Source organism: Mesocricetus auratus, unplaced genomic scaffold, assembly GCF_017639785.1.
Source record: "Mesocricetus auratus isolate SY011 unplaced genomic scaffold, BCM_Maur_2.0 Super-Scaffold_100676, whole genome shotgun sequence".
Taxonomy (NCBI): domain Eukaryota; kingdom Metazoa; phylum Chordata; class Mammalia; order Rodentia; family Cricetidae; genus Mesocricetus; species Mesocricetus auratus.
In genome coordinates this window covers 78,419,784-78,471,909 of record NW_024429266.1, presented here as the reverse complement: position 1 = coordinate 78,471,909, position 52,126 = coordinate 78,419,784, and the positions used below count along the sequence as shown (strand labels likewise).

Here is a 52,126-nt window from a genome sequence, read left to right as displayed (position 1 = left end):
GTTATAGCTGCTGACAGCTATAGGATGGTAAAAATTCTAAATAATGAGTTTCTTTTCTTCTTGTAATTGTAAACTGAGGATATATATTTTACAGGAACAATCTCATGGATGGATTTTTGAGTCTTTTACTGCATTAAAGTCCACTCAAATAACACATAGTTTATTTTAATTTCCCTGATATTTACAACACAGTGTCAGGTGTTGGGACTAAACATACCCACATTCGCATACACAGACATATAAGAGAATAATTTTCTATTGTTTTGTACACAAACATCAGCTTGGCTGTGAAGAGTTTTAAATGTGCATTTCTCCTACAAAACTACAGAGTAGGTTTTATTTTTCTCCAGAATCCAACGCAAAATAAATGTTTTAGACTGCGATGTTGTCAGAAATTGAAGTGGGAAAGTGGGTTTGTTGGTTATTATCAAATTTTATTTTAAACAGGTGTGAAATTCTCAAAGAACAAGTAAAAATATGTTTAGGCCCATAATATTTTATCCCACATATAAAATATTTTGGTCACTGTTCACATCCTGATATCTTTCTCAAACTTTGTTTGTAAAGTTTCTTGGTAAGTCTATTTTTAAGGAACATGGGAATTCTTGGGCTTATTTCCTGGTGTTTGACTATCCGTCTCTGTCTCTGTTTCTCTTTTGTGTGTGTGTGTGTGTGTGTGTGTGTGTGTGTGTGTGTGTGTGTGTGTGTATCAAAAGACAATTTCAAGTGTTGGTCCTCTTCTTCCTGCTTGTTCTGAGACTGAGTCTTGTGCTATGCCCACTGCATACAGCAGACTAGCTACCCTGAGGGCTTCTGGATTCTCTTCCATTCCCCATTGTGCAGTAGAAGCACTGGACTCTAGGTGCACCTGCTGTGTGTCCAGATGTTTATACTCTTGGGATCTTCACTCTTACATAACAAGTGTTTTACCCATGGTGCCGTCTCCAGAACCCTCATTCTCTTTTTATACCTACTCCCACTATTTCCCATAAATCCCAATAGTAACATTTTTATTTGACTTATTTCACTAATTATATTTCCCAGTGGTTTACTTTTCTTGCCCTTCTTTCTTTCTGTCTTTCTTTTCTTCTTTCCTTCTTTTAAGAAAATGTGGAAGTGCATTGTCCAGGAAACAAATCTGGACCTCCTGCGTAGAATGCTACCACTGAACCACCAACACTGCCTCTTGCCTACCTTTAAAATCTATTTAGTTTTACTTTGCATTTATATTTCCCTAGCATTTTATATTTTAACACTGTTTGTCTTTATGAGTTCTGTTACGTTTGGGATTGACACTCAACTACAGATGTAAGAAAGCCACTGAGCCAACTGCATACCTTCCCACTCTGCTGCCCAGGCTGAAATAGCCTTGAGTTAATGACAGAGTGGTTTTGAGAGTACTACACATGCAAAAGAAATAAACAGCAATTACATGAAGTGATAAGTTCCAGTTTAGCCAGCTCAAAAAGAAAGTTTGAGGAGGGGTTTGATGGGGAAATGACGTAGTAGACAAAATAGGAATCAGAAGGAGAAGGTGGATTAAAATATTTGATCATGGAGAGTCTGAAACACACTAGAGCATCTGTTAAGGCCTGTATATCCAGAGCTTTCTTACCAAACACTGTAATCGTCAGAAAGGAAGCAACTGTTTTAGAAGCTGCATCACTCCATTTGTTCCACCTGTCAGTACTGCTGGATAGAGGGATATGTGCACTGGAAAATGGAAGAGCTGATGATCATGACTGTCATGACCTACTTGGTTTCCTGTCAGTTACACAGCCCACTGATCTGAATGCTCTTTCTGCCTCTAGGGAACGAATCTTGCCAAATCTTTCCTGAGCCTGGGGAGATGGCTCAACAGTTAAGAGCATTTGTTCTTCCAGAGGGCCTGGGTTTGTTTCCTGTCATCCACATGTTAGCAAACAACCATCTAACTCCAGTTCCAAATGATCCAATGCCCTCTTCTGATCTCCATGGGCATTGTGCACACATGGTGCACAGATATACATGCAGACAAAACACCCATATACATAAAAAATAAATCCTTAAAAAGAGTGAACTCTTTCTTTCCTCAAAATGCTAGCATTTCTGCTCATATTGTCTAACCAGCTTGACTACTGTCCAGGCCCACAGTCAGGCCTTGGGTTGGCCCACCCTAGCATCTATCCCATCTAGGAGCTGCTGGAGCTGGTGAAGGGACTGACCCTGTAGAATGGTGTCACCAGGATCCCCAAGACACATGGCAGCCACAAGGTATCCCAGAGGGGTTCTGGTGGGGATCCAATGATGGTGGTACACCAGAAGTCAGAGGCCTTGAACCAGATCAGTAACTCGTTGCAATACAAATGTGCCAGTAAAACTGATGGGACAAAGAGATATACTATATGCCACACTGAAGCCTCCTTGCCATCAGGATGAATGAAGAGGTGTTGGAGAGGCAGGAAAGAGGGAAAAGAGATTTTTCTGTTGTGGTTTTGTTATGTTTTTGTTTTGTTTTGTTTTTTTGGTTTTGGTTTTCTGTTTGTTTTGGTTTGGTTTTTTGCTTTTGCTTCTGTTCATCTGCTTGCTTACTTTGATTTGTTTCCTTATGTTGGGTGGGGTGTGGCGGGAATGAGGGCATCATGGAGCACCAGGAGGTAAACAGAATTGGAGTACATGAAGTGAAACTCCCAAAGAGTCAGTAAAGAAGTTATTAAAAGAACAAATTGTTTTGTTCCATAAATAAAACTAAAAGATGAGAAGTCTGTATGAAGAATGTAGGGCTTGCTTCTCACAGCAGAGAAGTCACGAGGAAGGGAGGAGGAGAGCAACATCCTATCAAGCTGAAGTGATCAACTTCCTGAAAAACCTGCTGCCGGCACCCTTCCCCTGTGCAATGGCAGCTTGAAGGAAGACATCACTGTGCAGGGCAGGGAAGCTGGACCACACCAAGAAGAGTACTTGTTAGAACAGAACCTGATTAACTCCCCTTGTTGAGAGTACCAGTGGCCATTCAACATCATTCAGGTAAAGCAGAGGTCATCAACTTTAAAAGCTTGGGGCCCAAGAACATGCATTCATTCACCTTTTAGTAACTGGAATTTCACATGAAAGCAATAGTTTTCCTGAAAAAGATATATATATATAATACATATATATATGCCTCTGGAAGGTTAAATAAGTTCATATCATAAAGAATAAACAGAAGAAAGGGTCTCTAAGCCATCCATAATTGTGGACAGTTTCTTCCCCAGTTTCAGTATCCCAGTGCTTAGGAGCAACTATCTATAAATGGGTATTCTCTGAGGGAGAGCAAAGAGACTGAGGGGAGTGCATGATAATGATGCCTAAGGATCATGATTACAAGAGAATTCCTTGTAGAAAACACATATGAAAAGGGTCAAGAGTCTTGCCATGATTAAAACTGCTCTAGAAGCAGAACCAAGGTTCCCAAATGCATTTAATTACATTCTGACTTTTCAATCTCTCAGAATGGTCTAATGACAAACTTTACAGCATTTCTTCATAAAGATGGCGGTAACTTAAATAAAAGCAATACCAGTCTGCATTGTGTTGACCTCCAAATAATAGAAGGTGAATTTATATGCTTGAAAGTTTAAGACAGTAAAGATTATGGAGACAGCAAGGCTGCTTCATTAACAGACAGGAGAGAATTGGCTTCCGGTGACAGATGTTATCAGAACAAAAACTCTTGGGAGGCTTGACGGACTGAGTGTGGGACTGTGGCAGAAGGCATTCAGCTTCCAGCAGTCAGCAAAAACGCAAGTGCCCATGTTTTGCAAAAGGGAAAAGTGTATTGCCATTCACCTCAGGCACATGAGAGCCAGAGGGTGTTCAAGGAGAGTAGACCCTGCCACAGAAAAGAATTGTGTGGGTCGGGTTGTGTCGGATGAAAAAGAGAAAAGGGTGATCGGCATTGAACTCCAATGGAAGGGCCTTCTCTGCAGCAACAGCCCCACTGGCTGCAGCCGCCTCTGTACCCATCTCATCTACTTCCACAAAGCTCTTGTGGATAATTTTGGACAAATGCAGACGGGGACTCTTAGAGATTCCAGTCAGGTCAGCCTTCGTTTCATCAAAGATGTCCTTAATGCCCATGCCTTGTAGAATAGAGTTGAGATCATAGCTGTCTTCCATGACGAATTGGGGGAAGGAAATGGATACTGATTCTTCTGGCATATTTTCTGAGCTACTCCAAGCCATGATTTTTTCATGGCTTATTTTGCTTTCAAGCTATAAAAAGAAGGAAATGGCATTTAAGGTCAGACTATAAACCGGCAAAAGTATCTCAGTTGCTTCAGAGTTCCTAAGTTACTGTCTTAATAGTCAGTTATATGTACACACCAAGGACTTTCTCTAAACCTCAGAATAGGTTCATTTCCACATTTCCTCTCTAGACTTTGTTTAAATTTCCTCCCTTGGAACTGTAGGACAATCAACATCCCATTGCACTTTGACATTGGGCGGGTTCATTCTCAAAGACCAGAAAAATTAAGTTGGGCAAATTCAGACCAGCCCTGCTACTCTGAAGTAAAATTTCCTTTTCCATCCAGCAGAGATAATATGATAAGGCTCTTCTGAAGACTAACCAAATTAATGTATGAATGTACTCAGATACATTAAAGTAATGCTGGTGTGTCATATATTTTGAACAATGGTAGTTACTGTAAGTACAGTGTTGATATCTCTGTCCACCTATTGTCTGTCTGTTTGTCTATCTCCCTATCCTCTCCTTAACTCCTCCCCCCAGAACAGAGGTATCTGGGCCTCCCCAACATTCACTGATTCCTTTCTTATAGTATCAGTATTTCCACTTCTATCAAATCACATGTTTACAAAACACTTGCAGTTAAACAGCCAGATATGGCAGAGGCCAAAGGTCAAGCTATTTTAGAAAAGAGGAACTGTTTCATTTGTGAAAATTGTCAAACTACTTGCCATTCAGATTCCTTGGTCTGGAAAGTGATTGCAGAAATCTGTGAATTTGGGGGTAAGGGAACTCTTGTTCTGATATATCTGGCACTCACTCATTGGTTTGAAAGAAACAAAAATGAATATCCAATCTCATTCAGATTCCATGTGTCTCCAATGTCTCTACAAGCTGAGATAGCATCCTTCTTGGATGACAGATGCTAGTGCTACTCCTCATAGTGCTACTCCTCTGGGATTTGTATGGGTGTGACAATGAAGCTATACCTCTTGCAGACTCTTCACGTTGTCGTCTGAGCAAGACGGAAGCAGGACCAACATGCTGAGCTTCCCCATGGTGTATTTCATTTCCAGGATCTGTGCCTGCAGCTCCTCAATGAAACCAATTCTAAACTTCCCCTTCTGATTCATCATCTTTACCGTCTTCTTTTCATTCTGCAGAGGACAAAAGGTCATGGAGAGTTCAAACACCCATGACATCAACATCCCTGAGAAATAGGGTGCTTCAAGAAGAAAAGGACCTATCCCAGAAATTCAGATTCAAGCCAATGACCCAACCTAAACCACCGCTCTGCCTACCAATGAATAAAGCATCCCTGACTTTACCAATACTTTATCCAACTGTGGCCTTCATCTGTTCCTTAGCTCTTGAGACCACTTACTGCTAGACTTTCAATCCAAATATCTCCCACACCCTAATTCAGCCAAAGAAATCCCAGAAAACACAGTCTTCTATGTACTTCTTAATAATCTTCAGGAACTAGTTGGCTGATATGCTCTTTCCTGGATTGCTAACAGCACCCAGACAACTTTTCCTGGGAAACATATACTCAGTGTTTACAATCTCTGACAAGTGGATAGGGGATAAATCTAGGGGGAGATGTCTAGGGATGGGAACAGAAAATTTAGAGGTAACTAGAGTAGTCTCATGTGTTAACTATATGAGGTAAGAAGCAGATGCAAAATAAAGAGGTCTGTTTCTTTTCTTAAGTGTATACATTTGCGTTGTTTTGTTTTATGACAAGGTATCAATATGTAGTTCTAGATTCCTACTACTTCTTATGTAGAAAAAGCTAGAATTGAACTTTTGATGATCCCCCTGTCTCTGCCTTGTAAGTGCTGGGCTTTTAGACATGTGTCAGTCTATACAAGCTTAATTAATTAATAGATTGTATGGATTCAGTATGTATAAAATGTTCTGAAATATGTGTGTGCTGTAGACTAGCAGCATTTAAAATGTTCAGTGAACTTTGCCTTTTATAAAACGCAAAATGGTTTCTTATAATTATAAGCCACCAATCTAAGCATTAGGTTTGAGTCTAGACATTACTGATCACCATTAGCAGAAATTAAGAGTGGACTACCTAGAAGCGGCAAGCTAATACAGTACATACCTCACTTAGACAGAAAGGTGCATCAACTGTGTTTTCACTGTCAAAGCTTTTCTCCCACTTGGCCTTGAAGTAAACAGCATTCACTAGTACCAGCACAGTTGCATTAGTAATAGCCTCCTTGCTGAACAGCTCCTTGATTTTACCTAGAGGAAAAGTGCCAGAGAATAACCTAAACCCGTGTTGCATGAAAAGTATTCATGGAGACATTGGAAATTACTTCACTCAAGAGCTTACCCAAGAAACCGAGAGGGTTATGGGTGCTTGAAGAAGGATAGAAGTTGTTGGGGGAGAATGCTCACTCCCCTGGAGGAAGACCTGAGAACAAAAGCATCTTCTTTGACTCTCTTTGTCACTTTTGTTTTCAAATTGCCACCAGACATCTATGGCTTATGTTTCATATTATTTATTTAATCACCTGACTTTTATAATTTCCTGGATAGAATAACTACAGTATGAAATTCCTTTGTGTTGCATTTATTGAAGTTCAGTATACACTGTCACATATAAAAAGATGGGTAGATGATAGACAGACAGACAAACATATAGATAGATGGGCATATAAACACACACACACACACACACACAAGGACATAATATAAAACCTACTTTGTAGAGGTTCCTACATTTCAGCTCAAAGGAAGATTTCATTCAGTTTTATTAACAAACACATTCACTTGTAGAAGTTAATACCTCCTAAGCCCCACATAGAAATTAAGCCTTCCAGAAATACTGATAGCTGTCCCTTCTTAATGGGGTTATTTGCTGTAAGCAATAACAGGAGACATCAAATTGTCAAAAAGGAACAAGGTGAACAAGCATTGATCCTGGGGCCTTCCATATCTCAGACCAGCTCTCATTCAAACACCATCCATTACAAAAGAATATTAAGGAGAAGGGGAAGCATCTCTAAAAATGACAGGAAGTGGTCCTTGATGTCATCAAGCACTAGTCCATTTCAAGACACATCCTTTTCTACTTTAATTTTTTAATGTATGCTGAGATCTTAAATAGGGAGGATCATTTTACATTGAGGAAGGCTGTAAATAGATTCTAAATACACTACGTCAACATCAACGACACTTAAAATACATCAGGAAAGCTAACTCACTAAAAAGGAAATATATATTAGGGTTCAGTCAAGATTTCTTTACCAAACTACTACTCTCTTGATAGCTGAACAGAACCTTGAAAAAGCAGGAATTCTGAGGCACATAGAAAAGGAACAGTAACACTAGCTCATTAGTAGTGAGACTTTATTACATGCTAAGCATTAAGCTAAGTACTGAGAGACAAGGCTGACAAATGTAGCTGTATGAAGAAATATAGTTCAGGTCAGTCATGATACTCCCAGGGTCTGTAGGAAGCTGACAGATGCTGCTGGTATTTCTATATAGTCTGCCTCTATATTTATAGAAGAGACTGCCTGTTCTCAGATTAAATACACTTTGCTTAAATGGGAAGGTCAACTGTGACAAAAATGTATTTTTTTAAAAAGGGAAAGGGTTAGCTAATAAAAGACATACATGAAAAAAAGAAAGAAAAAGGAAAAAGAAGAGTAAATAAATGTGGGATTTAAAGGTTTCCCCTACGTAAACGCTATCAGTAAGCAGACCTCAACTCCATGTTAAAAGGAAGCAAGGAGTATAAGCCTCCAAATGGGAGAAAGAAATAGAAAGTATTGCACCAAGTACCAAGAGCAACTAATAAACCGGCCACTGTTGTTCCCTGTTTGTCAGTCACTCACGTGTACGTGCATCCTGAGCCAAAGTCTTACTTTTAATTCCACCTTTCCCTCTCATTCTCCAAAGTTCACTGAGCAAGAATGCCTCCAGTACCACACCCACAAGCACTCCTCTAACGCTCAGGCCTGAGACAAAGGATTCATTTTTGTAAAGTACGCAAGCGCAGGTAGAAGAAGGGCTCCCAGCCACCTAGAAATTCAGGCCGGAAACCCTGCCTTCATTCTTAGTGACTGACGAGATCACACGGCAATCCCCCTATGAAACAGAGGCTTGAGTTAGTTGGAGTCTCTACCATGCTGATGATGGTGGAAGTCGAGAGGGATGAAGAGCAAGCGAGCCGCAAGTGAACAAAGCATTGGAGAAATGACTTAGACCAGTTTGAGTCCCGCCGCTAGCGGCTAGTTCAGAAACAGCTGATAAATGAAGAGGACCAACTCCTGTTGAGCATATTTATTACTAGACTTGATGAGTAAAAACTGCATACATACGTGACAGTTTTATGTAGCCATGAAGAAGAATGAAATTATGTTATTTGCAGTCAAGTGGGTGGAAGCGGGTGTCATCGAGATAGGCAAAATAAACCAGGCTCAGAAAGACAAACAGCCCGGGTCTCCTCTCCTATTAGGTTTGAGTACCTAGGACATGAAAGGCAGGCCATGTGAAGGTAGAGGGGGCTCTAAAGGGAAAACGGACGGTGAATGAGTGAGTGATGGGGAAAGAATATGAAATACTGCATGTTTTCTCTCCTACAGTGAATCTAAAGTCATGCAGATGATGGACATGGACGCAGAAGGACTATTTCAGGAGGAGACCAACAGGAACAAGGAGGGGAGGGGCTGGGAGGGTGGGTGGGCAGATACTACCAAACTGCAGTGATATATACACATACATACATTGCACACTAAATTACTAAATTAAGAAATAAATGTGCATCTTAAACCACATAGTTTCCCTTCGTTCTTAATGTGTCATGTAAAATGATACTGAAAGCACATATGCATGGCTAGATTCTTAAGTTAATATATTTCTATATTAATTATAAGTATACAATGCATGAGTGATACTGTGGTTTTCAACATTATAATTTCTCAACCAAAAGAAATTTAATGTTTTCTGTCACTTTTTCACATGATAGATATTGTAAGTAAAAGTAGAGTCCTCAATAACTCAAATGTGACAGATGAACTCCAATTTTTAAATGGGTGTTTTGTAGAAACGATGAGCCTCAGTCCTGTGGACAAACATGCTGCAAACATTGGTGTTATTGCAAAAGAGACAGTGATTCCTTCATACCATTCAAAAGAAAGCCCATAATAAAAGCACTGGGAATGCTGACACATGACACATGGCTGGCAAAATGACTCAGAGGTAAAGTCACTTGTTCATAAGCCTGACAACGTGAACTAAACCGTAGGATCCACGTGGGAAGACAGACCTGCTCCTGCAAGTTGTCCTCTGACGTTCACACATCAAGCACATGTATATATCAACACGCGCATTCACTCACAATAAATAAGTAGTTGTAATTTCAAAAGTCTTTAAAACTCTGAGAATCTAGGAGGGAAAAAGGGGGGGAGCAAATGATAGATGTGCCTAAGTAGCTACCAGCCTGAGTATGCCCCATCTTGTCTGATGCTGTGCAGCAGTGAGTTGTGAACACACCCCACACATGGGAACACCGCCCTACAATGAGCTACAGGCACACATCACACATGCAAACACCACCCTGCAATGAGCTACAGGCACACATCACACATGCAAGCACCATCCTGCAATGAGCTACAGGCACACATCACACATGCAAGCACCAGCCTGCAATGAGCTACAGGCACACCCCACACATGGGAACACCAGCCTGCAATGAGCTACAGGCACATATCACACATGCGAACACCAGCCTGCAATGAGCTACAAGCACACCCCACACATGCGAACACCAGCCTGCCATGAGCTACAGGCACACCCCACACATGGGAACACCAGCCTGCAATGAGCTACAGGCACACATCACACATGCGAACACCAGCCTGCAATGAGCTACAAGCACACATCACACATGCAAACACCAGCCTGCCATAAGCTACAGGCACACCCCACACATGGGAACACCAGCCTGCAATGAGCTACAGGCACACCCCACACATGGGAACACCAGCCTGCAATGAGCTACAGGCACACCCCACACATGGGAACACCAGCCTGCAATGAGCTACAGGCACACATCACACATGGGAACACCAGCCTGCAATGAGCTACAAGCACACCCCACACATGCGAACACCATCCTGCAATGAGCTACAAGCACACATCACACATGCAAACGCCAGCCTGCAATGAGCTACAAGCACACCCCACACATGCAAACGCCAGCCCCAGAAGAGGAGCCACCCGCAAAGCAGACCCACTGCTCTTCTTTGTGAGGAAAGAAATACCAGCCTCAAGACTAGGCCTTTCTTACCTTGACACTGACTCTCAACCCAGAAGTTAATCTCTTGTCTCGATTTCTCAGTGTCCCCCCGGAAATCTACACTTTCAATTGTCGTGTGGTAGAATTGAGTTACACCGTCAGAGTACTCCTGTTTAGTTCAAATACATGGAAAAAAGCACAACAAAATCACATGCTGGTGCTGCTCATTAAGATGAGATGGTGGCAATAAAAAGAAACTACTAGTCACCTAACACCAAGGCCACCTTAATGTTCACAGACTTTCTGTTTGAACATGGCCAAGTTTCATGAAAAGCATAATAGTTGTGAATATAATTAATTACACTCTATAAACAAAATTTAAAATAGTTTAGAAGTGTATTTGTATTAATTTGTATTTAGTATAATTTTAAATAAATGATTTCACTTAAATTATGTATTATGTATTATACTTTAAATAAATACATTATGCATTAAATTATATTTAGTATATATACATTAATATACAAACTATATATAATTAAATTATGTATTAAATAAATAGATTACCAAAAACACTGATTGCATACTCTTTAATAAATGAAATGCATGTGTAAATTTAGCTCTCAAAATTCTAGGGTATCACACCTACCTCTACTCCCACACATCATACTTAATGACAATGTGGCTCATTTTCTTAACACTGCAATCCTAATTGGAGCCTATCTTGCTTCAGGTAAGCGCTGCTTGCCCACAGAAACAAGGCCTGTGGCTTTGAGCTCCCAATGGGGTCACCTTTCTTGGCACCATGCACCTTCTGCGAAGCCCAGCTTCCATGGGAACTACCTGATTGAGGCCCAATAAGGGATCTTGGAGTAGTGCCTTAAAGGCAGTCAACAGGCAGAAAAGCCACAAACTGCTTCTACCACGCACGTTGTTTGGGAAAGGCAGTCACTTGAATACCTTACTAAGCTTGTGTGTGTACCAATGGGCTGTGAATCAGGAGGCCCTTTATAAGTGGACTCCTAAACTCAAAATGAAAATTGGATGGAAGGAAATAGAAGTGTGATGTAGGGTGAAATTTGGTACTTCGCCATTAGCCATGTGGCATATTAGAGGTGCATATAGATGAGGTAATAAAAGAGCAGTTTACCACACCGCTAACCACACCCACTTTAGGCATGACTAAAGACGTATAGGACATAGGCAGTGAAATACATCACTAGCCAGGCCCACTTTTGGGCATGGCTAGGGGCGTATACGGAGGAAGGAATAAAAGACTGAGCAGCAGAACCTCTCGCCCTTCTACAATAAATACTTATACCTCTATAAGTATTATACCGCTTATCATTGCTGCATCAGTGTGGGACCTCAGAAAGCAAGTTGCAGTCATGCACATGAGGAAGGCAGGCCATCCACTTACTTAGAGAGCATGCTCTGTGGACACCGCAGTCCCTGTAACTCACCGGGCAAATTGGGAATCCCTGCTCTCCATAGAGTCTGTTGGCCATACTCAGAGTGTAATAAGCTTTGGCTGTGTCTAATCTGGAGAGAAGTTTCCCAAAGTAGCAGCCGAGCAGTTCATTCTCATCTGTAGAGTCATCCTAGCAAAAGAAAAACAAATGGTTCCCTAACAATCCAAGTTAAGCACCACTAAAGAAAAACTGTTTTTGCAGGAGGAAAGTAGAGTTGGCCAGTGAGATGCCATTGTCCAGTGTCACCAGGTTAGGGAGGCAGACAGGAATGGGGACAACCAAGACACAGAAAGGAACTTCAGCCCGTGTGAGATGCCTGCTGACTGAAGCCTGCACCTAACCTACAGAATGAGCATCTGTCATCCAGCACAGCACAGGCAGAAGAATGGGCAAAGGCGAAGAGCAGTCTTCAGGCAGTCTCACCTGCTGCTCCTGAGCCGCGGGCGTCTGTTTCTGCCCTTCCGGAGAGCTGTCAGACAACACTTCGCTTTTGCTTTTTGAACAGGGTTCTTCGCTTCCACTCTTGGAAAGTTCATTGAAATGTAATACCTGCGTGACAATGACACATGGCCTTTGAAACAATATGAAGGATAGGAAGTCAGCAAAATAGTCAACGATCATTCACAGAAGTGGGTGTCACTGATACCGCCCTCCTCTTCCGACTACATTTAGGAATGGGTATGAGCCCACTTGACAGAGTGCTGCCTAGCATGCACAGAGCTCTGAGTTCTATCCCCAGCACCATGTGACCTAAGTAGGGTGGCACACTCCTTTAATCCCAGGGGAAGCAGGTAGATTAGAAGTTCCAGATTATCCTCAGCTTCATAGAAAAGTTGAGGCCAGCCCAGGCTACAAGACACCTTTTCCAAACACAAAAAAAAGAAAAGAAAAAAGCTAGAATGAATATAGCCAAACCAAGAGACAAAATGAATTCACGAACTATGGGCCACTACTAACCTACACTTTTCCATGCCCAGCCTTAACTGGGTGCATATATAAAATGCACATATGAGGTCTTGAGGATAGAATAAACAATTCATTAAAATACATATTGTAAAATACATATTGATTAAATATTGATAAGGTATTGTGAAAATGATGAATTATCTATACTTTCTCATTAAACAGCTTTATCTTCTGAAAAATTTTTATGCGGCTACTAAAAAATGCTTTAGCTTCATATGTGGCTTTAGCCATATTTTCATTGGACAGCACGGATTTGAAGTTTCACATCGGTCAGGAGAGTGAGCATGACATGAGACAAGCTGCCTAGCATCTCAGTGGAAGCAGGGAAGAAGAGGCTGACCCCACACTGCTCAGATTCAGGTTATGGAGCTGCATGGAGAAAGAACACCAGCTGGTCCTAGAGGATGCAAGCCCCATTGTACATCTATGTGCTGCTTATGGAACAGGAAATGATGGTAAAGCAAGTACAAGTAAATGCAAGAGCATAATGACCCCAAATAATTCTGCCTTGATCTGTGAGCCCAACTCCTCAATGTATTGATGCCTAATCTTTGTGCCAAGGAAGTACTAGCCCAGCCTCAGAAGTTCACAGCTTGCTGAGGGGCCAGGGAACACTTCTGTCATATGTAGTCAGTATTCTACAGACAGCAATTGGGTGCCTACTCTTGACCTGGTGCTTTTGTAGGACAAAGACTCTTGGAGGTTATGCAGCAATGCAGAAGATATAAAAAATACTATGCATAGTGATTGGCTGCTGTACGCCCTTGATGAGAAATGCTGTGTGGGTATATGTGACTGGGCTCATCTATGGGATCGGGAGCAGCTGGAGCATTAGATTGGAAGATCAGAGCGAGCCTTTGAAGGGTGGTAAATGGTAAACGTTGATGAAGAAGAAAGTAAGACAAAGGATTAGGTATATGAATATGGTAGTATGAAAGAAAGTGGACCCCATAGGCTCATACATTAGGATACCTGGTCCCTCACTAGTGGGACAGTTTTGAAAGGATGGGGATGTGTCACCTTTTTGGAGGAGGTGTGTCACTGGTGTGACCTTTGAGGTTTCAAGACTTGCACCATCCCCAGTGTGCTCCCTCTGTCTCCCATTTGTTGGTCTTGATGTACACTCTCAGCTGCCTCTGCCACCATGCCTTTGCTCTGCCATCATGGACTGCAATCCTCTGAAACTGTATGCCCAATAAAATGGTTTCTTTTTTTTACATCGCTGGGGTCACAATGTTTTGTTGCAGCAACAGAAAAGTAACTAATACACTAAGGGAAGAGACACAGGACAAAGGAACCCAAAGGCCTCAAAGTACGACTCACTTTCTTTTCACAAGGGTTAGGAGCATACTGCCAAATGGCAGCAATATAGGATGTTGTCACAGAAGCAAGCCAAAAGAGACAATAGAGTTCAGAACTCAGGGAGTTCAGAAGGTCTGGATTGGGAGGTTTATCAAAAGGAAAGCCAATGGGATTCTCTGACAAATGAAATTAGAAAGTCAAGGAGGATCTTAAGCTACTGACTAAATATCTAAGTTCTAATACACTTCTGGTTAATGGGAGCAGAAAGAGAGGAAGCATACTCATATTAAAAGCTACCAGCAATATTTGTGTCAGTAACTGTAGAGAGAAAGTGACAGACATGGAGACAGAGGTGAAGAGACAAAGATGAATGGGAAAAAGCTATCAGGCAGGGAGGCTAGAGAAGTCCCATGTGAAAGATGAATGGAAATGGAAAGGAAACTGTAGAGGCTTCCAGACGCAAATGCTGAGAGCAGTAAGCAACTCCAGTTCACCTGAGAGTTAGATTAGCTGCCTATGGACCCAGACAGAGCACAGGGCCCTGCTCAGCATCCTTCTGGATACATACCTCATCAATCTGGTGTGCACTGTCACCTCTGGCTCCCAGGCGGACCATACCAAAGGCAGCTGAGATGCTCAGAGGGCAGACAAAGATATTCTTATGAATGTCATCTTTGCTAATTTCTTGGAAGAAATCGAAGCTAAATTTGCTATTTGCTGCAATAAGAGAGTCCATTGTAAAAACTGGTTGCTGTCTAAAAGAAAAAGAAAAAAAGTGAATGGAGAAAAATGAATAAACAACCAAGTCTTATTTTTAATGCCCAAGATATAACAATACATAAGTGTTTGATGTGTGTATGGCTAATGAAGAACTGTAAAATTGACTTGGAGTGTAGCTCAGTGACAAAATATTTGCACATGTAAGATAAAGAAAGGGGAGAAGAAAGAAAGGAGGGGAGAAAAGAGAGGATGCAGAAAGAAAGAGAAATAGAGGATCCAGGAGAAGAAAAGGAAAAAGAGGGAAAATAGAGAGAAAGAAGGAAGGGGGAAGAGGAGAGGGGAGGGGGGAGTGGGTGAGGGGAGAGGGGTGGAGGGAGGGGAAGAACAAGAAAGCTAAACTTATCGATCTGGGATATAAATAATGGAATTGGTATCTGTATTAATATAGGGGGAATTTTTTACAGGCACAGCGGAAAACAATACCACTACTCAGTTGGCTTAATAAACAGGAATTTACTATCCCACACCCCTGAAAGCCAGAAATCCAAAATCAAGGTATCTGTCAAAGTAGTTCCTCCTGAGGGTCTTGAAAAAAATCTTCCCCACACCTCTCCTACTTTTGGTGTTGTCAGTAATCTCTGATATTTCCTGGCTTACAGAGGAACTGCCCCCGTGACATTTATATCTTGTGCATGTATGTGCACACACATGTGTCCACATTTCTTCTTCCACTGACTCAGGCCCCTGAAGCAGCATGACCTCAACTGATCTTGATTGCATCTGTAAAGACTGTGTCCAAATGAAATCACATTCACAAAAACAGAGGTTTGAAGTCAAACCAAGTCCACTCACTCCTGTCACCTCATTCAGATCAAAGAAAGTAAAGGTTACCATCAAGTCAGCAGCCAAGAAGATTCCACTCTACCTCCCCTCCCTTGGGAGGTACCTGCTTTTGCTTATTCTTCTTCCCTCGGTGATCTGTGACAGAAAGTGTCCAGCAAATTTCTAAGCAGCATGTCCTCAGTTAGTGACCTCTATCTTTTGACTCATCCTATATACAATCTAATTTGACATACTTTAGCCACTCATCAATACTGTCCAAGAGGTAACAGAGCTCGAAAGCCGCCACAGTATAGAGGCCATTGACTTGAATTCTTTTAACACAACACCACTGGCAAAACAGAACTAAACCAGCAAAGTGACTTCCCTAATAACAACTCCTTGCCTCATGATCAATCTAGCAATACCAGCAGAATAGTATTTAGATCTCACCCTCCCTGTAAACTGAAATGTATTTTCTTCTTCTCTTTGCTCATGGACCTTGTATATTTCCAACACACAAATATAAGACATTGAACATAGAGTCAGCATTGAGCAGAGTTCCTGAGCTGAAGGCAATGGGGCATTCTGGCTCTAACATCTTCCCAGCTTTGTTAGATACTCATTATGCTTATGAAACACAACTCAAAAAGATCTAGACAACTTATAAAAAACTTGGAAATACCTTCACACTCACTATAGTTACTTTAAATTCAGCTTCGCCAGGTGGTGGTGGCGCACACCTTTAATCCCAGCACTTGGGAGGCAGAGGCAGGTGGATCTCTGTGAGTTCGAGGCCAGGCTGGACCAACAGCCTCCAAAACAATAAAGAGAAACCCTGTCTCGTAAAAAACCAAAAAAAATTCAGCTTCCATTAGCAAGTTGGTAGCAAGTATGCTGGGGAAATAAAGAAAGGACACCAATGGTCTGAGTCGAGGGGATTTCATGGGTTCAATTTAGGCATAACCCTTTTTTTAATGGAAAAGAAAAACAGTTTAATGCCCTAAAGCCTAGACTTGCTGCATTTGATATAGGCAGAATCTTCAGTGTGGATAGAGGGGGCAGTGGCTACTCTGGCCGTTCACTACTCACAAAAGACAGGAGTGGCAGAAAGAAGGCTCAGAGGGGACACCAGTTGATCCGATCCTGACTGGCAAAGGTCTCAGCCTGGTGAATGGCCCCTCCACTGAGGCACTACACCTCCTCTGGCCATCGGGAGCAGTGTTCATTCCCAGCATTAGTGCACACAGCACTGAGGGAACCAAAGCTTCCCTGCCTTAGAAAGAGCATGACTGCTCATGCAGAGCAACTCCCTTCTTGTCAGAATAAAAATAAGCTGAGAACAGATGAAATGAAGTAACTTGCACAGCACCATGTGTGGGCCAAGAGAAAAGCCAGGCCATGGACTTCACCGTGCCCAGGCCTGCTCGCTGTTACAACATCTTTGTTTTATTAGCAATGCTTTGCACTTGCTTCTAATGCTCATGCTGCCTCACTTGCACTGAATACCATCAAACTCTCTATGCCACCTCTGCAGAGAACATCTAGAGGTTTTATGAACTACTCAATGTGATACAATTAGCCTGGCAACTCTCACCCCAGCTTCATTTCCTGAGTATGAACGGTTTAGAATGTCACAGACTGACTTTCATCCCCTAGTGCTCTGGGTGGTTTTAGCATTTTCTTTCAAGGAAGAATTTGCAACGGAAAATAGCCAGGAATAAAAGCAGAGTTAATGTCACAACACTAACAAGATGTAAACACCTATAATATGAAGGTTCTTTCTATCTTTACACAAAAGTCTAGAATATAGGAAAAATGAACATGTAATAACTTAAGATGTCATCCAATATCCAACTTCTCAAGACCAATTTGTTTGTTTGTTGGTTGGTTGGTTGGTTGGTTGGTTGGTTGGTTGGTTGGTTGGTTGGTTGATTGGTTGGTTGGTTGGTCTGTTGTAGATGCAATTCTCATACTTAAAGAAAACCTAATTATTCAATAAATATTTATAAAATTCTTGTACTAAATTAGACACTGTAAAGAATGAATTGAAAGAGACTCAATGTCTGCCTTTGAGAAATATTGACAGAATATGTAAAGTTCTAAAAAACCCAATATAGTATCTTAAAAGTGAGGAGAATGTTTACCTTTGAGGGTGAGTTTGGGGAACAGTGGTCAGTCTCAGTTACAAATGTTAGTGATCTAACAGACTGACTCCCCAACAGAACAGTTATAGTGTTTGTTAATTTCTGTGGTATAAATGCACCCACTGTGATAAATTCCAAACTGCCAATAGGATCTCACTCTACCCAGGTTTGGGGAAGAATGGAAAGTTCCAGGAGACTTCTAGAAGCTGGTTATGCTGTCTTTCCTGATTTAGGTGTTGCTTGCATGGTAAACATATCTGTTATACACTCATGTGGCCTTATATCTAAAGATAGCTTACAAACACACACACACACACACACACACACACACACACACACACGCACACCTTTCATTTAAAAGGCATTGTAAATGTATTATCAATCATAGAGGTTAATTTAAGACATTGCCAGGTTGTGTTTGGTACAAGAATGAAGAATGTTGGAAAATTGAGATACAGTATCTCACAGTGAAACAGGCTATAGATGCAAGCTATAGATGCAAGCAGGGCGTGCTTTCCAAGTACCAAGAGGAAGTGTTTCCCTTTTGCTGTGGAAAATAGTCACTATTCAAAGTGAGATTGCTTAAGTCTAAAGATGATTGATTGCTTGTGCAGGCTGCCTCTTTACCTGCAACTTGAAAAACTTGAACACGATTTACCCCAGTCATCACTATTTCCAAACAAACCTGAAATAATCTTTTAAAATAGCAAACTTCCACTAAATTCACTCAGCTCAAGCAATTAGAATACCCTCACCCACAATGACTTTAGAATTTTAAGACACAGTTTACCCAGGGCCCTGCAAATATTGTCTCTAATTCTCAAAAACAAAATATCTTGTAAGTTTAGAAATCCACATCCTCAAAGTAAGTGTAGTGATCAGTACTGTGCAAGTCAGTCAACTTGGTCTGGCATCAGTCATAACCTTCCCTTCTACATTTCCCTGCCCTCAGCAAATACTAGCACCTGAATACCACATCCTAGGCGCCCCATCACCCACCTCTCTGTTATGACTGATTTGTGTCTCTCACCAAGGCAATTATTTGCAGAAAGAATTCCCAGCCTAGAGGGTCCACCTTAGGACTTCCTTGCCAAAAGGAGTCTTAAACTATAGTGTGTCCTCCCAAGACTCTCATACCCATTGCTCATAATATTGGCCTTGTAAAATCTTTTCATGCTGCATTGAAATCTGTATGATTGCAGACAGAAATTGAGATACTAAGACTGCAAATAACCTTAACCTTAATAGAGAGCCTCTTGCATACATTTCATAACAGGTAACTTTTATTCAGAAATAAAATAAAAACCCATTTTGTGTCAATAAAACTATCGTAGTTTGCCAATATTTCCAATTAACTGACTCACTATTTCACTTCAAACAAAATATAAAGCGTGTGATAATATAAAAAAGAAATTAAATTTTCAAACTCTAACTCACCATACAGATGGAGAGATGGCAATGAGAGCTTTGTTCTTACAGTCTTCATAACTTCATTGTCTTTGTTTCCCACGTGTTTTCAGGTCTTGCAAATTCAGCATGCACTTTATATTTTACCTGCATTACATGTATGTGCATATGTGTGTTTTTACGTATGTGTACAAATGTGTGCATGTATGTATATATGCGTGCATACGTGTATGTATGCATGTCCGTGCATGCATGCATGTGTGCATCAGTGTTCATGCACCACCTTCACCACTCCTCACTTCAGATGTCTTACCTGTGTGGCTACACTGTAACTATTTTCATATTGTCCTTTTACTGTAGTTTCAATTCAATGAACACATGTACATTTTTAAACTAATATTTTCATACTGGAAATTTTTTATTAGTTTTCCATCTTTCTCTGTTATGAAGTGAACATCTTTTTAAATATAGTTTTCTCCTCTTTCATCTTATTTCCTTATGATACTTCTTCAGCATGAGATTTCTAGGTCAAAAACATGTACGAGGTTTTATCTTTCACACTACATCTCAGGACTACAGATGAAGCGCATGAGTCATAATCTATTTTCTGATAATATCACTACTTGTCATTCTTTATTGTTTAAAATATAAAAATGGGGTCAAGATGGCTCAGCTGGTAAAGGTCTTGTTGACAAACCTGAGCACCTGAATTGGATCTCTAGGACCCAAATGCTGCAAGAGAGAACTGACTCCTATAAGTTGTCCTCTGACATTCATTTACACACTGTCGCATGGGTGAATGCACACACACACACAGATATATATATATATATATATATATATATATATAGAGAGAGAGAGAGAGAGAGAGAGAGAGAGAGATGTTTTTAAAAGTAAATATACAAAAAATAGTATTACATTTGGTTGGTATTCCATTGACAATTGCTAATGTGGGAACATTTGGCCATGTGTTTTCTCCATTTAGAAATTGTCTGCTAATTGTCTTTTCATGTCCACCTGTAATTTATCTATTAAAGTCATAAAATGGATTGGTTGACTATATTAACACTTTGTTATATATACATTATATGTTTCACAAAATCTTTTAAAATATTTTGATAGCTGATGATGTATCCTTAATTTTACTTTCTGTGATTGCTATTGTAGTATTATTTTTACTCTTATTTATTTAGAATTCTCACTATGTTGGTGCTATTTTGTCATTTCAAAACTGAATTTGTCATATCTTAAATAAAATTTTAAAACATCAATTTCTAATCTTTATAGCAAACTAAATCTCCCTTGCTTAATTTTATCTATTTTGTGTACTTTAAGTTCTTAACTTTTTTTCTTGAGTTAAGAAAAGGATCGTTTAACCAAGTGGTGGTAGCACACCTTTAATCTTGGCACTCAAGAGGCAGATGCAGATCTCTGTGAGTTCAAGACCATCCTGGTCTACAAAGGGAGTTCCAGGATAGCCTCCAAAGCTACAGGGAGAAAACTCTGTCTCACAGAAAAACAAAAGGCCCTTTTTTAAACTTACTGTTGTTTGGTTTGGTGGGAGGGGCCTGCTGATTTACTGCTTTATTTTTTTTAACTTTTTTGTGCTATAAACAGAACCAAGGGCCAATCATGTGCTCAGTGGCTATGCTGTATTCCCAGTCCTCTTAGACGATCTTATGGCATCAGCAAATGATGTATCTCACCCATGTTGTTTCTTTCTGGCTTTTGTATTCATGCAAAACCTTCTTATACTTTCTACTACCCTCTTCTCCTTAAAAGTCAATTAATTCCCACTGTATGTATAGTAGAGTCAACCCTTGATTAATTTTCTATTACATTAGAAACAGCTCTTGTATTCAATTATGCTTCCCTTTATATGGAAAATCCAAAACCATTAAACTGGATAGAGTTTCTAACAACTCAGAATGTTCTGAATAAAATTATTCTTTCCTTGTTGACAAGATGACTCACGGGGTAAAGGGAGTTGTCACCAAGCCAAATGATATGATCCTGATACCCCGGTACAAGGAAAGAATCAATTCCCATAGCCATCATCTGTCATCCACACATGGCCGTGGCACACACCATAACACACACATGCACACACACCATGCATACACACATCACAAACAAACACATGGGACTTTTTCAATTAGAAAAATTATTCTTTCTTACATAGTTCATATATGAATATAAAATCTTGATACTCCAAAAATATCTCAGTCTTATAATTTCTATAATTTTCTCATCTGCTAAACAAATAATGAAATTCCAACTTTACACAGTTAGATGCTGTTCTGCTGGAATCTACATACAACCCAGAAAATAACAAGGTACATAGTAAATTATGTCTAAAAACAAAGAAATAGTTGTAAAATATGAAACCAAAAGTGGTTTCCAATGTATGATACAAAAATATGTTTAAATTCATATCGTTTAAGACACAGATATTATAATATAATGTTATTTTAAATTTCAGAAGTATGTACTAAAAAATGGGACATAAGCTAAAATATATGAAGGTGGAAATATTGAATCAGCCACGTCTTTTAAAAACTCAACCAGACACATCAACTCCCTGACAGGGCAGTTGGAGACTAGGAAGAGAATGCTGTTCCTCTATCTAGTGAGTATTTGCCATAGCTGTAGAAAAATCCAAACCATCATAACACAAAATGCTCTTTTTAAAGGGCATCTGACTTAATAAAAAGTAGGATATGGTACCATTTCAATTACATCCTTTGGGTTGCTAGTATTTGAAATGGTCTTTTAGTGCAGTCTCGTCGTTTAAAATGATATTAAGCATGCAAGCATTTACCTTCTTGCCTTCAGATTTGTTGCTGAGCCCTGGCCAGGGAAGTTTCAATCCACACCCTGTCAGGAATGGAAATATATCAGTATGGTCCCTCCCATTCTGGCACTTTTCCAGGTGCCATGTTGAAATCTAAAGTAGAATTGTTATTGATTGATTGAAGGGAAATGAAAATGTGGCAGATATTTCTTAAAGTGAGTTCCCATGCCTTATGCTTTAATTAAATTCAATATTTGGCTTGTTATGTTTATATTTTCTTTGCTATTTCCAATTGTGTCTTTTCATAAGTCCCTAAAAGTAACATTTGACCAGCACCCTTCATCCCAACATCCGCAGTAAAAGAAAGCAGAGATCTGATTCATACCACATACTCCTTTTCCTAGATGTCATATATCTGACTTTCAGTTATAAATAGCTTCCAAGCTCATTAAATGAGACTTGCAAGGTGTGTTTTAAACTATTTCCAAAGTAGGAGCATTTTTCTTGCAGTGAAGCAAAGGTGGGAGTGATGACTATTATTTGACAACTGCCTAGAATAGCTGAATACCCAACAGATGATAGAGGTTATAAGAGAGTCTGGTAGAGAGGGTATGGATGAAAAAGGCAGAGAAAGAACCTTCTAGAAGAGAACTCATTGTTAGGAGGGACAGAAATACGTTGGACATACACCAATATCATTCAAAGGGCTGACTGTCTACTGTGGCTTCCTCAGCTATGACCTGCTTGCCTATTTACAGTATGTTTACTCAAGGAATTTCAGGGGCTCAGATACCTCCACTTTTCTTTAGTAAAATTTCTGTAGAAGATTTAATTAAAAGATATTCAACAACTTGGGGGACAGGGATTTTAAAACTGAGCAAAAGAAAGTTCTGATATTATTACTTCTAGTTCCTGCCCATCTCTGGAGGTCATCTAGATAAGGCTATAACAAGTAAGAGAGCTGTGGAGAGTCACTGGGAACCAACAGGATTTAGCAACACATGGGGGCCCCTCTATCGTTTGTTTCTCTTTTGAGGGTAGGGGGCTCCTATATCTTCTTTTACTAACTTCATGTCAGACAACAATATTATCTGAGCTATCATGCCACAAATACAAGCCATGGGGATACAGGAGGGGTCAAATGAACTGCTTTAGGTTAATATTGCTCTTTTGGAGAATATAAGCTACTTATACACCTAGTACACAACTGAAGCAAGTAACAGCTATCTTTACAACATAAGCTGTCAATCTATTGGAATTAGTGGCTAAATTGTGAGACGCTTTCTCCAGTCTCAACAGCAACAAGAAAAAGCAAGTTGTCTATTAATGTGCTCCACTCCCTGATCACATCAAATGTGAATCTGCCTCTTCTTCTACAATTCCAAACACCCCCTAGCCATTGGTAACAATTTGTAGGACAATGGGAAATTTAACATGTGATTTGATAAATGCCTCATGCTAATTGATCACTGGTCTTTGTGTGAGTGTTGACCATTGAAGTTTTTTTATACAAAAGTCACTCTTTAAAAACCTCAGAACAGGGTAGGTTCTTGCCTAATCCCATGGATTTGTGACTTCCCCTTTTGTTATTGTTGGCTGTTGATATTGCCCTGAGATTCCAGACACCTCAGCAGATTAATCTCATTTGATTATCTTTAATCTAGGATTGCATATGTTTAACCTCCAAGAAAATCCAACAAAAAAAATCTGACTACAGATGACTGCAAATAAATATAAAGACTTGGGGTGGAGTGGCAGCTCCAACGGTGATGACAGAATCCACAAGGCACAGCTGCATCCTGAAGTCACTTGACACATTACCACCAAAGAGGGAAGGGCTATGTCAAGAGGTTCCTGTGACAGGCATCCTGAGGATGTCACACATAAAGTCCCATCTGAGCAGCTGAAGAAAGTCTGTCGCTAATGTTGGTGACCTCAAGAACAGAAGAACTGATGATATTGAAACACTTGTTAAACTTTTTAACCTCTTTCTAATCATAACCTTGTTTTTAGAGCTTTGTGGATGCATTTAGAGAAAACACATATTCATTGTCAAGTGATAAGGAATTTTGGAGGTCAACCAGCCTGAGCATCCTATGTAAGGCAAGGTAAAAAGAAACAAATAAATCTGTCACCACAACATAAAAAAATGGTGCCTGTTTCATCGACCATGGCTTCATCCCTGGTATGTTACAAGTCATCATGAGTTATAAGCCAATCGATTACCCTTTTAATGACTAATTGGACTTTTCTGCCTAGAATTAAAATTTCAAGGACACCGAAATGATTCACCAACCAAAGCCTTTGCCAGCAGCTGACAAAAAAAAAAAAAACACCATGAGTAAAAGTCTCCTTGTTGTTAAGTTTCACACCTAATTTTGTACCTCAGTACTAAGGAAACAAAATATGTTTTTAGAAAAACATCAAAAGAGATACCAACTTAATGGCCCTTAAAATATCAGTTCTGCTGAACATAGTGATGCACACCTTTAATCTCAGCACTCTGGAGACAGGAGCAGGTAGATCTCTGTGAGTTTGAGGACAGCTAAGGCTACATAGTGAGACCCTGTATCAGAAACAAAATAAAAGAAAAAACAAACAACACCAAAACAGACAAAGAAAATACCTATTGCCTTTCCTATAAAACCCTTCAGTTCTCTAGGAGCATACATTGACTCATCTAAGACTGGAAATAGTGCCCACTACCTGTCCAGGTCTGAATGAGAGGTGGAAGTCAGAGACAGTCAAAGAGGCAGAGAGAAGGCAAAAGATAAAGGCTCATAGGAGCAGAGCATATGGGGTTCAGAACCCAGATCTTCCTGAATTTGACTGCCTGGGACCTTGAACAAAGTGCCTTGTGACTGTGAATCTTCTCACCTCTAAAGAAATAGAAACCAGTCTTTAGGAATAGACTTAATGCTGCTCCAGAACTGTAAATCAGGACTTCATTCTTTAATCAGCATTGACAAGTTAAAGGCCCTGGCAAATACTGCTCATTGCCCATACTTTTAGAAATAAGGTTTTATCAGAAAGCAACACATTGTACTATCCACATAGTACTACCTAATATTGTCTTTGCTCTAACCTTGCAGACTCTGCTAATTATGAAGAAACACATGTTCTGTAAAACCAAGATTTAGCACTATAAAGTTTGCTGATTCTTGCTTTAAATGATAGCCCATTATAACTTTGGAGCCTGTGAAGTATTTACAACCTTGGATATGAAGCTAGTCCTTACACTAACTAGATGTATAGCACACAAATAAGAAATAATTTCTTCCAGTAAAATGGGTTTTGAACTAGAGATGGATGGCTAATAGAACTTGTTCTTGCAGAGGACCAAATTCAGTCTACCCATGTCAGGATGCTTGTAACTACCTGTAAGTGCAGCTCCATGGAATCTAACATCTCTGACCTCCATAGGAACCTGAACTCACATCCCCAAACCCACACACAAGCACATAACTTAAAAAGAATATGTTTTGGTTTTATCTCAATCCCAGGTAAAACTCTAATCTCTTTAAAGCTGCTATAACACAATAATTCTGATGTTGATTTATTGAACAATTAGTTATCAAATGCCAACTCTATGGCAGACACTGGGTACATGAAGAATGAGATTGTCATTGTCCCTGTATTCATGACATCTGGCACAGCAGGCCTCTGCAGTACAGACTAGATCACCTGTCGTTAGATATGAAAACATTAGTTTAAGATCTTAAGTGTAATAGACCTTTTGAAATCCATTGTTTCATTCAGGTTTCCAATAACTTGAAGACCTCATCATCTCAACACAACTTGAGAAAAAGTTAGAACTCATAGCAGTTCATCCATGCTGCTGGAAAGAAGCAGAGTGGATGACAATTGAGTACCTACCTGCTTTCCATCAATCTCCAAGCAGAGTAAAGGTCTACAGTATCCTATTGCTTCCACACAGACAGCTAGTCCCAAGAGCATCACTACTTACAGTAGCTTGTCTACCTCTCAATACATACCTGCAAGCCAGTGAGGGCCGTCTCCAGTTGAAGTCCGTGATCTGGTGAAGTCAATTCAATACCACAAGGTAGGGACAGCCAAGTTCTACAGCCTGGTAAGGAGTAGTGTTGAGCAAGCAATTCTGTGACTTTTAAATAACGATCGTGAATCAGATTCTTTTCAAGCTGGCACACTGCCTGCTCATTTCCAGAAAGCCATAGATTAGGGGCTAGAGCCTTTAATGATTTGCCTGCTAAAAGGACCAGAGCTTGGAATCTCTGTTCTTTGTTCTGCCTAAGCACTTTACATGGCCCTTTGAGCATAGTGCTACATCAGAGTTTATAATCTACACACGGAATACACCAAATCAAAGTGGAGTATTGTCCACAGCTTGTGCTAATGCAGCACCAAATGATCTGGGTCCAGATGGGTCTAAATGGTCCTAAGCCAAGTGGAAAGCTATAACTATATCCTTTGCTGTCAACATCTCTTCTCTTCTATTACCTATTCAATCATGACCACAGATCCACAGCTGTCAAGGACAGTTTTTCTTCTGGCATCTCAAACATAATATAAACAATAGGCAAAATCTCTCCTCCTTCCTTTCTTGCTCCAGTTCCCTCTTTTCAACTCTTTATTCCTCATCTACTCCATTTCTTGTCCCTCTGACACAATTTCTCCATCTGTGACTCCCTCTTTCCCTGCTATCTCCCCTCTTGACAAATTACTTCTCCTGCACAATTTAGCAAATGCTGCCTGTCAACATAAAACATTGACTCTTTGTCAATCACGGTTCATATTTTGTTAGGTATAATAACATCCTTGGAGAGACTTCAAGATATTTGCGATCATGTGGTCTGATTTGTAGTGTGGAAATAAAGTTCCACCATTAGATTTCAACAAAAAGGCTCTTTGTCCCAACTGAGAGCAGCGTAGTCCAGCAAATCATTATGCACACTCTAAGACATGATGAAACCCCATAGGTGCCTGTGGCCAGAGAACAGAAGTTCCAAAAGAATTTTAACTAATGCATTAGTTGCAAATTAAAACCAAGCTTCCATTAAACACGTTTAACCCATAAAATAATAATATAACCAGTAAGAGAGCTATAAAAGCCATAAAACTGAATAAGGAGCCTAAAAATAATAGATAGTAGAATATCAGTGAATTTTGAATAATGTCATTTGAAAAAATTAATATAAAGATAATTTACAAGTCCAGAAAATCCATCATTTTCTCTTTACTATATGCTCTTCATACATTTTCCCCATATCTTGAAATTATATTTAGAAGAACTACTTGCAAATTACTCATCCATCTTTTGATTTAACATTAAGGTGGCGTCCCAATTTACGTGAATGGTGTCATTTAAATGTTTTATTATTAACCTTCTGATCTTAAACTCAAATGCTCTCGCTGTTCTACACAGATGTGTGGATGGTAAATTACCGAACACAGCTGAGGAGCATTTGTAAACCAGAATGCTTCCATCAGTGAATGGAAAGTATGCTGTTCCACCGACATTGTTTAAGCAGCCTTAACTTGACCATTCGTCTCCTAAGGGAAATCCCCAACAGAGGAAGGAAAATGGCCCTTGTGTCTCCTGTAACATAAATTATTGCTCTACACAAATGGACAAGAAACTACTTAGACAGCCTATGGTTCTTTCAAGTCAGAGTGTACGAATCCTTCCAACTAGTATGTCACCGTGGGGTGGGGACAGGGTGTAACCACCTAATATCCTGAGTATTCTTAAGGGAACAAAGGCATCTTGGAGCCTCCCTGTGACTCTCACAGGATTGCAATTCCCCATGTCCTTGTGCTGAGCTTCTCTGGGGCATAAGCCTTGGCTTTTGGAAGGGGGATATTTTAAACATCCTGGAAGAAAGATTCATCAAATGTGCAATACCTGATTCTAGTGGTGCACTAACTGGGAGCTGAAAGGGCCCCGAACCCACAAAGTTGATCCATACAGCATGTCATCTCTCTCATGACTACCTGGCTATCTTGCCCAACCTGAGGGCTTCTGAGAGAGTGGTCACTCCATAATCCCAGTATCCTTGGGTGCTTAAGAATGTAATTCATTCTAGAAAAGCTCTACTCCAGGCATCAATGTAAGGATCCAAGTGGAATGACAGGATATTGATGATGGAGAGTAGACAGCAGAGGATGTCTGGGCTATGGAGGGGAAATGCTGAAAGTAGTTCCTGACATAGATATCTCCCTCTGCCCACTGCTCTCCCATGTCCAAGAGCCTTCCTTTCATTCCTTCTGGAAATGAGTGACCAAGACATAGTGACACATCGCACATTCCAGGGCTTACACAGTCCTGTTGAAGGCTGACACTTTTGTGCATACAGTTGTTCTATGTTTTAACTAAACTTTTATTTTTTGGTGTTAAAAATACTTTTATTTTTTAACAGAGATTATTTACTTTTCTTGGTTATTCAAAAGGAAAAAAGATGAAGAATTACAAATATATAACCTACAGATAAAGCTCGGTAAGATGAGCTTTTCATTTTTCAAGTTGGGCGTGGCTTTATTTTTAAGATCATTTTCAGGCTTACTGGAAACTACACAGGAATACAGCAAGAACTCTTGCTCTTTATTATAGGACCCCTCATCTGTCCTGACTGAACCTTTGGAGGAAATGTGTCTGTGGCTGGGGGTTATTGGCACATAGAGAAGACTGGAGATCATAAGGAAGAAGCTGGCCTGGGCAGAAGAAATGTACCCAGAGACTAGCGAGCTTGGGATCCCTGTTCTCACAGAGAACCAGGCAGGTGGCCAGTTTAAATGGTGGCTGGAACAATTCAGTCCTACGAAACTGAGTCAGTTAACTTGGACTTTTGAGGAAAGCTTAGCTAAAGCCCTGTGGTTATACATAAAAATCCAGACAGTGCTCACGTGTGAACTTATCCAGTGCATTAATTATTCCTACACTAAAAAGGAGGCTCCACGACCTCTGGAGGAAGATCCTGAGGCATTATGATCATGTGACAAGCTGTGTTACTGAGCCTGTCACTGAACTTGTAACTCCATACAAACGCATGGCCTGTCTAGCTTCTTCAAACCATAGGACCAAAGAAACAAACAAACTACCACCCAGAACACATTGCCTCCAGATTTTGGCACTACCAAAAAAGGGACAAATAACAGAATAGAATGTCTTTAGAAAACAACCACAAATAAAATTGGTGACAAGCCAGTCAAGAAAAGCCACATCCATCAATGTTGTTCCCCATGCTGTAGTGAAATCCATGCTCAGTTGCCTTGCCAGAGTCAAGATGGATTTCATTTATTCAAAAATTCAAAAAACAAAAACCATTTCATCACAAAATTAGCTTAGGAACCACTGAAATGGCTCTACTGGTGAAGGAAATTGCCTCCAAGCCTTCTGACACGAGTCAAGTCATTGCCAGATCCAATGTGTTAAACTGACTTCACATTGTCCTCTGATATTGTGCACACACATGCACACTCACACACATGCACAGAGACAGTCATGAGCACACACACACACACACACACACACACACACACACTTTCTAGCTTGCTCTTCACAAATTCTCAGTGTTAGTGAGCCACCTCTTCCTTCATAAGGCAAATGATGACCTTGCCGTGTTTCCAACTGTGTTCTGTGAGTGTACAACAGCCTAACTGTAAATGGTAGTTTCTCTCCCAGTTGCCAGTTCCCAAAGTGACACTCATAGGTTTAATATTAATTATCATTGTTTGGCCAATAGCTCTGGCATATTACTGACCAGCTCTCACAATTAAATTGGCCCATGTTTATTGTATATTTCACCATGAGGCTCGTGGCTTGTTACCCTACATCTTGCTTCTAGAGCAGCTGCATGGTGTCTCCCTGACGCCACCTTCTTTCTCTCAGTATCTTTGTGTGGATTTCCTGCCTGGCCAATGGCAAAATCAGCTTTATTTATTAACCAACAAAAGCAACACGTATTTGCAGCATGCAGAAGGGTGTACCACCTTACCTAACTCTTCCCCCTTATGATGCTTCCACATGTGGTCTGTGAATGTGTAGCAGCCTGTGAGGGGACACTAGCCCACTAGAGCATGTGGCTCTGGCAGGCCTTGCCCTTCTCCCCATTCCCTCTGCCTTGCTTAAAAACAAAACAAAACTGCTCGATTATATTCCTAAAGCCAGCCACCGAGGTCTAGTCTCTTATTTGGCCACTTCCTTCTCCTGAGGCTGAATAGTAAAGGCTAGCAATCAGACGCCCCCCTTGGCTCACCTAATTAACATGTCCAATTAAAATTAAATGCCTCATCCTAACACCGGGTTTCCCCTTTTACCTTTATAAGCCATCGTTTGCCTGTATGCCACTCTGGGACAAACACCCCTGCCCTGTCCCCTTCACCTTCTCCCCTCATCTCTCTGTGAAAGCAGGTGCTTGCTGTGGCTTGTGCCTGGGGTCTGGAAGGGAACCCCTGATGTGCAGGAGTCCCCTTCAGCCTAACTCCCCCACCTAATCTGTTTCAGCACGTGCTCTGAGTGTTTAAAACCCTTCTCTTCCACCTTTCAGATTCCGTTCTGACCGAAGACATCCTGGAACTTTGCTTATTTGTTTCTTGTCATTTTCTGGATGCTAGAAACTGCCTGTTCTGCTGTGTACAGGGACCAGAAGACCAGCAAACATTTATAGAATCCCCACTTTTGAAACTTTGAGTTTCTTTTCCGTAGATTTCCTATGATTACTACGGGGTCAGAATTTGAATTTGAATTTTAGTCTTCTTTAGTCAAAATTCGTTTTAAATGTCTCAAAGAAAAAGATAGTTTTTATTATTTGATAGTTTCATACATTTACATAATGAATTTCAGTCGTGCTCATCCCATCTGCCCTCCCCAATTCCCTTTTCTCATCCTCCTCCCACCTGGAGTTCCCTGCCTGCTTCCCTGTCTTCTTCCTGAGTGGCCCACTGAGTTTGGTTTATCAGAGGTGCTAACGTATTATTGATGCATTTCATGTACTTCAACAGTCCTGGTTCTGTCCTTTGCTGCTCTCAATCTTTGTCCTCACATTCCTATGGCCCCATCATGCCAATTAGACTTTTACTTATTAGTCAAAATGAAACCATACTATTAATTCTCCTCTTGTTCCTTTATTCGTCACATCGTCACCTTATTATCATGCCTCAGTAACACTATCAAGAAATTGAAAAGACAGCCCACAAAAGGCGAAGATACATATGGGTTTACCTTCAATTAAAAATTTGCATCCAGAGTACAGAAATACCTCCTACAGCAACCCAATACAAAAATGGGGGAAATAATTTCAGTAAAAATCTTTCCAAAGGAAACATGGAAATGATTAATGATTACATTTTAGATGTTCAGCGTCACTCATTGTTGGAGAATAAAAGTCAAAACCACAATGAGATATCACTTTATACCCACTGACATGGTAATAATCAAAAGGAAAAGTAGTAACCTGTATTGGCAGAGACGTGGAGCTATTGGAGCCCTCATGCACAGCAACTGAAATTAAAAAACACTCTAGCATTTTCTTCAAATACTGAATGTAGAATTCCTATGAGACCCAATGATTTTTTTACTAGGTATATACTTAGGAGAAATGAAAGCATTCAACTATAAAAAATATCTTACATATGAGTGTTCATAGCCAAAACTTAGAAATAGCTAAAATGCCCATCAATTGACAAATACATAAGAAAAAAATGTGTTCTACCTATACAATGGAGTATTACTCAGCTTTAAATATATAAGGCACGGGATGAATAAATGAACCATGGAAACCCATGTCCAGCATGGGTTAAAAAAATGACAGCTTAATGTTTCCAGAATTGAAGCAGTAGAGTGGGGACTGAGTGATTACTGAGTACTTTGGAGGATGATGGAAGTTCTAAACTTGACTATAGTAGTGTTTGCACAACTCTAGAAATGCACTATACACATCAAAGTGAATTTTCTCCTATGAGAATTATATCTTAATAAATTGGTTTCCTTCAAAAATTTCAGTCGTTGCTTGAAGCAGATCCAGATTTCTAGTAGATGTCCAGATGCCTGAAGAGCATTCATGTGGACATTTTATTTCCATGTCTTTTTTATTTTTTTTTTACTCAACCTCCCCTAGCTGGGTTTATTGGCAAGCAGCACCATGCCCCTCTTTGTGGCACTTTTATCTTCAGTTATAAGCAAACAAATAATCATTGAGCATATGCTAACATAGTGATTCTGGAATTTAAGAAGACAGATCCAAAGTTAAAATTCACAGAAATGCAATTTATAATGGAAAAACGTCAATGACTTCCCCCAATTCATCACAGTGTCATGTTTTCATTCACTTTCCACTCACCCAAACTGTTCTGTCATGCTCTCAATTTCATATCTAAATTCAAAAGACACTTTCCATTTAAATAACAACAGACTATCATTTGTTAAGTGTAAATTGATAGATGCGACCACTCTGTATGAGTTTTAACCATGCCAAGAAGCTTCCTATATGACATTTACTTCAAATCTTAGAATTGGGTCATTTGTAATTGACCCCTTAGGAAAATCAAAACTCATTGGTTTGCTTTAATCTCCCAAATAACAGCCTGCAAGTAACAATTTTCTGGACATACTGGTAGAATGCATCCACATTTCTGGTGAATTTAGAAGTGTGGGTGTGGATGTCGGTCAATCAAACTGTCTTTCATGCATTAAGTGCTGCAGCTCTATCATTAAAACTGCATGGTTTTGTCAGATGAGTAGCTGCCTGCTGTGCCTTCCTATTGTTTTCCTTTGGTCACACCTGCACACTGTTCTTCTATTTACCCAATCAATCAAAACAGAAAGCACAATTCACAAAGCGTTAACAGATGCAAGATGCCAAGATCACTCACACGTCTTCCCTGGAGGAACATGTGGTCTATTGGGAAAGACAGAGGACATAGTTATGAACCTGCCAACCTCTACACACCAGTTCTTTAACAGTGTCCCATCTGAGCCAAAAACACATCTGGCAAAGAGTCTATGATGTGAATATGTACTCACTGATATATTCATGGTAGTAAATTCCACCTTTTTTGGTTATTTCTTTCATTATCTTATATTGTTAACATTGCTTCCTTTGAGAGAGCAGATTGCTGTTCATCTATATCTTTTAGGCTATTTTTCATTCCTTTTTAGTCTACCAAGAATTCACTTTTGAGTCAGGCGGGGTGAATACTTCAGAGGCAGAGGCAAGAAGGATTATAACCTTGAAGCCAAATTTGAGCTATATGGTATGTTGCAGGCTAGTTTGAACAAGGTGGTAAGGCCCTGACTAAAACAATCAGTAACATTAAAGTATTTCTTTTGGTCTCTGATACAGGTTAGGAATTTTAAGCTATGTTTTTGTCTAAATGTCTAGTCAGTGTTCCCATAACTAAGTGGGGTATTGTCACCTTTTTCCTGTCATTGCCATTGCTTCTGACAGTCTACACCAATGAAATGTGAATAATATGAAAATAGCATCATTTTGAGGGTGTGAAACACTATTTATGCATTATGATGAAGCACACAGAGTGTTCAGCACATGAAACCTTCCCAAGAGTGGCAGTGATTAGCTCAGTCCAGTAGAGATCAGCTTCTGCCCAAATAATCAACCCTCTCTGGGTGGGACTGGCAGGGAGTGAAGAAAGGCAGAAATGTTAGTCCATCATTGTTTCCTTCTTAGGAGTAAAAAGCAATTTCACCAATCTCAGTTCTGCTAACATTGGCAGGAGTGGTAAAGAATAGAATACCTTTAATTTGTGTTTCCTTGATAGGTTAATATCATTTCATATTCTTTAACATTAGGTTTTATGTCCTAATGTTTTTAATCTGTTGACAATTTTAATAATTGAATTTTCTTGTGCTGTGTTATTGGTGTACACATGCTTTTGAGGGCAGACATTTTAACTGTGGATCCTGCTTTGACTGTTCTTATTGCTATCATTTGGTCTTCAAATCTATTGTTGTTTATTTCCAAATCTAGACCTTTTACTTTTGTTAAATCGATGATCCATTTTTCCTTAGGACTTTCCTGAGAGAACTTTTGCTTCATTTTAAAATGTATATCAAGATCTAATTTCAAATGTTACACGAATATTACAAAAAAAACTGCCATATAACCTTTATCCAGGCTTACCAGCCATTGACATTTTATCTCTACTGCTTTATAATTGTCTCCTTAATACACATGGGTACACATGCATGTATATGAAAATTGGTAGTGAATTAGTTTAATGCATTATGCCTTTACCTCTAGGTATGTTGTACATTTCCCAAGAAAAAATACAATTCCATATATAAACATAGAACAAATATTGAAATCTGGACAGTTAATACAGTTCATGGACATATTCCGGTCTCCTCAGTGTCCCCAAATGCTGTTTAAATTCATCTTTCTCAATCTGTTATCTAATCCAGGATTGTGGGTTGAATTTAAAGCCATTTCTCTTTTGTCTTCTGATCCAGGAAAAATCCCTACCTCTCTTGATTTAAGACTTTAAGCAGGGTACAGTCAGGTATTATGTAAAACAGCCATAAGTTGGATTTTTTAAATCTCTATATGATTAGATATATATTTTGGATAAAAATTATATGTATGTAGCTTTGTGCCCTTACAAAGCACTGACTTGCTAAGTCATACATTGCCTCTATGGCTAGTCTTCTTGTCTTTGGTCATCTAACTGATGATGTCCACTTTAAGTACTTACTGCTCCTTCTATTGTACAAATTATAAAGAAACACTTAAAATAAATATCCTTAAAGCATTTCTGAAGTTTAGTGCCCTTTAATGATTCTCATTTAAATTATAACAATAACAGTTGCAATTTGTTACTTTTTAATATGTTATTCTGTTTATATTTATTAATTGGTGATCTTGGATGTCATTCCTAAAAATTAACTTTGAAACTCACCCAAAACAGTTTAAGAAAAGTTGCTCAATTTCTCTGAGACATGGACTCTGCTCTGGAAAAATCTAAAGATGTCCCATATGAAACCAATTTGTTGGTCATCATGTACTGTGAATGGGTTAGGCAACTTTGATTTCCAAATGCATTGGATGCCAGGCACACACCTTCCTCACTACCTAGTCATTATGCCAGAAGCAATGAAGACAAAAGCATTGTTACAAATTTACTGAGACCAAAAAAGCAACTTGTAAGGCAAGTCATGATGACTAATGATAGACACACCATATTAGAATGCAAATGGGTACAATTCCCTGGGCACTCTGGTTGGTAGGTTTCTCATAGACATTGACTTTTTTTGCTGTCAGAAAGAGAAAAAGAAACTTTTTGTGAATCTCTGGTTCATCTCAAATTCTACTAGATTGACATCCCAGAACCAAAGTGTAGAGTCACAATCAGCAGAGCCTAACTTCTGTGTAAGCCAATATTACACTTGTTTGTACAAAGTTCATAGGATAGTGTGTGTGTGTGTGTGTGTGTGTGTGTGTGTGTGTGTGTGTGTTAAGAAGTATCTTGGAAGGCAATATGACAGGACCATACTATGAAAACTCACGTCCCTCTAACTTTAATATAATAATAAGCCTGGACAGCTAGCCACATGTGAGTCTTCAAGTAAAACCTAAAAAGTATTTAATTTTGATTTAACAGTTGTTACTGATGACACAGTTGGGCTACATTGTTAATTATGTTCTTATTTAAATGCTGAGCCTGCTGGTGAAGTGGTGTTAGTTAAGAGTATTGATGAAGAATTTCTCCACTGGGTATGTGAGTCCAGTGCGCTAGAATCAAAGAAGGAAAGGCATGAGACAACAAGCCAATGTGCTTCCTGGTTTTAAATACAGAAGCCTCTCTCTGCATTCCAATGCCACCTCAACTTGCAGATCTTTTCTCTGGAAGCTAAAAATGCCATTGATGGGTTCAGGCTAACCTACTTCAGGGAAATGTAGAGCACAGCCACCTAAATCCATGGGCCATAAAAGTTTTGTGCTAAAACTTGTTTAAAAGATAAAAGAGAACATACATCCCCTAGTTCAAACAGGTGTGTCTCTCTCCTTCCCGAACAGATTTCTACAATTACATCTTCGTATATGTTTTATTTGGGGCATGGCAATATAAGAGTTGGGAAGGCTTACTATAAGAGAGAAAAGAGATTGCAACCATGTCATAATGGATAGAGTTATGCAAACTAACATCCAAGGTTCCAGGTCTAAATAAGCAATGACAGAGGTGGGAGCCTGATCACCATAAGAGCCAGCAGGGAGTTTGGATTAACATGTTTTTAAAGGGCTTACAAGCCCTCTGTCTCATTATCTGTGGCATTAAGGGTTTAGATAAAGGGAATTTTGATTCCTTCCAGCTGTGACATTATGTCATTCCTGACTGGGGGGAGTGGAAGAAGTGCTGTATTTGATCACACAAAAATTGAAGGGATGAACAATGGCTGGATTACCCAGTGACTGTATGAAGATGACAAGGTAAGTGACATTCTTAAATACTGTTCTTATATTCAATCTTATACACTCCCCAGATTAGAACATAACTTTTGATTCACAAACATGGGCTGAGTGCTTACTATATGTCAAAGATTTATGTAACAGGGAGGCTCTGTCACACCCAAGATCAGTTTTTTCAAGCTTAGGAAGGTTTGGAAAAGTACCCTACAAACATTCCTTCCCAGGCCACTGTCTCCTTTTTCCCTAGTTTTCATTCTTCTCTCATTTCAAGTGTCATCCAGATGATAGAATTTTCGCGACTCTTTGCAGATTCACCCCTAAAGGCAGCAGCTCTTCAGCGAACTTTCCAACTGAATTTCCAGAACCATTTGCACCTGCCATGGAGACAATCTCTTTCATCTCTAACAACCCTGCTCTTAATGATGAGTACAGGGTGGATGAAAGACAGAATTGTTGAGTCGGAGAAAAGTTACTGAAGTTTACACATCCTCATGCAACACTCCCACCACTCCTATAGACACCAAGCCTAGAATATCATGTGATACCAACCCCCTAATCAGCATTCTCTCAGTGTCTGCCAAAGCCCCAAAATTCAGGTTTGATGAGAACTTGGTCTTCCTGTCATTGCTATGGAAGTTGGAAATACCAAATAGCTGGCCTGATAAGATACATGTCACTAGAAGTTTCCTATAGCATTTGTGACCTTATCTGGAAACCCATGACCTTTATACTGAAGTATTTTCAATCATGTGTAATAGGAGAACAGGATCTTGGAAATCTTGTAAGCAGAAAGTTAGAGGTGAGCAGCTCTGAGCATTTTGAGTTAAATATACAGTATATCCTATATCTGTGTGATGTTCCAGCAGTAACAGATGTCTTTAGCCATTCACAAAAGGACATATGGAACAGGCAGAAGTATAGACTTCAGTCCTAAGGGCTTTGAGAACCAACTGATGAATCTGTGTTGGTTGGAGTGTTACTATTGCCAAGATCTCCGAAATAACATTTAAACTAATAGGAAGCACTCTGAGTGCATGGTTGCTGTATACTACAGAGCAGCAGTCAACATTTTATCAAGCTTTCCTTTCTCAATGCTCTGAGTACCACAATTTGACCAAAATTTTATCCTCTATAACTATATAACCACCTTTCCCCTGGAATGAAATCTGAATAGATGCAGCTGCTTCCTTGGTGTTTGTTGCAAGTTATCTGTACCAGGAACAGGTGTGAGAGAATGTGCAGGTTTGAAGAATATTGGGGGAGAAGCAAACATTTGTTGAAAGTCCACTGAGTCAGGCACTAAACTGTGTTTGGCCTCACGTAATGTTTTTCAGTAGGCAGAGAATATTAGCCCAGTTTTAAAGACTAGCAAGTGGAAACTCAAGATGTTAAGTAATTTGCCCAAAGTCCCTGAATTTGAGAATGTATGAGTCAAACCTCCAGTTTACTTGAAGTCTGTGCTGCCTCAAGAACTGTCACCTGTGATTTACATTTAACAAAATTCTTTCATTTCATTGTGGAGCCCATGTTGTGATCCATGCCTTTACAAGTACAGACTTGCCCTATGTCTCCGACAGTTTCTCCTCCTTCCTTATATAATTGGTGTAAATCACTAGCCCATAAGTCGGCTAGAATTTAAGAAAATCTTCATGAATCCAAGCTAAAGACCCAAGAAAGAGTAGAGAGAGGAAATTAAAAGTGCAGTGGTCTATCTGAGCCCTCTTAATCAGGAAGGCCAAAGGGGCTCTCCGGAGTATCTGGGATTTGGCAAAACACAATTGCAGCCCTTGAAATTCCATTCCTATATGAACAAGCAATTATGTCAAGCTCCTGACAACCATATTATAAAGCAAAGTTTAAGTTCATAGTGTTTGGGGAATCTTTGGCTTTTAAAGAAGTGTTCTTCCTTGCCAGGCACAGTATGTCTAAGTATAAATTCTGTTTCTCAATGACAACAACAATATATATGAACATGTCTGTGATTTAGCATCTGATTGGTAAATATTACTAAATAGGAATCTGACTTGTCACACTGAGCAAACCTACTGCCTCCATGAAACTTTCACAGCTCCCATTTCAAATTCACTGTTCTAATTATTGCCTTTTGTAACATACTTCACTTAATTATATGCTTGTCAACTGTACATCCTCGAAGGAAGACCAAAATCTGTGAGTGCCTGTGTTAATATAATCTGAGCATTTGACAAGTGCCTGCTAACTGACTGTATTGTGTGATAATATTTGATGTCAAGTATTAAAGGCCAGTCTTTTTCCATATTTTTTATTTAACTTTCAGTTCCCTCTCCCTCCCCTCCTCTCCCACCCCCCCAATCCTTCCAACCCCTCACCCCCACTCCATCCCCCCTCCACTCCCCAGGTAGGGCAAGGGCCTCCATGAGAGATTTTCAGAATCTGTCACATCATCCCGGTAAGGGCCCAGGTTCTTCCCCATGTGTCCAGGCTGAGAGAGCATCCCTCCACATGGCATGGGCTCCCAGAGTCCCTCTGAATGCCAGGAATAAATACTGCTCCACTCTCCACGGTCCCACAGATTTCCAAGGCCTCCTCTCTGTCACCCAGGTTGGGTGGGAGGATGTCTGGATCAGTCCCATGCTGGCCCCCCCAATCATCAGTCTGGGGTCATGTGATGCCCCTTGTTTAGGTGAGCTGCCCCTGTGGGCCTCGCCAGCCCGATCCCGATTCCCTTGGTCATCACTCCTTAAAGGCCAGTCTTTTAAAGTAAGAAATTTTCCTGAAGGCAGCAGTAACAGAAACTTGTGAGTTTGGTCCCCATTGCTTTGGCTGATGGCTAACAGCAGAGCAGAGAAGCACCATTCCTCTTAGGATGAGAAATGCAAGCCAAAATTTAAAGAGCTTCCTCTACTTCAAAACCTTGGAAGTTTAGAAAGAAGGACCATTCCAGACACCCTGTGACATCCCTTGGAAAACAGCAATGAAACCAGACATGTCATTGCATGCCTGTAATCCCAACATTTGAAAGATAAAGGGAGGAATATCAGAGGAGAGGACAGGACAAGACATGACAGGACAGGAGGGAGGAGAGAAGGGGAGAATGACTGTGAGTGTACTGTGTAATAAAAGTATCGCCAATGATGAGCAAAGCCAGTGCAGAGCCCTGACCTGTGATGGGGAACCTTCAAAGTGAGTATGGTAAAGGGTTACAAAGACACCGCTCACTGAGGCTTTGCAACAGCGCATGAGACACTGACCCCTGCAAGGCAGCCTAGCTGGGATCTTACATGCCCAAGGCACTCAGATTTCCCAGCAATGGGTGAAGGGATACAGCTGGGTGCTTGTGTTTCTAAGGAAGAGTAACAGTTGTGACAGAGTAAGACAGCATGTTTATTCTGAGGTGGCGTTGAGTTTCCCTCCTGTTTGCCCGCCCTCTCCTTGCACTGAGTGCCAAGCACTGGGCTTTTGCCTGATTTCTATGTTCTTCCCTCTGGTGTCAAGCCCTCTCCCTGCTCTCCTGGGTAAAGCCTTTGTGATCCTTGTCCTGAACTGTAATGTCCCATAGCATTTCTATTCCCAACTGAGACTTGTTTCCATCTGTTTCGCTGACTCCCTTGGCATATCCATTCGCAAACACACTTCTTTTGCCAGTGTGGAAGAATGCTTCCTGGTGTGGTTCTCCAGATTCATCACGTGGACCACACCCCTTACTCTTGCCCGTGTCTTCACTTTGGTCACACGGGCCTCTTCTGTGCCACCAAACACACTGCCTCTTCACTCTTATTGCCTTCCTCTCCTAGAAATAGCTGTCACCCCACCCTTACCCTGCTTGAAAACTCCTTATCCTCCTCCAGGGTGAGGCGGGAGCCAGACTTCTGCCACTATTGTCCCATCCTGGAAACTCTGGTACTGAGTGTCCTCCACAATTAAGGCATTAGATCAGTCAGAGCCTACACTGAACACAGGGTCACACCCTGCTCAAGGGAACTAGGCTTGCCTGCAGGTGGAGGCTCTGTAAGCAGAAGTGTGTTTACATGACATCGGTCTCCAGGGGAAAACGAGATCTTCACACCGGGAAGGAAAGCTGGGGACCAAGGGAGCCGTGTGCCTCTGTGTGCCAGGGCTCAGGGGATCTCTGGGGTTGGTCATTTTGTGTGCAGAGGGGTACAGGCAAAGTGTCTATGGAGGTGCAGCTTCCCTGTGGGTTATGAATTTCTTAATCTGGGGTCCTTGGAAACTGTTTCAGAATCACAGGTGATGCTTGCTTCAAAATGCTTATTCTCAGGACCAACCTGCATGGGATTTTGGGATATGCATTTTTTTCAAGGTTCAATCATTTATTTGTTACTCTTAAAGATTTTAAAAAATATTTATCTTATTTTATGTGCATGTGTGTGAGTTCATGAAGGTCAAAAGAGGCACTGGATCCCCCTGCAACTTGAATTACAGACGGTTATGAGCCACCATATGGGTGTTGGGAACTGAACTTGGGTTCTCTGTAAGAGCAGCAAGTACTCTTAACTGCTAAGCCATCTCTCCAGCCCCAAGATGAATTTTGAGTAAACTCAGACTTAGAAGTAGAAGCTGTCAGCAAGGACAGCCAATGTTTCTCAGTAATCTATCCCTGGCATTTTTAATTTTTGGCTTCCTTCATTCTCTTGGCCAAGAGCTTGCCATATTCTTTTTTTTCTGAGAATAAGCTTTATTGGTTACTTTTCCAGGAAACAGATTCAGTAAATACGAAGAGACTTTTGCTGTTACATAAGTCTTTTAAGTTTTTAGTGCTCTTTAATGATGTTGATCAGGAAAATCTTTCATTGGTGGAATTACTTCTCCAGGCTCCAGAATTGTATCACCTGGGAATATTCTGGGTTTCGTGTTAACGATGGCATATGGTTTTGTAGCTAGGTGATATTTGACACAATAATGAATAAACCAGAGAGATATAAGTACATGAGAAACAGCGAAGAGACTGGACAGGTATGTCTTAAAGATCATATGTTGTTTCTTTGGACAATACATCTGAAATACACATTTCAGCCAAATCTCAATGACTTCTGATGCAGATGAAATTTCCTGGACTCTGGGAAGAGAGCTGTGTAATATCCTGACAGCTACGGACACCCAGCTTCCAGCTCCAGGTTCCCACCAGAAGACCTCATCCTAACTTCAGAAAGAGATTTGTTATCTTCCTCATTTCATTGTGGTAAGGCAGCAAGGGGGCTGGAAACAAAGCAAGGAAGTAAAGCAATTGGTCGATCGGCTGAAAGGGACAGCAAGAGCAGAATTAAGGAGGAAGCAAAGAATGGTTGTCCATCATCCAAGAGATAAAACCTACCACTTCTCCGTCTCAGACCCCACCTGAGGTTGGTGGAGCCAGCAAATGCAGTGATGGAGCTAAAGCCTCTTGTGTTATATAGAGGATCCCAGCAGATGTCACCCATCTTGGTTTGCTCTCTATTGCTGTGAGAACACACGGTAACCAAAATCAGCTTGGGGAGGAAAGGGTTTGTTTCATCTTATACTTCTAGGTGATAGTCCATCACCGAGGGAAGTCGGGGCAGGAATGCAAAACAGAAACCTGGAGGCAGGAACTGAAGCAGAGACCATGGAGGATGCTGCTTACTGCTTTGTTTCCTCTGGCTTGTTCAGCCTGTAAGCTACCCACACACCAGAAAAATAATAAATTAACTATAATGTACACTGAAAACAGGGCCCTGAGCTGGGGAGATGGCTCAGGCAGTAAATGTTTGCCATACAAACATGAGAACCTAAACTGAGATCTCAAGTATCAATGTAAAAAGTCAGGCGTAGTAAGTAGTGCATGCTTGTATACCCAGCTGCTGGACAAGTAGAACAGGAGGAGTCAGAGACTTACTGGCTGACTGGCATAGCTGAATAGTCAGTAAGTTCCAAATTCAATGAGAGACTCCAAACATAAGGTGGAGAGTGATTGCAAAAGACATTCAATATAGACCTCTGTTCCCCACAAATGTGCACATGTATACACACACAAATGCATACACTCACATGTATGTGTATGTGCATATATACAAACAAAAACACACACAAACTTTTGCTTAAAAAAAATAGTAGTGGCCTTTCCTAAGATCATCTCTGATGCAAAAATAATCCTGGAGGTTGACAAAAACTCCTAATGGGGACAGTAATAAGTTGAGTAGGGAAGGGATACATCAGACTCTCAGAAAAGCTGAAATTAAGAGGTTACTAACACGCACCCATAAAAGTGAAAAGATGCCAGCTGTGAGGGAAAGCACCTGATCTGTTCTGCCTATTGCGGTATTCCAAGTGTCTTGACCACGTCCTTGCCCATAAGAAGCATTCCATTAATATTTGCTGACCTCAATGAACTGGATTGAATGCAGGCAACACCTTGTTTGTCCTTTTTTTGTTTTCCTCTCTTCTGATAGTATCTCCTATTTTAATATGAAATTGCATGTTTACCCAATCCTCAATCAGTACCTTCTGCTGAGGACATTGTCCTCAGCCCATCAAGGAGCACACAGGACAACGATATAACCCAACCACTTCCTAGTGTTTCTGGCCCCATTATTGGTTCAGTGGAGAAATTTGTCCATTCAATAAATGCTCACTGAGCACTTACAATGCCATCAGACACCTATGTGATCACTGGAGATGCTGTACACAACAGAAAGTTCCAGGCTTCCATCCTCATTGGAAGCAGTTCTGTGGGGAGGAGACATGAATACATCTTTACAAATTTGTAGCTGGGCAGTGGTGGTGCACACATTTAACCCCAAAATGTAGGAGGCAGAGGCAGAGACAGAGGCAAGCAAATCTCTGTGAGTTCAAGGCCACCCTGGGCTACATAAGATTTATCCAGCCTAAAAGAGAAACAGAGCCGGGTAGTAGTGGCTCACACCTTTAATCCTAGCACTAGGGAGGTAGGGATGGGAGTGATGCACCTTGGCATACACACGTGCAGAGGGAAGACTGCAAATATACACACACGCAGAGAGAGAAGACTACAGTCATGCATACATGCAGAGGGAAGTCTACAGGTGCACACACATGCAGAAGAGGAGAGACTACAGGTGTACACACACGCAGAGAGAGAGAAGACTACTGTGAGAAAATATGCTGTGAGTCTTGAGAGTAAAAACTATTAAAGAAAATGATGAGTAGGGAGCAGGCCTCCAGGTAGCTGATATTGCCCTACTCAAATAAAGGGAAGTGAAGAAGAGGAGCAATTGTGTGGGAGAGTGTGATTTCAATGAGGGTCACACACAGGTGTCCACAGAGACGCAGAGCACAGTTGACCTGCTACAAGAGCCTGTGAGAGTCTGTTAAAGGGTCTCAAGAATGTATTTAGGTAGGGAATGGGGATGCCAATTCACTGATACAGAACATATTAGATTCCACTGGGATCCAGCTGCTGTGTCCTCCAGTTCTGCTCAGGGGAGATGAGGACCAACTGCCCTTGCTCTGGCTCGGACCACCAGAGAGACAGAGAGGAAAAGAGCCTGATACCCCTCTGCCTCAGCTTTTAAGTGATCACATATGCAGATAAAGCCAAGCCCTAGGGCCTAGTGCCCCAATAATCATTGGCTAAATGGACTGAAATCCCAAAGCTGGAATCCCTGATGATAAATACCTGAGAGTGATCAACAGAAATCAGAGAGTTAGGTCATCAGAAAAGATCACAGTGATTTAATCACCAAAATATACAAAAATCTCCTGCAGCAGAGGATTGCCAGCCTACAACCCCACCACCAGAGAGTCTGGGAAGCAGGGAGGACCCTAAGAGAGATATGCATGGTAACCTGGAGAAGGTTATTGAATTGGTTGCAGGGGGGAGGGGAGGAGAGAGATGGGAGAGGAGGGCACAGGGGAACAGGTAGCAGGAAGGTTGAGCCAGGGCAAGAATAGAGGAGAGAAGGATGAGAGATACCATAATAGAGGGAGCCATTATAAGTTGGAGGAGAGATCTGGCACTAGTGAGATCTTCACAGATCTACAAAAATGACACCAACTGGCATTAAGTCTACCTTAAATGCCCTCCCCAAAAATGAGATTGATGACTACATTATATGCCATCCTAGAACCCTCATCCAGTGGCTGACGGAAGCAGAGGCAGACACCCACAGCTTAAAATGGAACTGAACTCCTGAAACCCAGTTGCAAAGAGGAATGATGAGCAAAGGAATCAAGATCCAGCTGGCGAAACCCACAGAGGCAGCTGACCTAAACAAGGGGGAACACATGGACCCCATACTGATGACTGATAGACCAACGTGGGACTGATCCAGATACCCCCCTGAACCTGGGTGTCAGAGAAGTGGCCTTAGGTACATAGATGCCAACAGGTACATGAAAAGTGTCTGATATCAGTAATCACCAGGAAGTGCCAATCAGCCCCACAGTGAGAGAGAGTTGCACACCTGCTTGGTTTGTTGTTGTGACTGTTATGCCAAGTTCTTGAGACCCCAGAAAAGACCACCAAGGAGCCGACTCAATGATGCAAATGCATAAGGTTTAATGTTAAGTTACAAGCCTTGGCAGGGACCCTGTGCAGCAAACTGGCACAGCAGCTGCAGGAAAAGGGTGCCTAGACTCAATTGCAAGGGGTTATTTAAAGGAAAAATCCACGAGCAGGGTGGTACGTGCCTTGGCTATTCAGGATTGGATAAGAGCAGGTGACCTTTGGATTCACTGATGTGGGATGCCAGGGGAGTTCATAATTTTGGCAGTACAACCTGTTATCTTACGTATTTTCATTGGTTGTAGTGGGGAGGGTACATTCTATGGTTTGGGGTTGCACTGTGACCTTTTCACTTTTCCCAAAAGTGGTCTGGGTTTTTTTTCTAAATGCCTTGGAACAGGGTGGAACTGGGTAATTCAGAAGTCAAGGTGGAGTTGCTCTACTCCGAAAAAGTTGCTGAGGTTTATTTGATTTTTAACCCTTTCAGTGACAAAAGTTCAAAAGACAACAAGTAGGTGCCAAGAAGTTGGGAAATTAAAAGCTGTGTGGGTGGTCAGCGAGAATGTAAGACAGTCTCATCACATGGGAACGGTAAAGGCAAACAGAACTGCAATATGACCTAACAACCCAAATTCTGAGTATAGATCTGAAATATCAGAAAGGTTTATGCAACCCAGTGTTCATTGCAGCCCTATTCACAACAGCCAAGGAACGGGAACAACTTAAAAACTGGAGGGCAAAAAGAGGTTCAATTTAGCCACACAAGGAAAAAAAACATGTTTAGTGGGGATAGCCAACCACATTCTAGTTTGATTTAAAGGCCCTCTATAGAAAGAATCCGTGGCTAGTACTGTGGTTGGGGCCAAGAATCTGTGGTTACATAGATTATGGGCCCCAGGGGAGAACTAACACTTCTTTTTTTCTGCTAAATGAACATAATTGAAAATCAGCTTCTGGTGACTTATCTCTAGACCCAGATTAGTGCGTCTCTCATCTCTCATTAGTGAAGCTTTTTATTTCTTCAGCAGATGGTGATACCTACAACTGACCAAGGTTCAAGGAATAAGAAACTGCTGAATCAGACTGGGCCATGGTGGCACACGCCTTTAATCCCAGTACTTGGGAGTCAGAGACAGGCGGATCTCCAGGTCCAGTACAGGCTCAAAAGCTACACAGAGAAACCATGTCTTCAAAAACAAAAACAAAAACAAACAAACAAAAAGCCCTGCTAAATCTTCAGCCCGAAATGTGACGTCAGTATCACACCTCTACTCCCTGGGCTTAGGGATCATTGTGGAAAAAGGAACAGAAAGATTGTAAGGGCTAGATGTTGTGGATAATTACAAGGGGGCAGTGTTTTCTGGATACAGTATGGCAATGAACTATAGAAATGATCCCTGGAAGTATATTCTTCTGGACACAATATGGTAATGATACATACAAACACACTGTGGTTGTGACAGCATGCACAACATCTGTACAAGATCAAGCCAAACAAAATCCCAGCATCGAGGGGAGGGAGGTAATCACAAATTCCCACCCCTAGTTGAAAAGCTGTTGGCAATAGATAGTTACTCACAGAGGGAGAGACAGTTTTATTTAAGGATATGACACTCTCCCACCCTCTGGCCAGTCCACCATGCCCCAGTGGACTGCCCCACCCCAGGATTATACGGAAAGCAAAAAATGGACTCAATGGGTTTGGAAGGAAGGAAGGAAGGAAGGAAGGAAGGAAGGAAGGAAGAAGGGAGGGAGGGAGGGAGGGAGGGAGGGAGGGAGGGAGGGAAGGGAGGGAGGGAGGGAGGGAGAGAGGGAAGGAAGGAGGGAGGGAAGGGAGGGAGGGAGGGAGGGAGAGAGGGAAGGAAGGAGGGAGGGAAGGAAGGAAGGAGGAAAGGAAGGAAGGAGGGAGGGAAGGAAGGAGGGAGGGAGGGAAGGAAGGAAGGAGGAAAGGAAGGAAGGAAGGAATGGAGGGAGGAAATATGGACATGGATATGGAAGGAGATGGGGGAGAAGTGGGAGATGAATATGACCTAAATAATTGTATTAAATTCTCAAAGATTAAAAATAAAATATTTAAGCCCCTCTCAGGATTAAAAAAAGGAAATTCTACAGTGCCAATATCACGGATCCAATGACAAACTATAAGTGACATAAACCAGCCCAGACAAATACAGCAGGATTCCATCATTTGCAGAATATCTACAACATTCAGAATTAACGTATCCATGTACATGCTTGAGAATATTGCATAGTGCTTCAAAACTATGTGCAGTTTTCATGTATGAATAAAAAATTAATATCTTCTTTATCAACATCATGAGATCTTAAATGGTTCTTGTATGGAGGAGGAAATGCTAAGCTAGTAATCAACAAGCATGAAACGTCGGCTGGGAAAGATGGATTTGATCCATAGATCCACTGAGCAGCACTGCACCTATAGCCGACGACACTGTACAATGCACACTTTACAATGCTTGAAGACAGAGCTCATGCAGATGCTCGCATCGTGATAAAAATAAATAAATAACAACAAAAACACAGTAGATGGGCGTCAGGTGCCTAGTATAAAACTTCAAGACATATTATCGTTGACGAGAAGGAGATGCACTGTGTGTTTCTCAGTTGAAAAATGTCCTCAGAGAAGTAGAGCAGACAGTATAAAATACTTCACAGCTGACAGACCTTTAAAAGGATATGAATGGTTGCGACAGCCCATCCATAGCATGACGAATGTCGCCATCTAGTGGAAGATGAGATGAGAAGCTGGCAGATGGGGATTGACGCTGTATGGAGGAAACAGGTCCTAGGGACAATTTCACAAGTTCCTAGGTTCTCAAATGATAAACTTTGGTTAATACCTGGATTCCAAGTACCGGGGCACCAAAGAGGCCGCAAACCAGAAGCAGTCAGAACAGGCCTGAGTGCGGCCTGGACGTGGGCTGGGGTGGCAGGCTCCCCGCCCATTTTGTGAGTTCCTGGGCGTCTGTGGCTCATAGTCCTGGCAGTGAATTTTGTCCTCAGCCTTAGCCTGAGCCCTTTCTTATTCATCCCTGGTGTCCACACAAACATGTGAAACAACCTTTCCTGTTGCGCCCGGGCTGAGGAAACAGCCCAAAACAAAGAGTCCACGGGAGAGTAAAAGCTTCCAGGTCCAACCCCGAGATCACATATAGCCCTGGTTAAACTAGATAGATCACAAAACAAAATCACGCCATGAACCTGCTAAAGGGGCAGGTAGAGATGAATGAGGTGTGGTTGATTAGGATGGGAAGAAGATAAGAGAATAGGTGGCCTAATCAAAATACATTACATCTCTGTGTGAAATCTCAAATAAATAAATAAATAGCCTAGCCCAGTTGTCATCAGAGAGACTTCACGCAGCAGCTGATGGAAACAGATGCAGACCTCCCAGCCAAACATTAGGCAGAGCTCAAGAAATCCTTCAGAAGAGGAGAAGGAAGGATTGTAGGAGCCAGAGGGGTCAAGGACACCACAAAGGAACCCACAGAATCAACTAACCTGGGCTCACAGGGGCTCACAGGGGCTCACAGAGACTGAACCGACAACCAGGGAGTCTGCATGGGACTGACATAGACACTCTACACATATGTAACAGTAGTGTAGCTTGGTCCTCTTGTGGGACTCCTAACAGTGGAAGCAGGACTTGTCTCTGAAATTTTTACTGGCTTTTAGAACCTTATTCCTTATACAAGGTCACCTTGCCCAGTCTCAACACAAGGCAAGGTGCCTGGTTTTATTGTAATTTGATGTACCATATTTAGTTGATATCCATGGGAGGCCTGTCCTTTTCTAAATAGGAACAGAGGAGGAATGGATGGGGGAACAGAGAGTAGGTGGGGGGGAGGGCCTGGGAGGGAAGGAGGGAGGAGAAACTGCCGGGTTGTAATAATAATAAATCACTAAGATAGAAATTAAATAAATGAATGAGAAGTCTCTTGCCAATAATTTGACTTTTCTATCCTACTGCATGGAATTATTTCCCAAAGCCAAAACACTTTAAAATGACAAAGAGTACCAAAGAAATTGAAATTACAGATAGAGGAATATATACATAGAGATAAATATTTTCTTGATTATCAGTTGATTTAATTTTAGTGATATACTTCTATACCAAAAAAAATCAAAAATACTTTTTAAAACAACCTGCATCTGTTTTCACCAAGTGATGTGTGAGAAGTACTTAAATTAGTCACTTAAATGTTAGAAAATAGCACAGACATAGGCAGAATTTATTATCTCAACAATGTTTTAAAATTTTTGGTATATAAGTCACTATCATCTTTTAAATGGGGTATTAATTTTCATAAAATCCCTAGAAACCCTCTTCAAAGTTGCATCTCATTATTCAAGAGTTTGAACTTGTTGAAAAAATAGTCTGTGCGGCTCTGAGCAAATTCTGCCTAATACACAAACATCAGAGCTCCCACGGTACGGCAGCAGGTTTCTTCTAGAACTGAAAATATCAACTGAATTATCTCTAAGGCCCAGTGGGTGGCAGCACTGTGCAAGCCAGAGCCCCAGCAACCCACGCTAAAAAGCTGCTAGCACACCTGTAACTCCAGAGTAGTGGCAGGCGGAGGTCTGCTCCAATAAGGCAGAAGATGATGGAACAGGGCACCCTCTTCCTCATCTACTCTCCTCACACTCACATGCACACATACTACAGACCCCCATAAAGAAACCACACACACACACACACACACACACACACACACACACACACACACACACGAGGCAGGGTCTCACTGTCTAGCCCGGGCTAGTATGGAACTCACTAGGCAAAGCAAGCCGGCATCAAATGCCTTTGCCTCCTGAATGCTCATATATATCCAATTTTATTCAGTTAAAGACTGGAAATTATATCAAGAGTCTTCTCACACACTGAGATATTTCTAAAACACAGCTACAGGATTTGAAAGCCATATTGTTTCTAAATTTGTTCAGATTCCTCATTGAGTCTTCATTAACCATTTATAATGTCTTCTCACTGGTCAGCTCTGCTTTTGATAATTTCAATTGCCTAAAACGCATACGGGTAGAGGTCATTAGATGCTTTGGGGTGTCTAACACATGGTTCTCAGGCTAGAAATGGATCCCAGTGCATTTTTTGCAGTGAGGATGAGTGAATTTTAAACAATTACAATCAAAATGCAAAGTATTTGCTTAATGAAACACAAAACCTTAGCATCATTTTTAAGGCATGAGTAAATTTACAATATAATTCTGCAAAGTTTCAAACATTCCTAAAACCCAATGGAAGATGGTTTCACAAAAACTCTGTAGTTATTTTCATAATTGCACCTGCTATTCTGGTGGAATAACATTGTATTTGGACATAGATATGAGTTTCCTAACCCTAAAACTAGCCCCAAGTCCACTGCTGGTTATAGGCATTTTAAAAGTTGGAAAACATAGTTTTTTCTAGTCCAATGTTGAAGTTATCGAAACCTCTGATATGCTGGAATCAAAGAAGCATGTAAATTTATCTTCAACAATGAACCTTTACACAAATTCAGTTGATTCCTAATGATGTCTGGACATTTCCAAAGCTTTATGAATCACACAGAACCATCTTGATATGGACATAAATGACTCTATTTGGACCAGCTTGAGGACATGGACTCTTATTCCAGTAGCATCCCTACAATTACAGCCATTGCTACATGGCTTCTGTGCAAACTTATAATTATAAATGAGATGATTTATTTTTTAAAATAGTCATATGGTCCGAGTTTTAAAGAAAAAATCACATTTCCCAAGATGCCTAGGAATTCCTTCTGCAACTTCATGGGCAAAATTATGAAACCCAAAAGAGACACTTGTAGTTCTTTGAAAAGTTTTTTTTATTTTTTTTACTTTTTTATTTTTTATTTTTTGGTTTTTCGAGACAGGGTTTCTCTGTGGCTTTGGAGTCTGTCCTGGAACTCACTTTGTAGACCAGGCTGGCCTCGAACTCACAGAGATCCACCTGCCTCTGCCTCCCAAGTGCTGGGATTAAAGGCGTGCGCCACCAACGCCCGGCTCATATGATTGGTGATTTTAGTACAGTCTGCTCTTTGTGGTGTTATGTTGTTGTGTAGCTTTGAAATGCTAGGTCTTGCTTGTGTTAGTTAAATACTCTACCATTGAACTATATTTGCATGGGAAACATCTGTATAAGTTACATGTTCATCCTCAACATGCTAAATGAAAATTACTGTGGTAGTTTGAATAAGAGAAGCCCCCACAAGCTCATAGATTTCAATGCTTGATCACTAAGGACCCTTATGACACTCAGAAGAATCTCTTGTGCAGTAGCTTAGGGAGGCTGACTCTTATGACAGCGATTTTGCAATGATGCCTCCCCAAGGATGGGAAAAACCTGTTCACTACATGGAAAAGCACTGACCCAGTTATCCTGCCCATTGAGTTCCAGCTTTCCCATCAGTCAACAAAGAAGATGAAGTAAGGGCAGAGGAAAATAGCTCATCCTAACTTCCCATGTCCTGACCTCAAGTGCTGGTCAAATTTGGCAATCACAAACAGGCTGGTGACAAAGAAAAAAGGCCTGTTGATTCATGTGTCTTGAACAGGTATCTCTGCTCTAGGAACGCACTCTTGGTTCTTAAGCAAAAGACCTTCCTAAGGAGTGACAGAGTTAGAGAAAGCAGTGGAGATTGGCCAAGTTGGATGCAAGGATGAAAACCAGGCCCTTTAGATAGGTCTCAACTGGTCATCACAGCAAATAGGTTGCTCATTTCAACAGTTTCTAATGCTATCAGTGCCCAGTGAGCTTAGAGAGCTACCCTGTGCTCCTCATGGTCCTTTGTCTTCAAGGAATGCATGCCCCCCTAAGCATGGACTAGTCCCTACCAGCTTGCACTCCCCAGACATACCTACTTCTACTTGGGCTCATTTTACATAGGATTGTTATTTTATAAAAAGTAAATGACTAAATTGATGGCATTGATGCCAGATATAGTAATTGGTGACATTTATCATGTCATGATGCTTATTACTTTGGCCAGTTTTACTGAATAATAAACAGACTGTTGCCAGCATACACAGTGCCTTTCTGTGAATTCAAAAGAGGTGAATCTCGCTCAAAAAGATACAGCTCAGCATATGTGAGTTAGACACAAGCTTGCCTTCAACTTCCTTCTTCTTATCTACAGGATACCGTTTTACAGG

General features: G+C 40.9%; 1 protein-coding gene across 3 annotated transcripts; it reads right to left on the bottom strand.

Moving 5' to 3' along the window:
• Positions 1–3,547: 3,547 nt before the first annotated feature.
• Serpinb12 (serpin family B member 12) lies at positions 3,548–26,225 on the bottom strand. Of its 3 annotated transcripts, XM_040738602.1 has the most exons (10): positions 26,095–26,225; positions 22,127–22,182; positions 19,336–19,452; positions 14,781–14,967; positions 12,368–12,493; positions 11,936–12,073; positions 10,524–10,641; positions 6,324–6,466; positions 5,197–5,364; positions 3,548–4,233 (listed from the first exon to the last, which is right to left on the bottom strand). In XM_040738602.1, exons 4-10 carry the CDS (start codon positions 14,946–14,948, stop codon positions 3,835–3,837), a joined length of 1,260 nt encoding a protein of 419 aa, XP_040594536.1. In that variant the 5' UTR covers positions 14,949–14,967; positions 19,336–19,452; positions 22,127–22,182; positions 26,095–26,225; the 3' UTR covers positions 3,548–3,834. The 3 variants fall into 3 exon arrangements, with proteins under 3 accessions (XP_040594536.1, XP_040594535.1, XP_005081507.1); XM_040738601.1 differs by lacking the exon at positions 19,336–19,452; XM_005081450.3 differs by lacking the exons at positions 19,336–19,452; positions 22,127–22,182 and having other exon boundaries at positions 26,095–26,217.
• Between the last annotated feature and the right edge of the window lie 25,901 nt (positions 26,226–52,126).

What these genes read in the sequence shown, in the direction of transcription:
- Serpinb12 (XM_040738602.1), bottom strand. Translation starts at nt 14,948, where the DNA reads ATGGACTCTCTTATTGCAGCAAATAGCAAATTTAGCTTCGATTTCTTC. An exon ending in CCGCGGCTCAGGAGCAGCAG is followed by an intron (nt 12,074 to 12,367) that starts GTGAGACTGCCT and finishes TTCTTTTGCTAG; the next exon opens with GATGACTCTACAGATGAGAA. An exon ending in ACGTGAAGAGTCTGCAAGAG is followed by an intron (nt 4,234 to 5,196) that starts GTATAGCTTCAT and finishes TTCTTTTTATAG; the next exon opens with CTTGAAAGCAAAATAAGCCA.